General features: G+C 38.3%; 2 protein-coding genes across 3 annotated transcripts; both read right to left on the minus strand.

The window, feature by feature from the left end:
- Positions 1 to 6,473: 6,473 nt before the first annotated feature.
- On the minus strand, positions 6,474 to 7,993 carry LOC140807387 (uncharacterized). Its single transcript, XM_073164221.1, has 3 exons — positions 7,765 to 7,993; positions 7,404 to 7,654; positions 6,474 to 7,097 (listed from the first exon to the last, which is right to left on the minus strand). The coding sequence occupies exons 1-3, from the start codon at positions 7,991 to 7,993 to the stop codon at positions 6,474 to 6,476; spliced, it is 1,104 nt and encodes a 367-aa protein (XP_073020322.1).
- Positions 7,994 to 12,353: 4,360 nt separating this feature from the next.
- On the minus strand, positions 12,354 to 44,388 carry LOC140830099 (structural maintenance of chromosomes protein 5). 2 transcript variants are annotated; one of them, XM_073193383.1, is made up of 31 exons: positions 44,123 to 44,388; positions 43,448 to 43,625; positions 43,213 to 43,366; positions 42,697 to 42,720; positions 42,379 to 42,452; positions 41,501 to 41,650; positions 41,305 to 41,409; positions 41,083 to 41,228; positions 40,456 to 40,567; positions 40,205 to 40,360; positions 39,929 to 40,050; positions 39,497 to 39,641; positions 39,344 to 39,409; positions 38,614 to 38,742; positions 38,433 to 38,531; positions 38,127 to 38,292; positions 37,693 to 37,838; positions 33,094 to 33,157; positions 32,681 to 32,805; positions 32,488 to 32,565; positions 30,858 to 30,930; positions 21,486 to 21,589; positions 15,115 to 15,231; positions 14,965 to 15,042; positions 14,635 to 14,734; positions 14,493 to 14,547; positions 13,596 to 13,644; positions 13,428 to 13,515; positions 13,267 to 13,339; positions 12,745 to 12,848; positions 12,354 to 12,651 (listed from the first exon to the last, which is right to left on the minus strand). In XM_073193383.1, exons 1-31 carry the CDS (start codon positions 44,161 to 44,163, stop codon positions 12,590 to 12,592), a joined length of 3,183 nt encoding a protein of 1,060 aa, XP_073049484.1. In that variant the 5' UTR covers positions 44,164 to 44,388; the 3' UTR covers positions 12,354 to 12,589. The 2 variants fall into 2 exon arrangements, with proteins under 2 accessions (XP_073049484.1, XP_073049488.1); XM_073193387.1 differs by lacking the exon at positions 42,697 to 42,720 and having other exon boundaries at positions 12,355 to 12,651.
- Positions 44,389 to 72,089: the final 27,701 nt, after the last annotated feature.

Genomic DNA, 72,089 nt, shown 5'->3' on the forward strand with positions numbered 1-72,089 from the left:
CCTTAGATATCAGTCTTAACCTTTTTCTACCGTCGGCTCGTCCCCAGTAGAGAGTATTAACGGTTAAGATCTGGTGTCACTCTTTTACAACTCACTTAACCAACTAGATCAAGCGACGTAACGTCAGCAGCTTGACGCATTAGAACTTCACATGAGGTCACCCATCTCAGTACTACTCTCACTCATGCACTGTTTAATCCAACATTTATCATTTTACTCCTCTATTTTTACCTATTTCATCTTGTCCAAGGTAACCCTGACTCAAGTTTTGATATGTGCCAGATAATTCCTAACCATCTGTGTTTTTGGGTCAGTAATTAGTGAAAAGGGATGTGAGAGAAGGAAATTTACACCACCATGTTGATTGAAGTATGTTGTAGCTTTGGAAATTAAACTGTTGAGATCAAGTGCTTTCCACTAGGACAAAAGCTTTAGTTGTTAGCCAAGGAACAACTTTATTTCCTTATACTTGTGGCAGTACAAAGTGCAACTACTTGGGTGCTAATGGGTCGGGTTGTTATGCCCATGAGTCTAGAGAGGTGTGTGTCTATGTGCTGGTGTTGTCTCATATCTCTTAGAGATCAGTCTTACCCTTTTCCTACCGTCAGCCTGTCCACAGTAGAGAGTATTACTCGTTAAGATCTGGTGTTCTTCTTTTACAGCCCACTTAGTCAACCAGATCAAGCGACGTAACGTCAGCAGCTTGATGCATTAGAACTTCACAGGAGGTCACCCATCCCAGTACTACTGTCACTCATGAACGTTTAATCCAACATCTTCATTTGAGGTCACTCATCCCAGTACTACTCTCACTTCCCGCCCTAGCATGCCAAAAAAAGAAATACGAGAAAGGCGCGCTCGACGGAGGAATTTTCTTCCCTAGCATGCACAAGAAGAGAAACAAAGAGGATTTGCATTCAAGGTATGCTAGGGCGGATGATTTTGCTCGTTCTAGCGTGTGCGGAAAAAAAATTTGTGAGATAAGCACGTTAGGGCAGGAAATTCCATCAACCCCAGTGCGATTAAGGAGGAAAAAATATGCATCGATTTATTTCAATGATTTCTGGATGTTGCCTACATAGAAAAGCTTAGCACACATTTTTTTTTTAAAAGAGGATATCGGTTTTTTCCAGCAAGGGGAGCAGCCACATACAAGGAGAGAAGAATCGGATTCGATGCAACTTGAAGAATTCAGGATTTTCGAGCAGCGTGCCTTCCCTTAATCGAATATTCTATTATTTTTAGTTTAAGAACTTTCATTTCATTATTGTGTTGCATATTTTAGCATGAATTCTATTAGCTAAAATCATTATTTGTTGAGATTCAAGAGGATCCTACCCCGTTACATAGTTTGAATTAAGTAAATATTCGAATTTTATTTCATTCTTGATTATATTATTGCTTTTACTTGAATTATTGAAGTCTAGCTAATTTTGATACTATTTTATATTGCGAATTAGTTCGAGAGAATAATTTTTAATAAGAACGAGTATTAAAATCTGTTGATTTACAATTGACATAGACATATGAAATTGAATACACATTGATAGTCATATTCCAATAGGTCAAAAGTTAGGGATTCCATAAATCGTGCATGCAATTCATAGTTGATAAAGACATTTAATTATTTATTGTGTCGAATTAGTTTAACATAGCTTGAGAAAAAGTATTTATTATTTAGGGAATCATGTCAAAGATAATGAACAATAGTCGAGATTTATTATTGAAATAACAAATGGTATGTGAACCGAGATTCCCAAAAATTTATTTTAAATATTCATTTTACCTTGCTTGTTTAACCTTTGGACTATTTAGTTATTTAAATTATAGTTTTTAACAAATCAATTTAAAGCATCATTTGCTAAAGAATATATAAGTGAAAATAAGATCTGTGTAATATATTCTCGGTGGAATGATATCCGTATTTTTATATTTTATACTATTACTTGCATAGTGCACTTGCGATCACTTTGAGCTTGAGCATTTCAATAATTTTGATCGGGGATTTATAATGTAAGAAAAGATCGATCAAGTATCTAGCTGATATTAGCTGTTGTGTCCAGTTGCTTTTGGTTCAACATAAACTCAGAGATTATGGCATTTGATCCTCTAAATCTCCAATTTTTTTTGACAACACAAGTGTAACTACCAACACTTATAATCCAGTTCTATACTTTTGAATCAATCTTATTTATATAAGACATTACTTTATCTGAGATCATGTGATGAAGTAAGATATCAGGGTGGAGTACATTTCCACAGTGAAGCAAACAACTGATATATTTTGTGAGGCCCGATTATTATAATTACATGAGAGAGTGATACAGATCTTACAAGATTTACTGCGTGCATGTGTGATCGATTTCCATGAGAGTTGGAAATCGAAGCTACCTCCAGTGGAGTTCACCTATAACAACAGCTTTTAATTGTCAATAGGTATAACTGCTTATGAGGTATTATATATGAGAAGGTGTAGATCATATATTCATTGGGACGAGGTTGGCGAGAGATCGGAACTTGGTCCTGAAATTGCTCAGCAAACTGCAAACGTAGTAGTCAAAATCGAAGATAGGATAAAGACCGCGCAGATTCGTCAAAAGAGTTATGCTGATAAGAGTAGAAAAGACCTCGAATTTTCCGTGGGAGACCATGTCTTTGTTAAGATAGCACCTATGAAGGGTGTCATGAGATTCGGAAAGAGTGGCAAGTTGAGTCCGAGATTCATAGGACTGTGTGAAATATTTGACAAAGTGGGAACGTTAGCTTATCGCGTAGCTCTACCATCGATTCTGACATAAGTGCACAATGTGTTCCATGTGTCCATGCTGAGGAAGTACATGGTGAATTCTTTCACATGTACTGAACTTTGAACTGTTCTAGCTTTCACCGAACCTGTCATATAAGGAAATACCTATTCAGATTCTAGACAGACATGAGAGAAGCTTACGAAACAAAGTCGTTAAGTTGGTCAAGGTCAAGTGGCTGAATTATTACGAGGAGGAAGCTACTTGGGAAACCGAACCAGAGATAAGGAGCCATTATCCAGACTTGTTTGGTAAGTCTTAATTTGATGAACGAAATTTTGTTAAGGAGGAGTAATTGTAGTGGCCAAATAAAAACAAGTATACGTAAGCCACATGCATAATTTAATAAGATAATTCATTTAAATGATGCATTCAACATTTTTAATTTATTTCAAATATTTATAATCATATTTCTTGAGTTGAGTTTTTCAGGAGAATATTCGATGTTTGGCCAGAGATGGGAGATCGGAGACGATTAAGGTGTAAAAATTAAATGTCATTTTTTTATTTTAAGCCAAAAAATTAGTAAATTTAAATGATTTTTGATTTTAGTATTTTAAAGTCAAATTTAAATTTTTAGGTGAATTAAAAATTTAAAGCATCATATTAGCAAATGTCAAAATTAGGATATTTAATTCTTGAGCATGGAGTATAGTATTTTATTAATTATTTGATGTTTTAATTAAATTTTTAGGTTAGCACTTAATTACATTTGCAATGTTTTAAAAAAAACAGAGAAAATGAGGATAAATGCGCGCGCGCGCACGCGCACGTAGACAAACACTAGAAACCTATGGTTTTTGGCTCCCTAGCAGCCACCACCACTTCTCCACTCCTACATCCATGCTTCGGTGAGATGTTTACAAGTTTTGTCAAGGAAAAACGTTAGCGATCGTTCCCGGTTCATACTCCACGTTTCCTCACGTCGGTGATTGTTTATTCAAGCGTTTATATGTAAAGTTATGTTCTAAACTTTTCTTGACGCATCAATCTTGTTATATATTGTTATTTGTTGATATTTATGCATGAAAAACGTTTTTATTTATATGGAAAACTTCATTCAAAACATGTATTTGCATGCTGAAATTTTTCTGCACAAGATCCTTCAAGATTTCATGAGTTTTTGATTCGTAGGCTTAGTGTGGATCATCCGGGCTGTTGCTGCCATGTACCGGGATGTAGTAGGATGTATTTATATGTCATTCTTCAGTCCTTGAAGGGATGGAAGTGTTCTAGTCACGGAAAGAATAGGCGGAGCGCAGCTGCCGCACCGGCGAACGTGCTGGCAGCTGTTTTATATGTTTGGCTAGTTGGGGCAGGTTCGGGTTGGGCTTGGGTTCATGACTAGGGTCTGGATCGTGTCTTATGGTGTTAAGGTGGGTCTGTTCTTGGTCGTTTATGGGATGCTCAGGGAGGAACGTCGCTCGAGACAAAAATGGGCAGCACGCGTGCATGAAGCCGTGCAAGGTGCTGTGACGGCCGGATTGTTCAACAGCGTCCACAAGTGATCTGACCTACTAAGGACTATATCATTGGCTTGTTTAAGTCATAGTAGGCTGGTCATGTAGGTTCGAGTCATAGTTCGAGTTGGGAAAAATTCGATTAAGTTTCGGGTTGATGATACGGGTTAAAACCGCGACCCCGGTCAAAGTTTTAAAACGAACCGTTTATGTTTTAAAACGGACTCGAGTTTACGTTTAAGAAATGCTTATTTATATGTTTTTATGTTTTTTAAGGAGTTTGGTAGGCTTCAGGTCGAAATTTTGAGTTCAAGGGATAAAATGATCAATTAGGGTTTCTAGTAGCAAAATGGTCATTTTGCACCCGGGTCGAGTTAGCAGTCATGACAGCATCCTAAACACTTTTTGACATGTTTTAAATGCTTATGTTATCATGTTTATGACTTTTTATGAAAAATCGTTGCATGCTTTATTTTAAGAAAAATTACGTATATGCATGATTTTGATAAGTGATGAATATGATGACATGTTTTGAAAGATGGGAGTTAGTTGTGACTAACATGTATATGTATACTATGATATGTAAGACCACGGCTCAGTAGATGGGTGATAATGTCGTTGATGTCCCCGCTGCCGAGTACCACGGTTTTACGTAGATGGATCCATCGAATAAAATTGATACGTAGAGCTGATACAAAAGTCACAACTAACGAACTGAATTCAATCAAGAAAATATATACATATATGATGATTATGATGATACATGTTTTGACATGTTATGCTTTTATACGATATGTTTACACTTTTAAGATCATCAAATGTATGTTGATTACAGTACTTTTCACTGTTGCATGTTATGTATATGTACTCGTTATAACGTTACAGGTGTGTTGAGTCTTTAGGCTCATTAGGTGTGAATGCAGGTAAGCATGTTGATCAAGAGATTGGAAGTGCCGAAGATTGAGTAGGCAGAGTTTGGATGTGCGCATGCGAACCCGATCACCATATTTCTGCACATCATGTTTATGACATAGGAGTGAATTGGATATTTTTATACGCTTTCGTTTTATATGATGATGGTTGTTGAGATTTTTTTCATGCTTCGCTTTGAATTATTTTACTCGACAGTCTAGGTTTTGACGTTCGTCATATTTTTTACCGCAGTGTTTTACTGATAGTTGAATACTTTTGTTTTAAAAATATGAAATTTTCAAATTTTATTGCATGCATGCTTAAAGATGTATATTTTCGAAAATGAGTTTAAAAAAATTATTAGTATTTTAAGTAGTAAACGTTTCATAAGTTGCAAGTTTCTTGCGTTGGTTTACTCTGATCCAGTCGATGTGGCTTGCTTTCCTCTCCCTTCCGTGTCGAGGAAGTGTGATTCAAAATGATTAGATATTAGATGAAGGACCTAGACAATGAAAGGGAATCATTTGCTCTCTTAAATTCAATGGGCGAGGTAGTAGCAAATTCATCTCAAACCCACGAGATATCTTTCAACTACTTTGACCTTTTCCGAGCACCTCATGGTACTCTCGGCATCTGAAGATTAGATCATTTATCTATGGAGATGAACTTCCCCCAATTCCCTTTCATTGAATTATCTCCCTATATATGCACCTCGTTAGCACTTTGAACTTAATTGCCCAAGAATCACAGGTTTTCACTTAAATCGTCCAATAATGAATTGACTACCTTATAGACAGAATTGTGAAAGTGGCTAGAGTATATTATTTGGTGATTTCATTCATGGGATTTGGAGAGAGAGAGAACAATGGTGGAAACTGATTTTCGTCGATAATGTTTTTTTTATTAATTCTTTTTAACTTCATGTCGTAATTCATTGTCAAAAGTAAAATCTCATCTTGTTCTTAAAAAAGGTCGAATCTCATTTAATCTTATGCATATAAATAGTATCATAATGCCGTTCAATTATATCTCCTTCCATTACAACTTCATTTCATATTTATTCTTTGGATAAATTTTATCTGACATTGAATACATATTCATACTATTGAATTAAAATAGCATTGACAAGCTCAAAATGATGTGAAAAGAGCGAAATCCGGAGATACGTACTTTAATTTTGTACTGCCAACTATTTTTAGACATAAAATTGTTGATTTTTAATTTCAATTGTGTGTGTGTGTGTGTGTGTGTATATATATATATATATATTTTTTTGAAAGGTAAGCTTGTAATTATATTAAGATAAATCGTTCATTACAAACTCGACCAACCAATGAGGAAAATCGCCATTCAACCAAACAAAGGATGAAGGAGATGACAAAGAAAACTTAGCCAAATTATGAGCAACTATATTAGACAATCTAGGCTCATAAACTATTCCAGAGATAAACGGGGCTTGTACCAAAACATTGATATCAGACGCACATGCTCCAACATAACCCAGATCATCTTGTACGGCATTGACTGCTTGCACTGCCAGCACAGAATCAGAAACGACCAGAACATCTCGAAAATTCTTCTCATAAACCAATTTAACTCCTTCACGAATAGCCAGTAACTCACCATGGGCAACAGACAGAGGTTGAGAAATATGCTTCCCAAATGCTAGCAACAATCTCCCTTGACAATCTCGAAGGACACCCGCTATGCTGTATTGATTGGAATTATCATTAACACAAGCATCAACATTGAGTTTAAAAGTACCTGCATCTGGTGCCCTCCATCTCCTGTCATCCCTTACACTATGAGCAGAAACCGCATGTTGATCAATAGCCTTAGTTTTCTGAAAGTCTGTAAGAAAGGATAAGCTCCAAGAGACGTCCCCTGCCATCCTGGTTCTGCTATCATCATGGATCAGATTCTGTCATTCTTTCCAGATTGCCCAAGTTTGAATAGCAAACTTTTCAAACTCGGCCTTTGATAGTTTTTCCCTCATCAACAAACAAAAATTAATAGTGTTGCTCATTTTTCCCAAACGGATGACATGATAGAGATCAGACTTTATCCAAATTGCCTTAGATGTGTAGCAAAAAAATAAAGAGTGGCACGTTGTGTCTTGTGTATTGAAGCAAAGCACACATGCGCCAGAAGTCGGAACATGATGCCTTTGGAGATTGAGATTTGTTGGTATAATATCATATGAAATATGCCACCAGAAAATATGCACCTTTGGCGGAAGAGAGAGACCCCACAGGAATGTCCACCAAGATTGCAACATGTGGACCGATTGGTGTTCCGGTTGAGCAAATAGTCCTTGTTGTAGGCGATATCCATTACGTACCGAATATTTCCCTTTTTCATCAAATAACCAGAATCTCGTTTCAAAACAAAGACTTGACGGTAGAGGGATCTTGAGGATCTCACCAGCTATCCATGGATTAAAGGTATTAGAGACTAGATCCACATCCAAGATCCGTCCTTAATCAAGGTGTCCACAGTGGAGTCATTACGGTTTATCCCCTCCATCACCCATAAATTTGAACCCACACTTGGTATCCATTTGTCATCAAATATTTTTATTGACTTACCATCACCAACCCTCCAAAACAGACCCCTCCCAAGAAGCCCTTTACTCCAGAAAATTGATCTCCAAATATAAGATGGGTTACTACCCAAACCCGCCTCCATCACATCACCATGTTTAAAGTACCTCCCTTTAAGTAGACGACAGGCTAAGGAATCTGGGAATCTAATCAATCTCCAAACTTGCTTCGCAAGAAGTGCCCAGTTAAAATCCTCCATTCTTCTGAAACCCATACCTCCCTGTACTTTAGGCCTGCATAGAGAGTCCCACGATTTCTAGTGTATTTTTCTCTTCCCATTGTCCATACCCCACCAGAAGTTGGCACATTCCCTCTCAATATCAGAACAAATAGCCTTGGGAATTCGGAAGCAACTCATTGCATATGTTGGTATAGCCTGTATAATAGATTTAATCAAAGTCTCTTTGCCCCCGCTAGAGAAATATTTGTGTCCCCATCCCTGAATCCTCCGAACAACTCTTTCCACAAGATACTGGAACTGTAAACGCTTGCTATGTAGAGATACAGTGGGTAGGCCCAAGTAGATCTCATGCCTTTGAACAATAGGAATCGTGAGGCAAGATTTAATTGTCTCCATTAACATCGGATGGGTATTGGGGCTAAAACAGAGAGCCGACTTTTCATAGTTAATCATCTGGCCCGAAGCTCGTTCATAGAGGTATAAACATTCCTTAACCCGAGCCCCATCCTCCAATGTGGCTCTGAAGAAAATAAGGCTGTCATCTGCAAAAAAGAGATGAGAAACTACCGGACAAGTTGGAGCAATCCTAACTCCTCGAATCAGACCCCTAGACTCGTAAGAGGTGAAGAGTCTAGAGAGTCCATGTGCACATAAAACGAACAGGTAAGGTGACAGAGGGTCACCCTGCCTCAATCCACGGGTAGGAGTGATAGGTCAAACAACTTCTTGATTAATCCGGAAGAAATATCTCACTGTTCGCACACACCTCATTATCTTATCAATCCACTCCGTAGCAAAACCCAATCTAATCATCAGCGCCTGTAAGAAATCCCATTCCACTCGATCGTATGCCTTGCTCATATCAAGTTTAAGCGCTGCATAGCCAACCCGACCTGATTTTCTTGTACGCATCCAATGGATAACTTCATACCCCACAATGATATTATCTGAGATCATCCTGTCCGGGACAAAAGCACTCTGAAATTCGTCAATCAGTTTTGCCATAACAGGTCTAAGACGATTAGTAAGAGCACGAGACACGATCTTGTAACAGACGTTGCAAAGGCTTATTGGTCTGAATTCTTTCATAAGCACCGAATTAGATTTTTTTGGTATCAAAGTTACTATAGTATCATTCAACTGATCAATAGGAGCCCCTTCATTAAGAATATGGAGTACTGCACCTGTAACATCATCACCTACAATATTCCAAAATTTTTGGTAAAATAGAGGAGACATACCATCGATACCTGGTGCTTTGTCTTGGTGCATATCGAATAGAGATTTTCGGACCTCCAAGGTCGTAAATGGAGCACAAATGGCTGAGTTCATAAGTTCATCCACGACCGGAGATAAGGTGTTTAAGACAGGATTCATTTCTGCAGCAGTAGGTGAACTAGATGTGAATAGGTTGCTGAAATAATCGAGTACAATATCTGCCATTCCTTTACTATCTGAACACCAATCTCCATGAGAAGAAACCAATCCATTGATGATATTCTGTGCCCAGCGCCTCGATGCAGAGATGTGGAAATAACGGGAATTCCGATCACCATCCTTAAGCCATAATGCTCTACTACGTTGCTTCCAGTACATCTCATCTTGGGTAGCAAGTTTTTCGACTTCAAATTCAAGTTCCTGAATCTGTGCAATAGATGACCTCCAATTCCAGCTTTGTCGAAGATTATGTAATTTCGATCGCTTGTCCAGAAGCAGCTTGGAGATGCACTTAAATCGGTCATTAGCCCAGTGTCGAAGTGCACTCTGGCAACTCAGAATGCGGCCCTGTAATGTTCCAGAGGCTGTATCTGCTCCCCAGCCGGCTTCAACTACCTCACCACAATCTTCCTCACAAATCCAATATTTCTCAAATCGAAAAGTAACCCGCTTCTTCCAATCCCGTTCCCGAGACTGAGAATGGATCCCATTCAGATGTAGGCATAGGGGGCGGTGATCCGAATGATAGAAATCAAGTGATAAAACTTGTGCGGCCGGATAAAGTAATCTCCAGCTATGTTTCCCACGTATCTATCAAGTCGCTCAAAAATAATGTTGTCTAGTGATCGTCTATTCACCCAAGTAAATAAATCCCCATGGCAGTGCAGGTTTTGGAGATCACAAAGTTCAAGAGTATCCCGAAATGCTTGCATTCTGTGAGAGGCTCTTCTCATACCTCCCAACTTTTCACTGTCGAAGCAAATCTCGTTGAAGTCACCACCTACTAGCCATGGTAAATTAAGAAATTCATGCAAACCTTTGAGATGCAAAAGGAGGTCCCAAGAAAAATGTCGGAGGGCAGCTTCAGGCTGCCCATAGAAACCTGTAAATCTCCACTTTCTATCATCAGCAGTTATAACACAATCTATATGTCCAACAGAAAAGGACTTAATGGAGACATCAATGGGGTCCTTCCAGAGTAGAGCAAGACCTCCGCTTTTTCCATGACAATCCACCGCAAAACAACCTTTAAAACCCAATGGAGTCGACCATTGCTTGCATCGTGCCTCTCTTGTTTTTGTCTCACTCAAAAATAAGAGAGTTGGGCTCTTATCGGCTACAAGTCGCCGCAATTCCCGGAATGCTCGGGGGTTCCCAAGCCCTCGAACATTCCAAATTATAACATTCATAATGATCGGCGGGGTTGCTGAGCAACCGCCGCCAATTTATCCTTAGCACTAGGTTCAATCCATCCCAAATTTAACTTTTTTTTCATTGGGCTTGTGTGCTCCTGTGATACACTGTCCTCCTCAGAGATATCTATATGTCTTTTAGCCATTGAGGGAGGAGTCTGTGTCTTGTCCATAATCCGATCCTTACCTACTTCTCGTGCCCTGCGTTTCCAGTGCTTTGCCCCACCAACTGCTAGGCTCGGCAATATTGTGTTCTTACCGTGTGGTTTTCCAAGGAGTGGGGTAGGCTCGTGGACCATCAATTGGGTTTGGTCCATATTACTCGCAGACTGTTTTGCCAATACTACAAGTGCTTGACTTTCTGATTCCATAATGTCCTTATCTGTTTGCTCATGGTTTTCGGTTTCAGCATTTGATGGACTATCCGGAGGTGTATAGGATGGTTTCTCAGCACCAGAAGAGCCTTTCCTGGACCCACCAATATGAGTGGATGCACGCAGCCAGATCCCAAAAGCAAGTGTGGTTCTATCAGCCTCCTTGTCATCACAGTCTCGGATCGTATGCCCAAGTCGCCCACAGGCGTAGCAGAAATACGGCAATCTCTCATAAACCAGTAGAACAATAATGTCTTCCTCTTCTCCCTTGGCTTTAATCCGAATGAATTTCATCAAAGGCTTCGTAATGTTAATTCTTACCCGAAGTCGCGCATAGCGTCCCAAGAAGATGCCATTTTCCCCCGAATCCACTTCCTCTACTCTGCCAATGTGTCGCCCGACTTTGGTCAACAATTCTTCTTGCATAAAGGCTAGTGGCAGATTATGGCATTGAACCCAAATATCTATTTCATCAAAAACCATGTCAATAGGATTTTGCCAACCCATTGGTGCCTGGAAAATCACCAGGCTTTTAAAGAAATTCCATGGCCCATCTGTAAGCACTCTGTTTCTCTCTCTCTGGGATACAAAATCACAAACAAATGTATTGTCTCCCATTGCCTCAATATGTACCTTCCTTGTCGCTTGGAGAATGCGTGGCATTTGCTGACGAAACGCTTCTCTGTTAATAGCTTTTGGTGATAGAATCTTTGCTACCAAACAATTGGCCAAGCGTTCCTGTCCAACTCGCGTTTCTGAACCATCCAAGAAGATGGTGTCGCTTTCCTTTGGAGCAGAGAGTTTCAACTCTGTAACCAGTCTAGAAATCTCATCTGGATCCATAGCCTAGGTAATAACCCAACGTTCAATTCGAGGACGGTTGAATGAACGGATAAATCCCGCATAGCGCAGGAACCCAGCCCTAAGAGTCGAAGAACCCTAGAGAATATATATATATATATATATATATATATATATATATAGAAAACAAATTTAAAGGTTTGTTAACTTTACACCTCATCTAAGATATTGAACCATGAAAAACATATTTTACCAATTGCATTTCAAATATTGATAACGAGTATCACGTATTCACTATAAAAATTTGATTATTTTTGTAGTGGTAAGCTTGAATAAATATAATTTCTTCAATAAATTCTAAAGATTTAAAATAGTAAAAATAACGTAATAAATTAGAGAGCAATTGCTTATATTTCAATTATTGAATATTTATAGTTGTAACTGGCTATAAAATTTTGTGATAACTATGTAATAGTTCAAATCCTGTAATTGATTATGAAATGCTATTTCATGAATTAATGTAAGAGATAATATATTAATTATATTTAAAATAAATTTCAATCATTAATCATACTTTGCAAGAATATGAACAAATAATAAAATGAAATCAACATCATATTTCGACCATGTATTCATGTGAGACGTAAATGGAGGATAAAACAAAATTTAACCACCTCACGACATGTTTTAAACCATAGACAAGAGGCAAAGTCTATTGCGTTATTCTCACATCAAGCAAATGGGGCACTATTTCACTTACAATTCTTATAGACATATCTGAATGCATAGTGCGATAATGTGTATTTACAAGCCATAGAAGGGACTTAGCAGCGATTTTCACCCGATGGCACTCTTATGTCTGCCCAGTTCTCCCCACCACTCCACACTGCATGTTCAGAACAAATTGCTGCCTGGTAAGAGAAATCAGTGGCAAAAATACCAAACATGATCATCGGCTATTGAAACGTAGATGAAAAACCTTTGGATGGCTGCTTGATCCATGGACCGTTCATTACTGTGAGAATGCTGCAAGTATCACCGTAGTCTAGATTTGGTAGTAATTTTGGAGTGAGCAAGAAGCACCTGGCCAAATCAGACAATATCAAACAATTTTACAGTAGTTTGTGCTGCCAGATCAAGCAATCATTCTCATGAAAAAGTCCAGTGAAAAAGGCAAACAAAAACTAACAATTTCAAAATAAAACAAAGGAAAGTTTTGGGTAAAAATTCAATTGGGGAGGGGCTACGTAGCAGTATCTTCTGGTGGATCGACCCCGGGTAAATCTAGGTTAGTTGATAAACAGATGTTAGTGTCAGTATCTTCGCTACAACAATACCATGTGAACACTTACTAACATACTTTCCCTACACAACAACAAATTTTACACTTGGGAAGTTCAAAACTAAGTGCTGCCCCAAGTTTGATGAGGGCAGTTTTTTCTGCTAAATGATGGTGGCAAAAATAAACAATTACCAAAAAATTAAAAAAGCAATATCTTACTGCGGTGTATTTGGCTGGCTAGCAGCTCGGACCAACTGCTGAAACATGTTTCTCTCATTTATGGGATCCATGCCTAGAAGAAAATGAGAAAATATTGATTCTCAGTGCCATTTAACAAGTACATGCCATTAAAAACTTGAGAATCGTAAACTCATACCAACCTTGATTTATTTCATCAACTACCCTAAATGGGCAGTTAGTCAGGTCTTGTAAAGAGACGAGGTAGAGAATGGTTGAAACTGAGCGTTCCTATAAAATAGGGTGTAAACAACTAAGTTCCCTCAGATAAGAGGGCCATGAATATTTTAAAAATCAACCAAATGTCATACCCCTCCAGACTGGTGATGAGCACTTAAAACCTGAAGTTGTCCTGCTTGCCTGATTATCATTTTGAAATCATACGAATAGCAGACAACAAAGATATATTAATACAAAAAATAAGCTAAAGATAATATGTAAGACTAAGATTAATGAAAGATTACCACTGTTTTCAGTGTAGAAATTTTCTTTGCAAAAAACTGTATGCCCTAATGTGTATTAAATTAATACATTCTTTTTATATATATAAAAAAAAGATATTTCATCAGTAATTCACTCACGACAAAATACTATACAAGACCCTAACTCTATCAATAATACGCAAGAGCTCAATCTCTCAATAAATCTGATATTTTAACATTCTTAAAGTCTACATGAAATCCAATCCAAGTAGATATTTTGATCTTAATCTTTTCCGAGCACTCTTCCCTCGTATGTTCAACGTTGTTGAAAAATTATTCTATTTCTCTCTATATTTAATACATTCTTTTTATATATATAAAAATAAGATATTTCATCAGTAATTCACTCATGACAAAATACTATACAAGTCCCTAACTCTATCAATAATACGCAAGAGCTCAATCTCTCAATAAATCTGATATTTTAACATTCTTAAAGTCTACATGAAATCCAATCCAAGTAGATATTTTGATCTTGATCTTTTCCGAGCACTCTTCCCTCGTATGTTCAACGTTGTTGAAAAATTATTCTATTTCTCTCTATCCACACAGACAACATATGACATGAACCACATTCCTTCTAGTTCAAATGAATAATATCCATCAAGACTGACATCAGCACAAATTCTCCACAGTCGTATACATATAAAATGAAACATTTTCTGTGAATACGAGAATTGTTTTAAAAAAGAAAGGAAAAAAGGGTAGATGGGTATATTCAATTACCTGAACTTTACTTTTATAAGGATCCCATAATTATTAAAATCCATATCATGTTCATCTGAAGAAATAAGCAATCAATACATAAATCCAATTGTTTCAAAATATATATATATATATATATATATAATGAATTCAAGAAAAATACCCAATGACACTTCTCCTGCGACAGCCATTTCCTGGAAATTGCGACTAAATGTTTCATTAATACGAGCCACCAGACTTCTCAATGTTGGGAGCCAGCTTTCCTGCAGACAAACAAAAATCAGAATAAACCGAGGATCTCATACAGTGTGAAAAGTATACCACAAACGATAAGGAAACCAACAAGTGTGCCTTCTCCTTTCTAAATTCCTATAATCATATTCAAGGTACAGTGACCACGAATTGAAGATTAATAAATACACACATTCACCATAAAAAGGATATGCTAAAGTTAGGAATACTGGTACAACAGTTGCATTGACGATCTGTTAACCTTCAAAGAATTGATTTCAGCAACTAGGCCTTTTAATTCCTTTTCATCCGATTCTTGTTTATCTGTAAGCTCTTTTATCTGCAGAATATAGATTTTCCACATGAGCACTATAAAGAAAAGTAAGCCATTATCTTGATAATTGAAACATACTTTTCTTTGACGGCTCTCATATTCTTCCAAAATGTTGTGATTAAGGAAAAGAATTGAATTGGCTTGACCTATAGTATCTTGAATAGCAGCCTCCAGCTCTTCAATGGTAGTAGGCATCTGCAAGAATATTTCCCAGCAAGCATTAACAAACTAACTTCATAAATGAAGCACACAATGTCAGCCATGAAGATAGTTTATAGTTGCTAATTAACCTCCACAAATTAAGAAATATATTTTCACACATTTAGGATAAATACATCCCATCTATGCACAGATAAAAGGCTACTGTTTCGAATAAAACTGGAAACTTTCTACAAGGTCATCAAAATTCTGATGCCGTTGCATTCACTTGTCCAGTACATACATTTCATGTTGAAGATCCAATAAGAATCTGATAAGATCATATCGGATAAGTTGTTTTATGTTTAAATCTTTTATCCTTTTGTTGTAATTTAAATATTTGGAGAGATTATGTTGTCAGCCTTAGGTTTTCTGCGTTCTACAAGTATAGCACTGTGTTCAGATTTTATTTGAAGTGAAATAAGAGATTCTCACCTCTACATTCTCTTCATAAATCTCACATGGCATCAGAGCTAGCGGCCGATCAATGACAAAATACGGGACGAAATACGGGATGGCCTCCACTTCTGAATCCACGACTCCGGCACCCACTCCACAACTCGTGAGCGACGCATCGGCCCTCTCAATCACCTGCCATAAACTTAATGGCAAGAATTTCTTGCCTTGGTCACAGTTCGTATTCATGTACATATGCGGCCGAGGGAGAGGAGACTTCCTCACCGGTTCCGCAACATGCCCCGAATCCACCGACCCAAACTACAAGACATGGAAGGCTGAAAACAACCAGGTCATGGCGTGGTTAATCAATTCAATGATCCCAGAGATTGGGAAGAATTTCCTTCTTTATCCTTCTGCCTCGGAGATTTGGGACACTACCCGTGATTCCTACTCCTGCAGCGACAATACGACTGAGCTCTTTGCAATTGAATCGGTACTACACGATCTCTGACAAGAAGACTCCACAGTGACCGAGTATTTCTCTGCTCTTACTCGCAATTGGCAAATCATCGACTTGACCGAGACGCGTGATTGGAAATGCTCCAAAGACGAGAAGCTGTTCAGATCAGTTATTGAAAACAAACAAGTCTTCAAGTTCCTCATGGGCCTCAATAATAAATTCGATGACGTCCGAAGCAGAATCCTTAGCACAAAGCCATTGCCTAACCTCCGCGCATCTTTCTCAGTGGTACGCCAGGAGGAAAATCAACGCAAAATGATGTTGGGCTCATCACTACAATCATCTGATAGCTCTGCCCTTGTCGTTCAAAGTCAAAATAACTCATCACCTACTAATGCTATGGCCCACCAAGGATTTCGTCACGGACAGCCTCCAAACAGCACAAAAGGAAAAATGATTCTGGGACGTCCTTGGTGTGAATTCTGCAAGAAATCAACTCACAATATCGATAGCTGCTGGAAAATACATGGGAAACAAGTGGATTGGAAACCAGCCAGAGAACGTCGCGCACACAACGTTATCTATGAGCATCCCTCATCTACATCAGCGACTTTCACCAAGGAACAATTGGATGTTCTCCAGAAGTTTTTCTCCCTGCATACGACAGCTTCCCCATCTCCTGTCATCAAAACGGGTAGCACAGCTATTCCAAGTGATATTCCCCTTACTCATATTTCACGTACTGATTTATCGAGTTACTCGATAGTAGATTTTGGTGCATCAAACCATATGTCCAGCCAATTGCAAATGTTCACATCATACAGCCCCTTACGGGTCTCTCAATCAGTTCGAGTAGCAGATGGTTCTTGTACAAGAGTACTTGGTTCAGGTTCAATTTGGTTATCCCCATAATTATGCTTACATAACGTATTATACGTTCCCGCACTTCATTTTAATCTATTGTTGGTCCAGTACCTTGAAAAAGAACTTGCATTGCTCTGCAATTTTTTCGACTGACTCGTGTGTTTTTCAGGACCTGGAATCGGGGAGGACGATTGGCAATGCTGAGTGTTGTGCAGGTCTCTACCTATTAAAGATGGAGTCGCCCTTAGAGTCCCTATCTTCCGATGCCTCTGGCCATCATACTTCCGCAGTCCAATCCTTTAGAGATAACGAATTTTAGTTATGGCACTATCGTCTAGGTCACCCAAATTTTTTGCATCTCAAGAAACTATTTCCATCATTAGTGAATAACAACACTTCTCATTTACCTCATTGTGATGTTTGTCAATTTTCAAAACATACTCGCACATCGATCAAACCACAAACATATACATCATCAAAACCCTTTTCACTAATACATAGCAATATAAACATTTCGGGTACCCGATCGTTCTTATTATTTGTTGACGATCATACTCGTCTGTCTGGGGTTTTCTCATGAAAGACAAGAGTGAGACATTTACAATTTTTAAAACATTCTCCCCTATGATACATACACAATTCTCAACTGGTATCCATATTTTATGAACTGATCAAGCTCGGGACTTCTTTAACATAGTTCTTGGAGACTACCAAACCACTCGGGGAATAATTCATCAAAGCTCCTGCGTTGATACACCTCAACAAAATGGTGTCGCAGAACGGAAAAACCGCCATCTCCTTGAGGTGGCTTGTTCTTTATTGTTCACACATAATGTTCCTCATCATTTCTGGGGTGAGGTTGTCCTCACAGCAATGTACCTCATAAATCGAATGCCTTCTAGAGTCCTTAAGTTTCAAACACCTATTCAATCTCTCCTCAGCATCTATCCTAACTCACAATTGCTGCCCAATATTCCATTGCGTGTCTTTGGGTGTGCATCGTTTGTGCATATTCATTCACAACATAGAAGCAAACTTGACCCGCGTTCAGTTAAATGCATCTTTTTGGCGTATTCATCCAATCAAAGGGAACGAGTGTTGTTTCTCGACCACAAAAAAATTCTACAATACCATGGATGTCACATTCAATGAGTCTGATTCACTCTTTCCATCTTCCTTGCTCAGGGGGAGCGGGAGCATGTGATTAATGACCTTCAGAATCTGGATCCTATACACCCACATCAAATACATCTTGATAATCTAGACCCAATAAACATTATCCCACCAAATCATTCCCAAAATCTCCCTTTAGATCATGTTTATACACGTAGGAAGTCTCCTCAAGGCCAAACACACAATCAGCAAACCAAGAGCACTCTCTCAATCCTAGATCCTTAAGAAAACAATCAAGGTATGCCAATCTCCAACTCACATGATATTAATGATAGACCAATTGCATTAAGAAAAGGAATCAGATCGTGCATCCAACATCCTATAAGTAATTTTGTCTTTCTTGATCTATTGTCTCCTGCATATCGACCTTTTGTTGTGAATTTAGACCGAGTACAGGTCCCATCAAACATCACTCAAGCCCTGGAACATCAACAGTGGAAGGGGGTGGCTTTTGACGAAATACATGCTCTTGAGAAGAATAACACTTGGCAGATCACGGAACTTCCTCTAGGAAAACGAACTGTTGGTTGCAAGTGGATTTTCACAATCAAACATAAAGCCGATGGGAGCGTTGAACGATACAAAGCAAGATTAGTAGCAAAGGGGTTTAATCAGACATATGGTTATCAAGAGACATTTGCACATGTCGCCATGCTAAATACAGTTCGTGAACTCCTATCTATTGCTGCAAATCTAGACTGGCCCCTATATCAACTTGCTGTAAAAAATGCCTTCTTAAACGGGGATCCGGAAGAGGAGATCTACATGTGTATTCCACCTTGAATCCAAGACAACGGCCAATAAATTCTATCGGTTAAAGAAATCTCTTTATGGTTTACAACAGTCTCCCAGAACTTGGTTCCACAAGTTCACGAAAGTATTGAAAGAAAGTAGATACACACAGTGCCAATCAGATAACACTATGTTTGTCAAGCATTCCAACCCAGACAGGATTTTTGTTATCATCGTATATGTTGACGACATTATAATTACTGGGAACCATGAAGAAGACATCACTCAAGTCAAGGAACTACTCTCAAAAGAATTCGAGATGAAGGATCTAGGGCAGTTGAAATATTTCTTGGGAATGGAAGTGACCAGATCAAAGCATGGAATTTTTATTTCTCAGAGAAAATATGTCCTTGACCTTTTGAAATAGACCGGGATGATGGGATGCAAGCCTGTTGATACTCCTATGGATCCAAATATAAAACTTGGAAAGAATGAGGAAAGTCCAATAATCGACAAAGGACGATACCAGAGATTACTGGGCAAACTGATATACCTATCTCACACAAGACATGACATTGGATTTGTTGTAAGTATTGTTACCCAATTCATGAACAATCCAACTGAAGAACATATGGATGCCGTTTTTCGTATATTGAAGTACCTCAAAGGATCCCCTGGAAAGGAACTATGCTTCCAGAAGACAGCTCTAAGAAACATACAGGTATACGGTGACGCTGATTGGGCTGGATCTTCCACTGACAGACGATCCACATCTGGGTATTGCTCATTCGTATAGGGTAACCTTGTAACATGGCGGAGCAAGAAACAACCTGTGGTAGCAAGAAGCAATGCAAAAGCCGAATTTCGGTCCTTGGCCAATGGTACATTCGAAGGGATATGGATACAAAGGTTATTGTCAGAACTGAAAGTAGAGGGGCATCAAGTAGTAGAACTGAAGTGTGACAACAAAGCGGCGATAAGTATTGCCAAGAAACCAGTCCATCATTATCGAACTAAGCACGTTGAAGTCGATCGTCATTTCCTAAATGAAAAACTCGAGAAAGGGACTTTGAAAATCTGTTACGTCCCTAGCCATGCACAAGTTGCAGACATTCTAACTGAGGCCTTATACCGACCAATCTTTGAAAACTTGGTATCCAAGTCGGGCATGATCAACATATACAACCCAACTTGAGGGAGAATGTTGAAGATCCGATAAGAATTCTAAGAATCTGATAAGATCATATCGGATAAATTGTTTTATGTTTAAATCTTTTATCCTTTGGTTGTAAAAATATTTGGATAGATTAGATTGTTAGCCTTAGGTTTTCTGCATTATATAAGTATAGCACTGTATTCAGATTTTATTTGAAGTGAAATAAGAGATTCTCACCTCCACATTCTCTTCATAAATCTCACATTTCACATAGAAGTTTGACAAGTTGGCCAATTTAATTCTTTATAGAGAGCAGTTCTCAGTTCTTAGATATTTAAATCTTGGATATTCCGATCAAAAGTGAGAAAATTTCATAGATTCCAATAATATCTCACATTGCTCACAAGAAAGAAGCATAGACAGCAGTATCCAAATGCACTATGGCCTGTGTGGCATTTGATTTGAGATTTAATTTCTGGAATGATGCAATATACAGGATTTATTTGCTAATTCATACCCTTGCAAAAAACAGTTATGACATGCTGAACTGGTGGCTTCTAACAAGTTACCAGACCATTTGCACACTTAAGAAGTCTAACCTGAAGAATTTTAATAGAAACTTCCATGCTTTTAAAACTTACTCTGAAGATGACATTCGAAAATTTCTTCAACAGTTCAATGGTTAATTCAAATATTCAAGCAAACAAAAAGTTCAGATCATCAGGACTTTCAATCAGGTACAGTATCAAATCATTTCATCAACAAAACTTAGTATTTGACACAAGTATGGGCATTCTAGACATTAGATTCCTTGTTCATTTTGAGATCTTCAAATTTCAAGAATATAGCACTACTTCAGGTTGACTTGGCTGATTAGTAATATGCATATAATTTTTCATCTCAAGAACATTCCCAAAAATATATGTTCAATAGCCCCAAATATTGCCCTTTCTTTCATTTATAACTTGTAATTATTTTGTAATAAAGAATCCCTCAATGTATAAATAATTTAAGAAAATTTTTCGTTTTTTCAACAAGGTCAAGTCATTACCAATAATGGATACTGTAGTCTCATTTTTATTTTCTAATTTTAACAGTTGATACTTTGAGGCATAACCAACATTCACCCTGGCTGCATGCCCAAGAAGTATTCATCACAATTTACGACTATTTATAGTGATATCCATATATCATAGAAAAAACACATTTGTCTTCAACCTATTGTCATTATTTTTGGTTTTTTTCATAAATCACAACCCATCTTGTCGTAACTAATGATTTTTATCAGTCACATCAATCCTCAAGAACAATATCCAATGTCCATCTCAAAATTTTTTAAGTCAAATCTCACCAAAAATTCTTGAGCTTGAAATTAGAAAATGAAGAGGCAAAAAATCACAACATTCCTCCTCAGCTTCTACAATAATAATTATCAAGCATGTAAGGAACACATATTCTAGTACAAACCTCCAGAAAAGCATGCTCAAGCTCGGGAGTAATCATGGCAACTGATTCAGCATACTTCTTGGATACTAACAGTTGTTTTTGGCAATCTTCTTTTACATCCTTACCTAATCCACAGAAAGCAAAAACTGAAAAGCAATGGAATATTCGAACACTAAACTTGTAGAACCCATAAATTAGACTACGTATAAGCCATGCATAATTTCTAGTATTTAAATTAAAATGATTTTTATTGCATGAGTATTTAATTACTTTTCTTTGAATTTAATTATTTTATGCAGTAGTTTAGTTGCTATCTTTTCATTTAATTAAGTGGGCCAGACTGGAGTTGGGGTTTGGAGATAAAATTTAATATTAAGAAAACATTCCTAGAATTTATTTAAGATAAATAATAAATTGATTCAATGTAAAAGAATGTTTAAGGAATTATTTAAATAATTTAAGATAAATAATAAATAAAGCTCAATAATTCATTTCTTAATTCACTAAAATATTTAATGGTTAGATAAAACACTAAAGATTTAAAATACAATATTTAAGAAGTATTTTCCCTCCCCTTTATCCAAATTTTCGGCCACCCCATTTTCCAAAGGATTTAATTTTTGATTTACAACTCAACTTTGATTCTTTTCCATATCCATTTCATGGTAGATAATCCCTTAAATTTTAAAGCCTCATCTAATTAATATTTAAGCAATATTCTACCATGTTATCTAGCAATATTTCCCTCCTTTTTAATTAATAAAAATCGGCCACTACCTTTGGAAGATTTAAAAAGTTTAACAACTCATTTCCTTGATCCCTTCCTTATCCATTTTCTTGGGAGATAATTCCATCACACTAAATCTTCAATAATTATTAATTAAGCAATTTACCACCCCATTTAATTGAATAAAATCGGTCATCCCTTATTGTTAAAAGATTTTTAATTAGTTGGACAATTTATTCTTTAATTATCTTTCCTTAACTTTTCTAGGTAGTTATCTTCCCCACCTTTTTAAATCACTAACAAATTATAAATTAAGCAATTTTCCCACCTTGAACCTAGACTTAATTTCGGTCCCTTGCACTCTAATTATCCCTCAAAAATCTTTTGATATTATTCTATTTTCCTTATCTCACCAACTCACTAGGATAGAAAGGTTATTCTCTCCATTTATCTTGCAATTTCCCTTGTATTCTTCCTAGCCTTCTCCCTCTCCATTATTTCGAAACTTTCAGAGTATTATTGAGAGAAAAACCGTGAGAATTCAGTGAGGAATTAGAGAGAAAAATCGAGTAGAAGAAAAGAAAAGTGAAGCACTCCGTCTCCTCCGCGCCGCGTCATCGTAATCGTTTGTTTTTCGTTCAAAACAAACCAAGGCATGTATATGTTTCTATTTACTCCTCAATCAAGCCATATAGGTATTTTTAAACATAGCATGTACGTGATTTTATTGCAAGAAAAACTGAAATACATGAGATACAATTCGAAAACTTGGTGCAGAATTTTTCGGGTTCATGTGTGCTTTCACGGGTTATGTGATTTTTGGTGTTTCAGGTAGTTGGCTCGTGTCCAGGCTCCCAAGGCTGCACCTAGACATGTACTAGGACATGTTAGGATTATATTGGTCCATTCGTTCAAGCCCCATGCATGCTGGAAATCGGGAATGACAGCAACTCCCCTAACATGCCCCTTTTTGCATTCGACTTCCTTTGTTGCTGTTATAGGTTGATATTTCTGATCTTGGCTGCCCTAGAGGCTATAGCCATGGTTAGAACATCTCCTTGTAAAGTCTAAGACGTGACCAAGTCGCCCTTTCGAGGCTTAGTCCATGGTGGAATCGGTTTTTAAATAAAAGAAACAAGAACAGCCCCTCCCTTCGACCCCTTTTAAATTCTGCATGTGCTCTCTCAGTTTTGGGTGTTGGTGTGGATCTTGGTTGGCTCTTTAGCCCTTAGCCACGGTTCATACCATACCCCTTGATGTCTAGAACGTGCCATGGTCAACCAAATGGCCACTGGAAAGATCCATGACAGCAAAAGAAGCACTCCCCCCCTTGCGCCCAGGTTGCCTCTCGGGTGAGAGTTCGGTTGATTAATGGTGTGGTTTGGATTGTGGCTGGCTTAGGGCCCTTAGCCATGGTTCAAACCATTCCTTAGGATGTTGGTAAAAGGTTCTGGTCGGTGGTTCAAGCCCCAATGGCCATTAGCCTCGCAAACGACGCAAGGAAACGCTAACACTGCTGCTGTAATTTTTGACAGCAAGTGTACTGCGGTTCAGAGGTGAGTTTCGAGTTCTTGGTTGGCTTTTAGTCTATGGTCTTGGACTGGACAGTACCTCATCGAGTTAGGAAGGTCATGTTTTTGGCCGTTCGTGATTCGGATCAGTTTAGAAGTCGTACGAGAATTTACGGTGCAATGTGCCAAAGTGACTCTCGAAAGAGCGTTTCATGTTTTTGGCCTTCATTCACTAACTTTCGAGTACTGTAATTTTAGGAGCATTATTTCATCATTTTAAGAGTATTTTAATCATGACTAAATGATGGTTCGGTGTTGGTTCAGGTTGGCACGGAGTCATGATTAAATACTAAGTCGCTGGGAGTAATTGTCTAGTTTTTGGAGTCAATTACAAAGTTGGGTCAAGTTAGATTATTTGCATATTTTTCATGATAAGTTAGGTCGCAGCGAGCCTGGGAACGATCCAACCCATGTGGTAAAATTATTACAGGATATTTAATTACGTTATTTAATTATATTACGTGCATAAAAATATAAAATTCATTTTTGAGATTTATGTGATATTGTTTGTGGCCACTTCGCTGTCATGGGATTATTACTTCACCCGATGGTCACTTACCGGTTCAGTTCAGTTCCACCCAGTATACCGTGGCATTAGTCTGATCAGACGCTCATTACTTCACCCGATGGTCACTTACCGGTTTAGTTCAGTGCAGTTCATGGGGCCACTTGCGTAAAACATAATCTCAACAGAAAAATCATTACATGCTATTTTATGACTGGGCTCTTCGGAGCAAATATTTCACTTACGACTTTCAGTTCAGTTATGCACGTATTATAATTACTCATGACAAGATATTTTCACGTTATGCCAGACTCGTGATATTTCCACTTTACATGCGATTTTATTATTATTACTTGTTATTTACGATATATGCATGCTGAGTCTTTAGACTCACTAGATTTGATTGTTGTAGGTACTGATGAGGTCGGGACCGAGGACGGGGACGAGTGAGCTAGCTTGGGTCGGCAGTAATGGAACCCGAGGACCTCATTTTTAGCATTTGCCATTTTATGCTCAAACATTTTTACCTTTGTTGGATTATTTTAAAATTGTTATTTTGCAAACAAATACTTACTTCCGCTGCTATTTTGAACAATAAACTTTATCTATCAGTTGAACTATGAATGAGACATTTTAATTATTTAATGAAGCATTTTAATTATTTAAAAAGAAAATTTTAAATTTTTTCGCAAATTTTCAAAAACAAATTTCCGGGCCATTATAAAACTCATGGTACATCAAAATACATGACAGAAAACATTGTTCAGAGGCAAGATCGGTAGGCCGAATTTGATTTTATTCATGAATCAATTTGTCATTGCTTTTTTTTTAAGTCTCTATACTCAATCATAATGGTGGAGACAAATATTGATTGTCCCGTTTGAGTACAAATCATCATTGTCGTTAGGTTTAATTTATTAGCGTATTCCAAATATTAAGGAGTCCACTTTGTTATCATATTGATTAATATCTGGAATAACCAACAAAAATAAAATTCAAATATTTTTCTGGACTGTTGCAGGAAAACTGGCAAAGAAACGAATATCTTATATCCAACAACTAACTGACTAAGCATGGGACTATTGGTTAGAGAGAAGTGCTTATCATATTTCTTCCATTGTTTCACGCTTTCTTTGGTTTAACTGTGAATAATTTGGTGGCCTTGATCCTTGAAGCTAGGAACTCCCTTCAACCTCAGCGATATAAAAAAAATCTATCAACATAAACAAAATGTCCGAATAATGCAACCGATTTCTCATGACTTTCGTATACAATAATAACCCTTACATAGAACTGATGAAAACCTCCATTTTTATCTCTCAAGGCCAAAAAAAAAAAAAAAAAAACCGACCCCAATAAATAGCAAATGCCTTTTAAGCCGAAACTCTTGGCCAATTAATTCCATCTTCCCTTTCGAATCATCCCTAGCCAAAACCTAGGCTTTTATTGATTAGAATAGACATACTTAAACATAAATAACAACCATCATCTTCCTCAACCCTTTATGCCAGTACACCTCCACTACAGCTCCAATGGATAGTTGTCCTTCAAAAACTTGATCATGCCCATGCAATATTAGAATTCAAATGTGTTTAATGACTTCTGGGATTGGTGAATTATTCTCTTTCAACGACAGTTGTCGGAAAGCTTATGATTTGGTGATTTAACAAGGCTGTTGACCAAATGGATAACTATAGAGCCTAGCCGAACTGAATTCAAGAAGGAAATTGATTATTTCTATGTAATTTTTATCGAGTTATTCGATGGCTAAAGGTCATTGATAAAAGTCGAGTTGATAAAATGGTCGCTGACGGAAGCCGAGCTGATCAAAGGACAACTAATAGAACAGTATGACTTGGTGGATCAATTAGTCTCAACAACGGCATTCCTTGAAAATATGTTGATCATTCCTGAAGAGCAAAGCCTAGCGGATGATTGGATAAGATCTCACGTATTAGCTTTTTTATTCCGTTGAATATCAGAGTCCATACGCACTACCCGAATTGTATTATTTGTCATAAAGGACGATGATATGGCACAACGACGTCTGTATTTGTAACGGATTTCCAGATTCAAAAAGACGACCGTTGCAAGCGATGCTTAAGAACTCTCATGGCTTCAACATTTATATTTGTCTAAGAAAAGTTCTTCGAGTTCAAAGAAATTTTTTAGAGCCAAACTGATCATAGCGAGCACATGCTGATACTTTGCAATATGATCATTAAGGATCAATCCGTGCATAAAATTATTTTGAGAAATCATTTTAATTGAGAGTAAGAAATCTTAATGCTAAAATTGTTTAAGTTTATGAAATACTAAGAGTTTCAGTTAGGCATTGTAGTAAGTCTTTCTGAAGTGGGCAGTTGCAAAGTCTTGTAATTGTCAAAGTTTTAGTGAAATCCCTAAGCAAGGAAGAAGGTAACGTAGGAGTAATTCAAGTTTTCGAACTTCCAGAAACAAATTTGTGTTTTTTACATTTCAGTTAGCCTTCTTTTTTCAATATTTGCTAGCCTAACTATTCTCACCATAAGCCATTTTATGTGTTTCATCCTAATCAATGAGTCTTTTTCTGCGCATAATCAACTGCATGTTTATTGATACATTACAGATGAGAATTACATTTCAGTGTTAACCAAATCGAAATATTTCCAGCATTTGTTGAGATTATTTATTCACTCCTCTCTAAATCAATCTTTGTTCCTAAAAAGTTGTATACAAGCCGGTTAATTCTTGTCTCTGAACGCTAAATTCAAAATGGCCTCATTCAGTAAGATTTTCATGTTCTCCAAAGAGGATTTTGACAATTGGAAAATCCAGATGCAGGCTAATTTACCGGCAGAAGATGATGATGTGTGGTATATCATCATAGATGGACCAATGAAAATTATGAAGGCCGATACAAATGTTGCAATTTAAGATGGTGCACCTCAAATTATTAAAAAACCACGAATGGAGTGGAGTTGTGAAAACAAGAGAAAGCCAACTTTGACAATGTGGCTAAGGACATTCTATACAAGACATTAGAAAGAAATACCTTCAACAAAACCAAGTTAAATACTACTGCTAAAGACGTCTAGAAGAAACTGATCTAGTTGTGCAAGGGCAATGACCAAACAAAGGAAAACAAATTGTCTTGCTGAACAGAGTTTGATGGCATCAAGATGAAGGTAGGAGAGTCGATGCCATACTTCAATGAACGAGTTAGCAACATTATAATCGAGTTGGCTGCTCTTGGCCTAGAGTATGCCAATTGTGAGATAGCCTTAAAGGTGATGAAGACACTCCCAAGAGAATGGGATGTCAAAACAATGGTCATGCGTGTATAGAAAAACTTAACAAGCTTTGTTTGCAGACATTAAAGCATATGAATTTGAACTTGAGGCAAGAACTGACGGTGAATCAACAGCCAAACTAACGAAGGCTCTGGCTACTACATCAATTGATCGGTCGGTCTCGGAAGAAAAGACAGCCGAACATTGAAGCAATTTCATTGTTTGTAAAGAAATTTGGCAAGTTCTTAAGGAAAAATTAGGGCAATTTCCAAAGCCCAAGCAGACGCAATCACTACAAGGAGTCCACCATAGCCGACTATTTCAAACCGAAGAAGGATGAAAGAAATACAATTGACAAAGAAGGTCGATTTCATGAAAAGAAGAAGAGGTCAAGGATGACAAGTGGTCATTCAGGAAAAGAAGTACTGTTGGCCGAGGACAGTAAGATCAAGAGGGCAGATTCCGATTCTGATTCATCCGAGTCGGAACATTCCACCAGTGGAATTGATGAAGATGAGTTGCAGTGCCTCATGGTGGATGTCGAGTTGGAATTCACTTGTAAAGAGGTATTTGATTTTAGCTCAGCTGATTTAAAACGAGATGATCTCAATCACTGCACTTCATTATATGGTATATAAGTACAAGAGACTTTCTCAATCATTCAAGGAAGTCAAAACAAAGCAAACAAGCCCAACTAACAGTGATGAAGAGCCTAACGGGGAACAGTCAGGAGAACAGTTTGGTCTTAAGGCAAAGACTGCAAAGCTCAAGACTAAGAATGAGCGAGTACATGTTGAGCATCAGCAGTTAATTTATGAGAATACGAAATCGACTGAACTGATCAAAATCTGGGAAAGTCATCAGTCAGTCTAGAGGAGATGCAAGAGATACAAAAATCATCAAGAGACATGATTGGTCTTGGTTTTAGTAGCAATGAATGCACCCTGAGTCCAAGTACTCAAGCGAAACTGAACATGTAAAAAAAATACATTCACTTTGTTAAGTCCAGTAAGATATATGAACATATGGAGCCAATTTGTTAAATTGAAAAACCTCTTAAACAGATGAACAAGGGCAGAAAGTTTGGTATTAGTTACGAACCTGAAAGTCCTAATTCTAAGCCTAACTGGTTTGGTAACAGATTCAGTGCTCGGCAAGGCATAACTTAATAAAAGGAAAACCTTACCGATACTACAACTGCAAGCCTATTCAGAAAATATACAGGCAGACCAATGATGACAGAAAGATGAGACAACATTTTGTTTCAAGCACACATAGCATCACACACAAATATTTTTGCACAATATTTTTTAACAAACTAAGTGATCGGCCAGTCAGGCTGATCCAAGCGTGAGTTCACAAGAGGCTAATCTCGTTTGGACCCAAATAAGATTGTGTACCGGTTGATTTAATTTTTTGATTGCAAATTAATAAACAAAAAGGGCTGAAAAATTCAGTCCAGTAATGGACAGTGGATGTTCGAGGCACGTGACTGGCCAAGCCCAATTGTTGACTGATCTAATCAAATGTGAACGACCCAAAATCACTTTTGGTGATAATGTGAAGGGTAAGACTGTGGGTAAGGGTAAAATTCCTCACGGAAATACTGTGATAAACATTCTGCTTAATTAAGGATGTTGATAATTGAACTTCGTTAACTGTTGTTAGAAACGATAATACTTATAAAATTGATTGGAACAGTGATTATTTAGCCTCACCAATTTGTTTTCTTGTTATTAATAATGTTAAACAGTGGTTATAGAATAAGAGATTGAATCATTTCAACATCATATCAATAAATAACTTGCATAAATTGAACCTTGCTGATGGATTGTCTGGTATAAAATTTGACAAAAATCATGTATGGTCTGCATGTTAATTAGTTAAACAAATCTGATCTCGCTTTAAAAACAAAGGTAGCAAACTGACAAACAGATGCCTTGAACTACTGCACATGGATTTATTTATAACGATACCTGTAATCAGTTTAGGGAATGAGAATCAGGAGATATACAATCGTAAGTGTTGATGATTTTTCTCGATTCACTAGAGTTATATTTTTTAATGGTAAAAATCATACCAGTACTCAAATGATTATATTTCTTAAGCATATTCAAAAAGAGAAATCAGCCTAACTGTTGTTATCATAAGCCATTTTATGTGTTCAATCCTATCAGTGAGTCTTTTTCAATTGCAGGTTTATTGATATCGTACCGGCGAGAATTACATTTCAGTGTTGTTAACCCCGTCGAAATATTTCCAGAATTTGTTGAGACTATTTATTTACCCCTCTAAATCAATCTTCGATCCTAACAACAGTAATTAGTAGAAGATGACCGATGAACTACGAGAAGGGATGCCAACAAGTGGATGACAAAATTGTGAGAGCGCGCAAAATACTGAAATTATGGTAGGTTGCAGAGAGTAACAACCAAAATGGGAGTAAATGTGAGGCTCGGGGCCGAAGAGGGCGGGGGGTGATCGCCGGTGCCATCAGTTGCACGGACAATGAGCAGCTCCTGGCAGGCTTCTAAGTGGAAGGAACATGAATGAACCGACCCACACGGGAATGAGAGGAATTCCGAGATTGTTCAATGTAATGGACTGTACAGTTGAAGAGGGCTTAAAAGATTTGATTGGTACTACTCATATCACGAAGGTGCATCTTTTCGGTAGCTCATCACATAAGAACTCTAAAGTTAAGCGTGCTTGACTTGGGGCAATTTTGGGATGGGTGACCTCCTGGGAAGTTTCCCAGGATGCGTGTGAGTGAAGACATAAGCACGCTGGAAAGACCCGTCTTGATACAGTGAGGACAGTCGTCGAATCTGAGGCGTTGCAGTAAAAGTCACTCAAAAGTTTCAGGTATGCAAAAAATGTAGTTAACAATGGTACAGTTATGTCATTGAAGAGCGTGGAGAGCAAAAAATGTGATTCATAGAATGAATAGGAAAAAGAGACAACAGGTAAAAGCATTGACACTCTATCTATATTCTAATAAGGAATTTCTGCAGCTTTGGGACCTACATTGACAGTAAGTCACAAAATTATGGTTTAAGCACTTTCTGCTTTTTCCTCTTTTTTTATTTTTTTATTTTAAATTAAGCACACTTTTGATATAAGGAGATTACTACGAACATAAGTTATTTGATTAGTAAAGCCTAATAGGACATTTTTATTTTAAATCAACCACCTCAAAGAGAAATTTTCTCAACTCAATAACAAGATGTCAAAATAAGAATCATTAGATATATATGATGATGATGGAATCACACATTTAGGATTGGAATTTGTTAATAATCAAACTCAGAAACTTACAGCGATCAAAATATAAAGAAGCTTGTAAGGCAAACTTTTCCTGTTGCTTTGCATTGAATTCCATCTCCTTAACCTGAAAAAAGTGATAAAAAAAATATCCAAACAGAACTACATTGAGAGAGTTACATAATAAAACACATGAAGATTTAGAGAGATTCTCAAATGGTGATCATGCATGCAAACTTTGATTTAGTTGGCTGAAATCCACTGTCATCACACAAGAACCGACAAAATAAAGATGGTAGAATTATTTTCTTCGTAAAAACATACTGAAACAAAGGCACACACCATCAATTCATGAATGAAATTGGTAATAGCCCAAATGAAATTAGTTTCACACTGGAATATTTATCTAAGGAACAAATGAAAGCAGAAACAGTAGCTCCAACGGTAATCACTACTAACATATGAAAATCAGCTGGTTTGGCTTTAAAAAAAAGTTTTTAAATAAACACAATTTTTATAAAAAAAATATTAGCACAACAGAATTAGAAATAAAAGTTAACTGATCACTTTGTTCATGTATTTGTTCTATGTTACGTGCCTCGATACTTAATGGGTCTAATATGGGCCCTAATATAAAGGACTTAGGCCCCCCAAGAGTTCCCAAGGTCTTGGAAGAATCTAGACATGGGGGAGAGGGGAATAAAACGTGAAGTAGGGGGAGGACTGCGGGATTCATTCGGTTACTTCCTTGAGAGTTTTGTAATTAGCATTGCTAGGGAAGAGCAAGAGCTCTTTTATAGAGTTAATACTCTGGGTTTACATTTTATATTTTATACATATAAACTTACATTTCAGTATTCAGAATTATATTTGAGCCATGAAATTGGGGTTTGCATATAGTACTGAACAAATCTGAGTAAATCACATCATTGAGACTGCTCAAATTACATTCCAGTAAGGTTACCCAAATAACTATGATGGAGCATTCCTCATAACAACTCCTAGTAGTCATCAGGTCATTTACTTGATAAAGGTGGTGGCAAGTGCTGGCTGGATATGCATACTCATGTGTTTTCTTTTAAGACTTCTTTACGAATTTATTTTTCTAGAGGATATCAATGGTAAAAGAAATCCTACACAAGCAGAAAAGTCCTCGAACACTCAAATTTCACAACTAAGAAAGTTTTTGGTAGTACGCGTTAAGACTGCTATTGTTTTCAGTTGAACTGGAAAAAAAGTAAAAAAGCATAACCAAATAAACAGCTTGATCCAAAAATGTAAACTAAACTGTTGCTAAGTCTGTTATGATAGTTATTAGTAATTCTTAGTTTATTCTTCTTCGTTTAAAATAGAGATTAGATTGTTATATTATCTTTTAAGATGCAGAAATCTTCTACATATCTTGGAGACATCAGATTGTCATTTTCAAGATTCTAAGTATTGACTAAAATAAAGTATGTTCAGCAGTGCATCTCGTCTTCTTCCTGATTGTTAGCTTTTATAAACTTAGTGACATCAATTTTTATTAGCTGATAAAACATACGGAAATTGACCATTTCTAATAAATAACCACATTTATAACTTATGCTTGCATTACTTTTAATAATTATTGACCCATTTCCAGAGAAAAATATAACATAATTAGGCATGTATAATCTCAATGACAAGAATAAGTAGAGAGTACCATTGCTTCAAGTTCAATGGAATCCAAGTAATTTTCAGCAAAACTTCTTCTGTAAGCTACAGCCTCAATAAGTAATTCCTGCCGAGCCAAGTCGTGTGGACCAGGGACGGGACGATGGGAGTTAAAACCAACACCGATATTGTTGTTCAATCTTTTTATGGAACAAAAGGAATTTAAAATAATGATAACTTACCTTTATCTCTATAGTACACTGAAACCGCTGAATTTTCAATTCTTTAACCTGAGATATCAGTTTCTCAACAGCGGTATCTGGGTGATCTTCCTTTTCTATGGTCTGCAACTTTGTTCTTCTTTGATCTAAAAATAGAAATTGATCTTAATGCGACGAACGTAAAACTTCATATTAGCTTTCTGCACAGAAATATGTTTATCCAGAAACTCAGAATGCATCTGGAACGAGTTCAAAACCATTTTACTTAATTAGATTATTTTGATTAAGGAGAACTTCAAATTCATTCCACCATAATTTAACTCTTGCATTTGTAAGAATCATGAATTTTAAATGCACCTAAATTGGTAGAACTTGAAATTCATTCTCTCAATCAAATTCCTTCACCCAAATGCAAGGTCGATTTTATAACTTACTGACAAGGAGTTCTATTTCCCTTCGTTTTTTCTTCTTGCTTTGCATCATGTTCACAATCTCCTCCTGAAAGATCGACCTCAAGCAGTTACATACACATGAATATATATTTTGAATTTCAGGCCATACTTGGTAATAATATCCTACTTGAGTAACAATGTACAGTATTAAGATAAAAGTAATCACTAAAAAGAAACCAATATAATATCACATTGGTGATATCACACTGGTGATATTAGACGTTGTCTTAATCCAGAAGCAAGGGTAAAAGAAGACGTTGTGAATACAGATAGAAGTCCTATTTTTTTACAGATATCTATGACAAGTCCTAATTTCTAAACAAGTGTTTTTTTTAAAAGAATTTTTGTAACCAAACAATAAAGTTTCAAGAAAAACACAAAAAAGTGCTTTCAGTCCATGGGCCTCTCTAACCAAAGGAACTCTTACTACATTATAGTAAGAGGATATTCTCTCATTTTTTTTTTTTTTGATAGAAAACTAGATTATTATTAAAATATGAGGTTACACAAGTTGTGTGGATAAGTAATCCGCAACCACAATACAAGAAGTTTAACTTAATACAAACCCTCTTCCAACCCTAGTAAAACTCAATAATCACAAACTCTACGACATCATATCGCAATTATCACAAGAAAATTAAATTCCAGTCTCTTATCAAATCCGAAATTCCCAAATGACTATACTCTTTCAAATTTGTTGTCCAGGATGCAATTCTGAATTTCATTTTTTCCCATACTTGATCCAATGAGTCCTCCACATCTTCAAATATCTTTTGTTCCTTTCCAACTATAGTAACCAAAATACGTAGTGAATTATCAAATACCAGAAGTTGCCGAATTTTTTATGAACGTGACAAACGGATTTGAAGTAGAAGAGATCTCTTGCTTGCCTCGGAGCGACGCATTGAAATCCCAGTTCTTGTAGAACTCGCGACCAAATGCTTGTAGAAAATGAGCAATGCAAAAGCAAATGGTCCTGGTTTTCTCCATCTATTCGACATAAGCAACACCAATGCGGGCTCAGAACACAAGTTTTCCATCTTCTTTGGACAGTATCGCACGTAGGAAGCTTCCCCAAGGCCACGATCCACGAGAAAATCTTAATCTTTTGTGGGACTTGTACTTTTCAGATATTAAATGAATAATCGAATGAATGGAAAATTGAGTCAGGGAAGAAAGAGTTATAGAAGGAGCTAACAGAAAACAACCCTGACGGACAACCCAACCAGACTCTATAATCCTCACTTCCCATATGCAATCTGACATTCCGATATGCAATCTGACACTCTGTAAGACACCCATTGAATTAGTGTAATCCCCAAACTCACCCTCAGTAAGATTTCTTCTAAACCTCACATCCCAAATGATAGAAGAACTATCCCCACTGTTGACAACTACTACGAAATGATTAATTGGTTTATTAGCAGATAATGAGATACGAAACAATGAAGGAAATCTAAGTCTAAACGAGATCCTTCCCTCCCAAATATTCTCCCAAAACGAATGAGATTAACTAGCATAGGAACCACCTTAGTAAGTTGATGGAAAGCCTGGTAAGACCGAGAGATGAACTTTCAAGGACTTCTAAACGTCACATTCTCCGCCAACCCCAAATCCCACCGTTTTCTTGAATCCCTTAGATGCTCTTGATAATTTTCCTCCACATCGACCCTCTTTCCATCGACCCTCTCCACCACCATTTCCCAAGAAGAGCCTTATTTCTGAGACATATATCCCCCAATCCTAAACCCCCTTTGTCCTTTGGTTTACACACTTGCTTCCATCCGACCACGTGACAGTGGCTAGCCCCGTCATCACCATCCCACAAAAAGTCCCTCATCATCTTCTCCATCAATGTAGCCACTTTAATTGGAACTTTGAAAAGTGACATGAAATAAGATGGCATAGCACAAAGCACGGCTTTAATCAAGATGAGCCTTCCTCCCCTCGATAAGAAAGATTTTTTCCAACTCGCCAATTTCTTGGACATTTTTGAGAGAACCGATTCCCAAAATACCATTTTCGTGGGATTACCTCCCAATGGCACCCCGAGGTACTTAATAGGCCAACTGGCCTTCGTGCATCCAAAAGATATCGCCTACTCATGGACTTCTTCATCCGAGCAATTCAATCCCAACACCACACTTTTTCCCATATTAATATTCAACCCCGAAATTGTGCCAAACAGTTTGATTATGTCCATTAATGCCAACACATCTCTTTTAGATTTTGCGAAGAACAGAGTGTCATCCGCAAATTGTAAATGCGAGATTTCAAGTTTATCTTTCCCCACTTCCAGCCCCTTGACTTCATTATCTTGCCTTGCCTTGTCAACCATCCTTCCCACTCCATCGATAACTAAATTGAATAGAAACGGTGATAAAGGATCTCCTTGTCTTAAGCCTCTCTCCCCTTATATTTTCCCACACGGTTTCCCATTAATAAGGATCGAAAACGATACATTGGAGACACATCCCCTTATCCATCTTTTCCATCTCTCCCCAAAGCCTTTCCTACGAAGCACGAAGTCTAAAAAGCACCGATCCATGTTATCATAAGCCTTTTCCAAATCGATTTTGAGCACCAAACCTTTCTTCTTCTTGCGACGATATTCCTCCACAATCTCATTCGCTATGAGGCAGCAATCCAAAATTTGTCTTCTTTTAATAAATGCACATTGATTCTCCGCAATGGTGTTACCCAATACTTTTTTCAGCCTATTTGTCAACACCTTAGCCAATATCTTATACAAACTCGTAGTCAAACTGATTGGCCTAAAGTCTTTGATCTTTCTCGCATCGTTTTTCTTTGGGATTAGACATATGTAAGTCTCATTTGTAATTCCATTAACAATCTTCGAAAAAATCAGCAAACACTTTGACCAAATCCACTTTCACCGTATCCCAATTACCTTGAAAGAAAGCCACTGTGAATCCATCCGGCCCTGGTGCTTTTGTACCGTCACTGTCAAAAACCGCCTGTTTAATCTCTTCATTGGCGAATGGTTTTTCCAACTCCTCTGCATCAACATTATGTATAGAACACCAATCCAACCCATTAAGACCCCACCCTTCATCATCTAAACTCCCTCCAACACTTTCCGATTTCCTAAACAAGTACCCATAGAACTTCAAGATTTCATGTTCGATTTGTTTAGCATCAGTGACCACACTTCCGTCCTCCAATTCAACTCTGTCTACATGGTGTCACAGACTGCTACTCAGTCGTGAATTTCAAGTGGCCATGGTTGTCGCCGGTCTCAATAGCAGTGGCGATGGAAGTTCCAACATTGGCAGTGGCAACGGCGGCTCCAACAACAGCGGAGGTTCTGCCCATCCTGGTGTGACAGCGTCCCAGCCCTCAAATCTCTCTCTCCTAATAACGATTTATAAACTTAATGGGAAGAATTACTTGAGTGGGGTCAATCCATTCGACAAGTGATAGATGGAAAAGGGGAGCTAGGTTACCTGAATGGAGAATGGCGTGGAAGTAGACAAGGGGAGATATCAAAGATTGGTTGGGAAACTAAGCTACCTATCTCACAAGTCACACTAGACCAGATATTGCCTTCGTTGTGAACTTGGTAAGTCAGTTCAAGCATGCACCATGTAAAGAGAATCTGGAAGTAGTACATCGAATTCTTCAGTATCTAAAAGGAACACAAGGCAAAGGACTTCTTAAAGAAGAACTAAGACAAAGAAAGGTGAGGCATAAACTGATGCTGACCGGGCAAGCTTAACCAATGATCGGAGATCAACATCTGGCTACAACACCATTATGTGAGGGTAACCTAGTGATGTGGGTAAGCAAGAAACAGAATGTTGTTGCAAGAAGCGATGCAGAAGCTGAATTTAGATCTATGACTCAAGGAGTAAGTGAGGCTCTCTGGATAAAAAGAGTCGTGAATGATTTAAAGAGATTGATCAAATTCCCAATTAGACTATAATGTGATAACAAGGTTGCCATCAGTACTTTCCATAATCCAGTTCTACGAGAGATAACTAAGCATATTGAGATTTATAAAAATTTCATAAAGAGAAGATTGAAGGATGATTAATCTGCACTCCTTCTGTTCCCAATACTTTAGAGGGTGCATATATTCTAACCTAAGGTCAATCAAGACAGTGTTTTGAAGACCTAGTTGACAAGTTGGGTATGATAGATATTTTGCACCAAATTGAGAGAGAATGTCGATGCGCTCTCTTTTATGTTCAGTACACTGAGATTTGATTTGGTTTGATTTAGGCAATCTATTACATTATAGAAAGTTAGGATATTCTACTCATATTTTTAGGGATTGGATTAGAGGTTCTCTGTCTATTTATTTTGTACACTCTATCGAGATATATATATGTCAACACAATATTCTGAGTAGTCCCCCTTCAGTACACATCCCCACAACCCTATGCTTGGCTAACGAAAAAATTTAAGAAAAAATGCAAAATTTCAGATTGTACCTAATATTCTTTGTCCAGGGAAATCAAGCAAATTATGTTATTCAGCAGCGAAATTCAACCTAAAAAGTAAAAACAGTGCTACCATGTTTAAGGCCTTAATTCAGATTCCACAATTTTGGCTTACACGTTCTCGCTGAAATCCAGCTGCTTCATCTTCCTTTTCTCTTAGGGCAGTCTGAAGATCTTTCAAATTTGCTTCAATAGTAAAAATGGCCTCCTCATGCTGCATTTGCCTCGATCTGAAAGTTTCAATTTCCCCAACATCCAAATCTGAAACGGAAAGTGAAACATAAAGAATGCTGATTCTTAATAGGCATGCTCATATTTTCAGAAATATTTTGGAAAACCAACTCCTTTTAATCGAACTTAACTTTCTTAGGATAATGTTAATTACAATGGCTACTCTCCAAATTAATATCACTGCAGACTAAATCATTTTCAACTTAGAACATTGTGCTCATGGTGTTATAATCTTTACAAAACGAACGTTTGATCATGCTCCAAAGACATTAATTTTACGAAAAGAGAATTACTAGGTTGCAAAATCCCAGAACATACTGCATAAAAGAAGTTGAGAACGATCCACTGAACCCACACTTGCAGAAACATGACTTCCATAACGGGATTGGGACCAGCGATAATGATTTTCCGGGGTCCACACATCCATAATACCCAACCTAAGGACCCGATCAGCTTTCTCATCAGTTTCTTTGGAACCAATATACTGATAAAACACAAAAATTTCAGTGGAAAACAAATATAAATCTCAGCGTAGATCTTCTAGATAGACTATCCTAATTTCAGTCTATGATGCTACTCAAAGTGTATATGAACACACAAAATCCGGTAAATGAGAAAGCATACTGAATTATCCAACCCAAACTGGCTGATCAAAACTTCTTTAACTGCACATGGAGCCTCAAATACTTGGTCAAGCCGGGAAGATATGCCAAGTGCATGCATCTGCTTATTACAGTGAAACAAAAGAACAAATCATGCATGAACAAAAGTAAAATGCTGAATTTCAACGTAATTATGTCAATACCTCATCAGTCAATTCAAAGGGCTCCCTATAGCGACCTTCATTTGTTACATGATTAATGATTGGGACATCAAAGGACCTCAAGTTTCTAAACAGTAAATCACGGTCCTCAGAATCCTGAGTGATAAATGCCTGAAATGCAGCACCAATCAGGAGAATGCAATAGATACATGAACTACAAGACCACAAGTATAAAGACATGGCATTAAGACAAGACTGAAGTAAGACTTTGCACTTCATTAATAGCGGAGCTAAAAAGGTCTGACGCAGTGCAGACGAAATGTAAAATGCAAATAATCAATTTTATACACAGCCACTGTAGTTTGTTGATATGCTTCATTTTGACAGCAGGAGTTCTAAATTACTGGTATCAGCAGTGGCACCACCTATATGTTTAATGATCCTAAATGTTATCCAGGTAATAATATTTGTATCATGTTCATTACCCTTGTTCCTATTCCACCATAAGATCGTCTTTGGTACCTCTCTTAAATACAAAGCGTTGTACCTTGAATATGGTAGAAATCACTACACAGGAATTGCTATAACTGACATGAATATCCATCATGGTACCACTCTAGTATGTGTGTTTCACTGGATTGATGAGTAAAAATTTATATGCCATCAATTAACTGACTTTGGAATTAAATACCAGAAAAGATAGTTGATTGCATCGCATTAAACAAAGATGAAAGAAAGTGAATCATGCCAACAGCGGTAAAGCTGAAAATACCTTCCATATATAATGGGCAACATGACCCTCCAAATAGTCTGCATGAAACCTATTGGAGACATTAACCTGAAATAGCAGTCCTAATGCAATCAAAGATATAGTAAACGCAATATCTAGATTATGAACATCCATCTCAGCTTTCAGTTCATGCACCTCAAGCAATACAGGACCGTAGACTTCTTTCTTGAACTCGTTACGGTGCTCTTGGACCCATTTATAAGCCTGAAATATCCTTTCAGCGCCAGATCTGTGCAATGCTTGCAGGCGCTTAGTGTTGACATTATCCAGTTCTCTCAACCTTTGAAGTCATACAAGGGTAAGAAAACAAGAAAAGAATTTGCATGTTCAAATCGAGTAATCAGTGTTGAAGACTAGATAAGCACTTATCTATAATGTAGATAATTGATTTGAATTTAGAGTTAGTGTACATTAGATTGTTTCTAGATTAGCCTATTAGTTTGATAAGATAGGACTTCTATATATTCTGATTGTATTTTCCATTATAATTCATTCATTGAAATAAAAAGATTTCTCCTCCAATGTCTATCTCAACCAGTGACAATAATAAGCATTGATGATGTCGACCTTTCCATACACTGCCTGAGATTTCCTCTATGAAAGTTCAGGTGTTTCTCTTTTTCACTTTTATCAACTCTTATCTCCTTTGCAATTTCTTCCAGCTCCATAATCCGAGCACCCAATTGTTCCTGAATGTAGCAGGCATAAACAAGTTCAAGAAAGAAAATGAATAGCTGCTAGAAAGATTTTTGCACAAACAATTTCACTAATTAGTTCATAATATGAGAATTTGAACTGAGTCTGACACTTTGAATCATACGTAATATAAATGGTTGAACGCACCAGTTGATACTTTGGAGGTTCATAAGGAGGAAGATTCGCTAGCTCTGCTTCTGCAACTGTAAGATCTTCCTTAGCTTTAGAGATTCTTTGTTGACGAGATACTTCTTGGAGCCTCAAATCTTCCACTTCTTTATACTTACCGCGAATTAGAACGCCCTAAAATTGAAAGAGAAACGGGGGAGTAAAAACAACTTCTATATCAACATAATCAAAACTAATGCAGGTAAGAGAGAAAAGTGGCAAACATATACCAAATGATTATCATGCTCCAAACGTTGCATGCGCTTTCTCATGTTTCCCTCTAACAAACCATTCATCTTCTTACATTTACCCTCCTGTTTTATTTTCTCACCCTTTTTTCTCCTGAAATAAGAAGTTTAAACCAGCTAAAGGTAAACAAGATGAAGTACATATGTCGATAACAGATTGGGACTAAATCAAGAACTGAGACATTAACTAAATGATTAATTGAGAAAACCACCAAAAGCTCATGTCACAAATTTTGTTCGTTTATCAGACAAACATAATGTAATTGATGAATTCTTGAAATTGGTTAGATACGCAAAGAAACAACAGATTATAGAAATATACCAAGCTACTCAAGTTCAACTGATTATTGGATTGAAGCCTAGTTAAAATAAACTGAGATTGAGGGCGATTTCTATTCGATTTTTATGGTATAAAGCACTTAAAGTTAAAGCATATGCCTTTCTGTCACGAGAAGGGTTCAAACTTAGCGAGTGAGGGATGACCTGTGATTTTGGCCCAGGTCATTACCTCAAGCAAAGTTTATGATTCTAAAGGTTGTTACAAAGAGAAGATGATCCAACCAGAAATAAAGAGTGTATTAACTTGGAAAAGACCAGTTAAAGACTTACTCAATAGGTTCTCTGAGTTCGCTCAAAGCCTTCGCAGCTTCATCTAGTTTTAGCTTTGCCTCATGTTCCTGTTTCTTGGCTTCCATGTACTCCGCCCTTTTCATATCATACTTCAGCCATGGTACTTTTTTCTTCATGGACTCAGACTGAAAATACATGATAGGTCCATCAGATGATCCTTTCCTTCCACTAACTATCAGAAAGCAAATGCAGAATATTAACCATAGCTAAGAGTTCTTCTCTTTGACGAACTCGCTCAACATCTTTTTCTAGTTCAGCATTTAGAGCCTTTAGCTGGTTAAGAGATCCTTTATTGCTTTCAAGGGCCTATGATTGATTCAAGTTCCATAGAAATTATTCTCATCTCCAAATAGGTATAATGATGAAAACATGCAATGTAAATGAAACAATTACTAACACGTTCAAATCTTTTGATTTCATGGCTCTTCGTAATCAGACTGTGATGCTGAACGGGTAATCGAGGATCACCAACAGCTTTCTCGGTCTCCTCAAGGAGTTGCACAGGAGTTAACTTCGCAAACTCACAAACCCTGTCTTGTGGTAGAAACTAACATCCATTTCCAAAGAAATAGGGCCAATTTGTTCAGATTCCAACTTTTAAAAACTATATATATATATATATATATATATATATATATATATATATATATATAAAATCATAAGTTAGCTATATGTTATCATATCCTTATGCGCAATAGCATGCTATGCAAGCAAGTACACTTTGTATTTGGCATATTTAGCTTACGTACAAATGTAGATTATACAAACATGTTCATTTTACGTAATTATTAGAGAATTCTTACATCAGAGATTACCTCCACAATAAATCAGGTTTTTTTGCTGAATCTATAAATAAAATTTGTTGATTTATTAGCAATTTGGATAGGAGCGAGGATGAAAATACTTTTTATCCCTACATTTTACAAGTAAACAATTGTGGCAGTTCCCATATCTCGCAACAAACATAATTGCCCCTTGAACACTAACAAACTAGTCAAATGTGTGATGATTATGGGTTGAAATTGGGTAACAGACCTCCTATTTCATCCTAGATTCATTCATGCTCAATTTCTGCCTCAATTCCCCTCGCTGTTTTTCCTAAATACTTCCAATTTCATATCCAAATCTCAAATTCATCACAGATTAGGTTGGATAAGAAGGGGGGTGACAATATTTTGAAGTTCTGCACGGATTTATTGACTCATTAAAAAAAACCACAGCCAAAAAGTATTTTTCAACAATACAAAGGTCAAAGATGAACTACAAAGAACTCACTTGAGTTAAATTGTTGACTTGGATATTGAATCTTTGGATTACTTCCATGATCTCCTTTTTTGTCACAACTTTGCCTAAAGAAATAGATAAAAAGATATTGTACTCGAATATCAATCAAACAATTGATAGGTGATAGCTAAAGTTTAAAGGTATTAAAAATAAAACCCAAATACAATTTCAAACAAATTTAAGTATACATATTGATATATCCATAACAAGATGAAGAGACATCACTAGATAACATTAATCCAAAAAAAACATATATGAATTTCCATTCATTAAATTAAGAGATCCACCGAAGGCAACAAGTAACAATACCTTCAGCAAAATTCTTGCATGGTTCTACATAATCACACTTTAGCTGATTGCAGCTCCTCGGACAGAAGAACATATTAGATGGTCAAGGCACTTAAATTTAAACAACCCGAGATACATCTTCATTAGTATATTCATGCGCTTAAAGAATACACAAACTTGATATCGGGGAATTTAATATTTGAATGTTTAGCATAGAAATCAATATATCATATTCAACTAAAATAACACATTTCATTTGGCTTCTCAAATTACTTGAATCCATGAAATTGGCACACATCCCAAAACTATCTCCCAAACCCATTAAAGGAAATATATGGAGCTTCCTTGCAAAAGGTTGTATCACCCTTAATTGTTGGATACACTATAGACAAGTCAAGCCATTACCTAGTTTAAATAAACTAGCTTGCGAGGATAAAGTTCCTCAGGCATAAAAACTTGGATTTCTATATCATCTGAGCCATCATATTCAGAGCAATTGATAAAGCAGATTTCCTAGTAAAAAAAATTAAACATTACCATTGAACAGCCATTCAGATTTGTTACTAGAGTCTATTTTCCTCGTGATGGTGATTTGTTCATCCTCGCTCTCTCCTCTCAAAGAAATCTTGATGTATCCAGATTCCTCTCCACGCTTCACAAAAGCTCCAACACTGGTAGCCCTACCTAGAAGCTGCACGGAATAAGAAATGGTTTCTCAAAAGTACTTATATAAAAAAAAATAACAAAAAGCAGAAAATCTGCCTCATTCAACCTGTGGTTCACCACATAGTCCAAGTGCAATGGCACAAACAAGAGAACTTTTGCCAGATCCATTTGGTCCAATGACCAGATTCAATCGTGATCCAGGCTTGCAAGTTAGCGTATTGAAGGTCATGAAGTTACAAAGCTCGATTTTGGTTATATTTCCAGGCATGTAACCATCGTCCCCTCTGCAAACAAATGGGAATGAAACAATGTCACAGAACCTAAAATAAGATACTTGAGATCAAGTGTGAATTTTTCAGTCTTTTTTGCGAAAAAAATAAAAGAGAAACATTTAGCATTCTTTCTTTAAATACAAACATCGACGAGAAAATTCATTCTCATTTAAAGAAACTTAGCATAATTAACACGATATTGTACGAGAAAATGATCCAGTAAAAACTTCCAGACTACCATCTTCATTCCTAATTTAAATATCTGCCTCCACTTGATAAACAAAGGAAAAATTTCGGGTACAGAAAAAGAAGAAAACCAACCGAAACAAGTTCATCCATTCCCAGGAAAAACATTCTACATCAAAAGCTGCATCTTTAATTCCATTAACATAATTACTCAGAAAGGTTCAGAATCATGAAAAGGAGACATCTTTCAACACGTGAAACAGCGAGAAAAAATGGGAAAAAAATTTGAAAAAAAAAAACGAACAAAAAATTTAGGGACAAACCTCGAAATCTTGTGTCTTTTGGCGTTGGGCTCGGCAGCCATGGAATGGAGAATCCAATGAAATTCTGATTCGAAGAGAAATCAGTTTCCGAATGCTGAGTGAGAACTAGGGTTTCACGTGTGCACGGGAGACGGAAGAAGGTTGTGGCAACTGGCGAGGGAGTCCGTCAGACTTTGGCGCCAAGAGCGATACAGTACGGAGTTCCCAGGGAAAATTTTATGTAAGTGGTGTCACCGCCAACGCAACATATTTTTGTCTCAAAAAAAATCAGGTTTGGATGAAAAGTTTTCGGACTGGTTAGACCCAAAATCTGATCTTAGAATGTAATGATTTATCAGATATTATACAAACTAGCTACTCTGCACACGCGGTGCGTGTGTGTACAATTTTTTTTTATAATTATTTATGGACTAAAATGAAATTTGACAAATTATCGAGGTACTAAAGTGCTATTTGAATAATTGTAATAAAAAAAATAAAAACAAAAATGTTTTTTGATTAAAAAAAAAACAAAAGTGTAATTTTGATATCAAATAGGGCAAAATAGAGAAACCAAAAAACAGACCAAAGACACCAAAAACAGTTATTCTAATATGCTTAAACTTAATAAATAGTAAAAGATGCTCAAAAGAAATTTTAATTATTGTTATATGTATTTAAAAATTTCAAGATTATTTTATAATCAAAATTTTATTATAAAAACTGATTGCAAATCTGCAAAATTTATGTTTATGAAATATTTTAAATATGATGTATCTAAACAAATATTTGAAAGATGGTAAGCTCATTTATCTCTTTTTGATTTTTAAATTATTTACAAAGAATGTGAAGATATTCATCTACTTGATTTTTTTAACTCGCGACTACTTATCATGATTTCAGGTATGAAACAAAGGAATAGAGGTGATTATTTCGCTTATAGAGGAAGAGGTGGAAGGGGAAAACACCTAATTTTATTGCTCAACATGAGAAACAGAGACTAATAGTTCAAAAAATTGTTAGCTCATCATCAAGTAATATCATTGATCAAATTATTCATTATATAATGATTTTCAAGAATATACTCAGGTTCGATCGATTGCAGAGCACTTTGAGGTGCTTCAAACAAAATATTCTCCAAGAACTACAATAGCTCGGGTTCTAATAATGTATACACCGATTATAGATTGAGTTTGGTATAAAACCAAGAGGAAAACACTCGAAATAATCCTTCGTTAAGAAACACTGATATATTTGTATATCATGTGTAACTGAATAACCAAAAGACTAGATTAGTTTTTACATTCATTAGTTCAGTTATGGTAAGAATTGAACCGACGGATGTTCTAACTAGTTAAATCAGTTTGAAAACAATAGTTAAACAGTTAAATACACAAGATATTTCTATGGATGTTCACAGACTTCAACTGCTCCTACGTCATCCCTTCTACCTCCTCGGGTAGGATACACTAAAATACTTTGATTTATAAAACTACTTGTACAAACCAACCCAACTTTGGACTTACCCAATAAACCTAACTGAATTCCTAGACTAAACTGAAGGCAGCACCTTCCAGTCAACACTTTTTTAACGTCTGTTTCAAAGACTACATACACATGTTTTACATCTGTGTGCGAGACGGAATTTGGGTGGTGGTGAATGTGTGTGTGTGAGAACCGATATCTGAAAACTACCCGAAAGGTGTTCTCGCACACTGAGGGAAATAGGAGCTTTCGTCTCTCAGTGTCAATGTCGACCCAACAAGCTGATAACACATTGAAGTGTTCCCTCTGGGTTGATTGCTTCTCTCTTGTAAGCTGATATGCAATATGTGTGGCCTTCTTCTTTTCACTCGTCAACTCGCATCTTGGTCTTCACTAAGCTCGTAATCACTAAGCTTCGGCTTCTATTTATAGGTGTTTGGCTGAACATACAGTGAGACTCAATTATTGTGACCATTGCATTTTGAATCTGTTCCATGAAATCCATTCCGGAACTTTTGGCTTTAAGCTTTGATGCAACGTCTCTTATTGTACTTTGATCATACAATAGCTTTTGTGCCTTTGTGCATAGCTGGAATCTACTAGAATACGAAGCTTGTCTTGATCTGCAACTGATTGGTTCTGACTTGATGCTCTGAATTGGTCATCTGAACTGATCTTCAGTTGGGTTGGTGAAATCAGTTGACTCGTCAGTTGAACTTATTTCACTCTTTCAGTTGAACTGGTCAGCTAGACTCTTCATCAGTTGAACACTTCATCAGCTGCCCGGGCTTCTGAAAATCTTCTTCTGAACCACCCTTCAGCTGGACAATCAGTGGAACTTTTCGTTTACATTTCAGTTCGACTTGTTTAGTTTGTGCGATCATTTGGACGTCTTCAGTTTGTGATTTTGACAGCTCGTTACTGATCTCAGCTCCAGTTTTGGCTTGATAACTGATCAGTTCGAATCCTGATCAGTTCCAGCTACCTGCGCACTAAGTTAAATACATTAGAAACAAAATAACAAGTTTTGTTAACATCAAATCAAGATTTCGAATGATTGCTGAACCGCATTGATCATCTCTTCTGATCTGATATGGCAAGAAGCGGCGTCAGTTCTGATGATTAAGCTCCACTTAACTCATCAGTTTCAGCTGGTAGTTGGGTTTCGTCTGTTGATCAGTTGAACTGGTAAACTAGCAACTGAAATCTTGTCCGCAGTTCAGTTTTTCCGTTCTCCTGTCAGTTTACCTCAAAAACCATGCAAGCTGCTAGAATAACAAAAACTGAATCAAGTGAAGTGGCTACAATGTTAGTTGCTGAGTCAATCCCCTCTATTCTAAGAAACGCGAGAGATATAAATTTTTTAAAAGGATTTTAAATACCATTTTAAAACATATTTTAAAAGAAATATCAATTTTCAAATGTCTTTCTTAGAATAGCTCTCTCCGATATCAATTGTTGGATTGATTGCAGAGCACATTGAGGTGCTTCAAACAAACTATTCTCCAAGAGCTACAATAGCTCGTGTTCTAAGAACGTATACACCGATGAATTAGATCGAGTTTGGTATAGAATCAAGCGGAAAACTCTCGAAATAATCATTTGTTACGAAACATTGATATATTTGCATATCCTGTGTAACTGAATAACCAAAAGACTAGATTAGTTTTTGCATTCATTAGTTCACTTATGGTGAGAACTGAACCGACAGATGCTCTAACTCGTTAAATCAATTTGAAAACAATAGTTAAACAGTTAAATACACAAGATATGTTTATGGATGTTCGGAGACTTCACGTGCTCCTACGTCACCCATTCTACCTCCTCGGGTAGGATACACTAGAATACTTTGATTTATAAAACTACTTGTACAAACCCACACAGCTTTGGACTTACCCACTGTCTAACTGAACTCCTAGACTAGACTAAAGGCAGCAGTAGAACCCGTTAAACCAGACTACGTATAAGCCATGCATAATTTCTAGTATATAAATTAAAAATGATTTCTTTATTATTTAAGGCATTTAAAAGTTGTTTTTGTTTTAAATCGCATAAGTTTAGTTATTATCTTTTCAGTTAAATTAGCGAGGTCGGACTGGAGTCGGAGTATTGAGATAAATTCTAATAACAAGAAAATATTCCTAGAATTTATTTAAGATAAAGAATAATTTATTTTAATGTAAAAGAATGTTTAAGGAATTATTTAATTAATTAGAGATAAGTAGTAAATAAGTTCTTTTCTGTCCAATAATTTAATTAAAAGCCTAAATTAAAATGTATGACCAATTGAAATAAATTAATCTAGGCTTATTTTATTTAAGAAATTGTAAATTTACATGTTAGTAATTTATTTTAAGAATTAGCCATGCATTCAAGAAAATTACTATCCCAAATTAATTTGTTAATCCACTAAAATACATAATTAGTGTTTAAAACTTTAAGGAGATAAAATTTATAATTTAAGCAATATTTCCCTCCATTTTACTTCAAGAATTCGGCCACCCCTTGTAGGATTTAAATATGGATTGACAACTCACCATTTTGATATCATTCTTTAATCTTTTTCTTGGTAGATAATTCTCTTCACTTTTAATCACCAATAATTAATAATTAAGTAATATTTCTACTCTTATTTGATAATCAATTTTCGGCCATCTCACCTACCAAATCAACCCTCAAATCCCATAATATATTATATCATTCCTAGCCTATGGCCTTGGACTGGATAATACCTCATTGAGTTAGGAAAGTCATATTTTTGGCCGTTCGTGATTTGGTTAAGTCTAGAGGTCGTACGAAAATTTACGGTGCAATGTACCAAAGTGACTCTCGAAAGAGCTTTCATGATTTTGGCCTCCATGCACCATTTTCGTGTATTACAGCCCTTGGTATATATTTTTCATCATTTTAGGTGTATTTTAATCATGACTAAATGATGGTTCGGGTTGGTACGGAGTCATGGTTAGATACTGTAACGCCCCATATTTGACGACTGTCCTCACTGTACCAAGACGGGTCTTTCCAGCGTGCTTATGTCCTCGCTCACACGCACCCTAGGAAACTTCCCAGGAGGTCACCCATCCCAAAATTGCCCCAAGTCAAGCACGCTTAACTTTGGAGTTCTTATGTGATGAGCTACCGAAAAGAAGATGCACCTTCGTGATATGAGTAGTACCAATCAAATCTTTTAAGCCCTCTTCAACTGTTCAGTCCATTACATTGCCCAGTCTCGGAATCCCTCTCATTCCCGTGTGGGTCGGTTCATTCATGTTCCCTTCACCTAGAAGCCTGCCAGGAGCCGCTCATTGTTCGTGCAACTGATGGCACCGGCATTCACCCCCCGCCCTCTTCGGCCCCGGGCCTCACATGCCCACCAGCTTCCGCTTGGTTCGTCCCCGAACCACACCGTACTAAGAGAGGTCGGCTCTGATACCACTTGTAACGCCTCAGATTTGACGACTGTCATCACTGTACCAAGACGGGTCTTTCCAGCGTGCTTATGTCCTCACTCACACGCACCCTAGGAAACTTCCCAGGAGGTCACCCATCCCAAAATTGCCCCAAGTCAAGCACGCTTAACTTTGGAGTTCTTATGTGATGAGCTACCGAAAAGAAGATGCACCTTCGTGATATGAGTAGTACCAATCAAATCTTTTAAGCCCTCTTCAACTGTTCAGTCCATTACATTGCCCAGTCTCGGAATCCCTCTCATTCTCGTGTGGGTCGGTTCATTCATGTTCCCTTCACCTAGAAGCCTGCCAGGAGCCGCTCATTGTCCGTGCAACTGATGGCACCGGCGTTCACCCCCCGTCCTCTTCGGCCCCGGGCCTCACAGATACTAAGTTTGTTGGGTGTAATTGTCTCGTATTTGGTTCGGTTATGATATGTTGGTCAAGTTGAGTTTAATTGCATGTTTCTCACGTTAGAATTAGGTCGCAGCGAGCCTGGGAACGATCCAACCCATTTCGTAAAATAATACATGACTTTTAATTATATTACATGCATAAAATATAAAAAGTTTATTTTTGAGATATATGCGATATGTCTTGTGACCACCTCACGCTTATGGGATTGCAGTTTATGGGCTTATTACTTCACCCGGTGACGTACGACTGGTTCATGTTCATGTATGGGTACGGATTTCCAGTCCAAGGGCTGTGATGATCTCTACCGCTCAGTATATTGTGGTTTAGTCTGATCAGACGATTCATTTTATGTTAAGGCCACTTGCGTAGAACATTATCTCAACAGAAAATTATGATATGCTATTTTATGACAGGGCTCTATCAAGCAAACATTTTACGTGCTATTTTTCAGTTATGCACGTATTTATAATTATTCATGACACGATTTTCACGTTACGTTTTTACGATACGATATTTTTACGTTACGCCGAATTTTATGATAAATTTACTTGTTATCTATGATATATGCATGCTGAGTCTTTAGACTCACTAGACTTGATTGTTGTAGGTACTGATGAAGTCGAGGCCGAGGGCGGGGATCAGTGAGCTAGCTTGGGTCGGCAGTAGTAGGAACCCGAGGACCTCATGTTTCAGTTTATTTATCATTTTTATGCTCAAACACATTTTGTCTTGTTGAAATATTTTTAAGTGATTGTTTTGAAACAATATTTACTTCCGCTGTTATTTTGACATTTAAACCTTTTTATCAGTTTATTTTATGAATGAGGCAAGTTATTTACTTTTAAACGAAAATTTTAAATTATTCCGTAAATTTTCAAATACGAAATACTGGCCTCTACAGCAGCACCTTCCAATCAACATTTTTTTAATGTCTGTGTTTCAAAGACTACATACACATGTTTTACGTCTGTGTGCAAGACGGAATTTGAGTGGTGGTGAGTGTGTGTGTGTGAGAACTGATATCTGAAAACTACCCGAAAGGCGTTCTCTCACACACTGAGGGAAATAGGCTTCTAATCTAAGCTGATAACACATTGAAGTGTTTCCTCTGGGCTGATTGCTTCTCTCTTGTAAGCTGATATGCAATATGTGTGCCTTTTTTCTTTGCACCCGTCAACTTTCATCTTGGTCTTCACTGAGCTTCGTCTTCTATTTATATGCGTGAAACGTCTGCTTATTCGTTTTCTTAAAATGTACTAGAATTTTTTTTTTTAAAATCTATCATAGCATCGGTCGAATTGTATACATAAGCATAAAATATTTTTGACATCATTTTAAAATAAATCAACCAACTAACATTTGAAAAGTATAGCCCATACTATAACCTCTCAAAAATCACTCATAAATAAATTGTCGTAAAAAATAAATATCTTTAACATCATTTAAAATCATAAATCATGACTACTGCGGAAAACTAGCGTCGGTCCTCGGGTTATGTGCACATCCAGTCCAGTCAGATCAACCATCAAGACCTCCATAATCATCATAATCACCTGCATCAATCACACCTAGTTAGTCTAAAGACTCAACACGTCATATTCTTGATAACGAGTAATACGTAATACAGTTAACATATAACAGTGAAAAATACTTGTACTTAAAATATTATTTTCTTAATAATGCATAAACTTTAAATAAAAACATTTTCATAAACATGTAAAATCATAAACATTTTCATATTATCATAAACATTTCATATCATCATCTACATATGCGTATTCATATTCATATTCATGTTCGTGTTTGTTGAATTCAGATCGTGATTGTGACTCGTATTCTTAATCGTATTGGGTGATGGATCCATCTAAGAAAACCACAGAACTGGGCGGCGGGGACATCAGCAACACTCTCACCGGTCAACTGGGCCTTGGCCTACGTATTAACATATTCGTATTCGTATTCTTATTCGTATCCAAGGGACCATAACCCTCACGATATTTCCAACACATCCAGTAGTCACAATCCCTTCACGTCCTTCAACATGTTATCATCACTTAATAAAAACATGCATATAATATCATTTTTATTTTGAAACCAAGCATGCAACATGTCTTTTTAATGCTCATATTCAAATCATAAAAATCATAGACATTTAAAAATCATAACTTAACATATTAAAAGTCATAAACATCTATGAACAGTTTTAAAATAAACATTTTAATTTTATAAACGTTTAAAATAAATATTTAGATCATAAACATTTAAAATAAACGTTTTAGCATATTAAATCATAAAACATTAAGCATATTAATATCTTAAAAATCCATAAACATTTCAAATTGACATATTAACATATAAACATCCATAATCATTGAAAATAATCATATTAACATATAAAACATCATTCAGGACACTGCCATGACGTTTACTAATTTTTAGGTGTAAAAAGACCGTTTTACCCCTAGATGTAAAATTTCCCGTTTTTGACATTTTCTTAACTTCATTGATTCTAACATGTCCCAGATAATTATATAACGGCCTAAAAATCCTTACTTGGAAAATTTGCGGAAAATTTAAAATTTTTCTTTTAAAAGTAATTGAATTGCTTCATACGCGAAATAGACCGTTAAATAAAGTGTAATGTTTAAAAATGGCAGCGGAAAAAATTAATGTTTGCGAAATAACAATTGAAAATTTATCCAACAATAGCTAAAAATGTTCGAGCAATAATAATAAATGCTGAAAAGTGAGGTCCTCGGGTTCCACTACTGCCGACCCAAGCTAGCTCACTGGTCCCCGCCCTCGGCCCCGACATCATCAGTACCTACAACAATCAAGTCTAGTGAGCCTAAATACTCAGCATGCATATATCGTAAATAACGAGTAGATAATATAGTAAAATTTTGCATGGGATAAAAATATCATGTCATGATGCATAACGTAAAAGTGTCGTGTCATGATTAATTATAATACGTGCATAATTGAACTGAAAATATCATGGTAAAAATGTTTTCTCCTTGGAGACCTGTACTGAAATAGCCTGTAATAAATTTTCCTGGTGAGATTATGGTCTATGCAAGTGGTCCCTGCACTGAAACTGACCGGTAACTGGCGACCGGATAATAAAATTCTCCCATGACCGGTAACTGGCGACCGAGTAAAATAAGAAAACATCTGATCAGACTGTAGCCACAGTATATTGGGTGAAACAAACTCAACTGACCGGTAACTGGCGACCGGACCGGTAACTAGCGACCGGATTTAGCAATAATCCCATGATAGTGTAATGGCCACAAGCAATATTGCATAATCTAAAAAATGAACATTTTATATTTTTGCACGTAATATAATTAAATGGCACAATTAAATATCCTGTAATAATTTACTGCTTGGATTGGATCGCTCCCAGGCTCGCTGCAAGCCTAAATATGCCATGAAAAATATGCAATAAATTTATGGGACCAAACTATGCAATAACATTTGAAAATGTGACAATTACACCGAACGACTTCGTATTAATCATGACTCCGAACCAACACCAGCCAACACTGAAACGTCATTTAGTCATGATTAAAATACGCTTAAAATGATGAATTAATGCTCCTAAGATGATGCAAGTCGAAATCTAGGTGAATGGAGGCCAAAACAAGAAACGCTCTTTCGAGAGTCAATTTGGCACATCGCACCGTAAATTCTCGTACGACCTCAAAAATGAACTGAATTACGAATGGTAAAATACATGACCTTCCTAACTCAATGAGGCACTGTCCAGTCCAAGGCCATAGGCTAAAAGCCGACCGAGAACTCGAACGAGCCACTAAACCAACACAACAATTTGCTGTCCAAAAATACAGCAACCGTGCTTTGGTTTGCTTGCGTCGTTTGCGATGCTAATGGCCATTGGGGCTTGAACCACCGACCAAAACCTCTTACCAACATCCCAAGGAATGATTCGAACCATGGCTAAGGGCTTTAGACCAGCCACAATTTGAAATATTCCATCCACAACCGAGAGGATTCACCCGAGAGCACCTTTGCATGCGCGTGTGGTGTTTTGCTTTGCTTGCTGTCTCGACTCGTTCCAGTGGCCATTTGGTTGACCATTGCACGATCTAGACATCTTGGGGTATGGTATGAACCGTGGCTAAGGGCCATAGGCCAACCAAGATCCACCCAACCCACCAAGACCGAAACTCATATGCTGTACCAAGGAAGGGCCGAAATGGGGAAAGGGATTGTTCTTGCGTTTGATTTAAAAACCGATGCACCATGGACCAAGCCACCAAAAGGGCAACTTAGTCACGTCTTAGACATGCTAGGGAAGTGATCTAACTATGGCTATAGGCCCTTAGGGCAGCCAAGATCAGATTCTTTCCCCTTGACAGCAAAACCGAAATTTTGAGACACAAAATGGCACCAATGGAAAGCTGCTGTCATTTTCGAATTCCAGCAAGCATGGGGACTGAAATAATTTACTAAAGTGATCCTAATCCATCCTAGAACATGTCTAGATGTCGCCTTGGGAGCATGGGGTCGAGCCAATCATCTGAATATACAAAAACAAGCAAAACCGTGAAGCTGCATCATGAAATTCGAAAATCTGCATGTGATGTTTTCTAAAAGTTTTGATGTATTTCGGTTTATGGCTATCAAAACATGACCATGTAATGAAAATAAATGATATTAGGACTTGATTGAAGAGTCAAGGAAGAATATATTCATGCCTGGTTTCGTTTTGAAAGGAAACGAACGAAACGACGACGACGCGGCGCTGAGGAGTGGTGCGATCTAGCTTACCTTGTTTGCTACCGATTTTCTTTCTCGTTTCTAGCTACGAAACCCACGGTTTTCACTCTGAAAAATGATCTCAGGTTTCGGTGGGGAGGGGAGGAAGTGATGGTTATGGGAGTGAGGGGGTGGTTGCAAATTTAATGGAAACAATGCAAGACTTGGTCTCCAACTTTTGAATTTGAATTTTGGTTTGATAATAAATCTTCATGGGGGAATGAGATGGCCGATTTTCTCACTTCTAATCTAGACTAGGATAATACTCATTAATTAATTAATTAAGGTGGATCAAGAATTAAAAAGGTTATTATGCTAACTCAACCAAGAATGGGTCAAAAGTGAGTTGGCAAGGAAAAGTCTAGATACCACAAGGGGTGGCCGAAATTTTTAATAAAAATGAAGGGAGGAATTGTTGATTATTTACTAAATTAATAACCCTTAAAAGCCTCACTAATCCTTTAATTAATTTAGTGAATTAAACCCCTTAATTATTGGAACTTAAGTGAACTTATTTCTTAATCACCTAAAGTAATTAAATTAAATCCTCAAACCTCCTTTTTAACTTAAATTAACTTACTTGCTAGCTAAAATAAATCCTGGAAATGTTTCTCGAATCCTAAATTCTATCTCAAAACTCCAACTCCAGTCCGGCCTCACTGAAATAACTGAAAGAATAAAATTTAAACTACTGAAATAAAATAATTAACTTTAAAGAAAGGCACTTTAAATACTCATGCAATAAAATCAATTTATTTTAAAATACTAGAATTATGCATGACTTATATGTAGTCTAAGTTACGGGTTCTACAATCCTTCCCCACTTAAAAGAAATTTCGTCCTCGAAATTAGAACTCACCGAATAACTCGGGTAACGCTCCCTCATCTCCGGCTCAGACTCCCATGTAGATTCCTCCTCTGAATGGTTGAGCCATTTGACTTTGACTCGCCTAACTAGCTTGTTTCGAAGCTTCTTCTCCTGCCTGTCTAGGATCTGCACTGGTCTCTCCTCATAAGATATGTTCGGAGTAAGCTACAACGGCTCAAAGTTCAGGACATGCGAAGGGTTCGCCATGTACTTCCTCAGCATGGAGACGTGGAACACATTGTGTACTCCGGCCAGACTCGGCGGAAGAGCCACACGATAAGCTAGCGTTTTGTAGCGGAGCTGTGCTCTAGTTGGGGGCTAGCGGCATCAGTGGGCTGACTACGGACGCAGGTATAGTTCTGGGTTCCCTTTGAGATTTGGGAGTATCTATTAGTCTAGTTAAGGCTTTTAGATGTGGTTTAGTGATATGGTATCACTTGGATTGTAGGCTTGATTCTAGGGCTGATTGCTAGGATCTACTGGTTTGAGGTACGAAAGTACTATCCGAGATAGCAGGATTGAGTATGCTTTACTATGTGTTGCATGTTTATATGTTGCATTATTATCTGTCATAATGATGCATGGTTTATTATGCGGCATTTGCATAATCATGTTGAGCCTGATTATCTTTGAGATAGCCTGTTGAGAGGGTGCTCAGCCCTCGTTTGTTGTGGATGGTTGGACCCCGTTGGCCGACGGTGGTCAGGTCACCGGTATATCCACAGGTTTATTTTGGTATGGGAGCCACCTCCTGGTGCGACGGCGCAGAGTGCTACATACCTTGACGTCATTTACCTGAGCAGTATTTTCGATATACCCAGATCCTGGTATCCAGTACATTTTGCATACATGCATGTCATAGTCTTGTATACTCATGCTTTCGGTGCTGAGCGTTTTATGCTCACGTCCTCGGTTTATCTCTGTTTTGGACACCCTATTCGATGGGGCAGGTCTCAGGTTGGGCGGTCCAGGAGGGAGTGGACAGGGAGCTGGCAGAGGTTGACCTGTAGTTGTTGGTATTTGTTCTTGGTATTTAGTTCGATCTGGTTGTTTAAGTATTTTGTACTTACAGATTCGATTGGGTTGTATTACTGTTTTTCCGCTGTTTACCTGATTCAGTTTTAAATGTTAATTTTGCATGCTTAAGTTCTGATTAGTAGGTGATTCTGGAACGGGTCACTACATCCCAACTCTGTCGAGGATCTCAAATGGTCCAATGAATCTCGGACTAAGCTTCCCTTTCTTGCCAAATCTCATGACACCCTTCATAGGTGCCACCTTCACAAAGACATGGTCACCGACAGCAAACTCTAAATCTCTCCTTCTCTGATCTGCATAACTCTTCTGTCGACTCTGAGCAGTCCTCATTCTCTCACGGATCCGGGCTACCACATCAACAGTCTGCTGAATAATATCTGGACCCAACTCTGCTCTCTCTCCTACCTCATCCCAATGCACAGGTGATCTACACTTGCGGCCATATAGTGCTTCATACGGAGCCATGCCAATGGAAGACTGGAAGCTGTTGTTGTAGGTGAACTCTACCAATGACAAGTTCGAATCCCAACTCCCTGAGAAATCAATGACGCAAGCACTGAGAAGATCCTCCAAGATCTGAATAACTCGCTTTGACTGCCCATCGGTCTGCGGATGGAAAGCGGTGCTAAGCAGCAACTTCGTACCCATAGTCAAATGCAAACTCTTCCAAAACGAGGAAGTGAATCTGGGATCTCTGTCAGATACGATAGATACTGGAATTCCATGGAGTCGGACTATCTCTCGGATATACAGCTCTGCATACTGAACCATGGTGAAAGTCGTCTTAATAGGCAAGAAGTGCGCTGATTTGGTAATACGATCTACAATCACCCAGATGGCATTCGATCCTCTGGCTGACCTCGAAAAACCGGTCACAAAATCCATGGTAACATTCTCCCACTTCCACTCGGGAATAGGGAGAGGCTTAAGCAAACCTGCTGGTCTCTGATGCTCGGCCTTCACTAACTGGCAAGTCAGACACTCGGACACAAATCGCCTGATGTCTTTCTTCATCCTAGGCCACCAATACAAAAGCTGCAGATCTTTGTACATCTTTGTACTCCCTGGATGGATGGAGTACGGGGACATGTGGGCCTCTGATAGTATATCTGCTCGGATAGAATCACTGCTAGGAACCCATATCATATCTCGGTAGCTCACAATACCGTTACTGGCTGAATACAAGACACTGCCCTTGGCCTCATCTCTCTGCTTCCACTTTGCTAACTACTCATATGATGACTGGCCGCTGCGAATACAGTCCAGAAGAGAAGACTGAATGGTCAAGGTAGATAGACGGGGAACTCTACCTTGAGGATAAGTCTCAAGATCAAATCTCTGCACCTCAATCTGAAGAGGGCTCGACACTGTCAAATGAGCCATCACTGCAACTTTTCTGCTCAATGCATCCGCAACTACATTAGCTTTACCCGGGTGGTAGCTAATGTCACAGTCATAATCCTTCACAAGCTCCAACCAACGTCTCTGACGCATGTTCAGCTCCTTCTGCGTAAAGAAATACTTGAGGATCTTGTGGTCGGTAAAGATCTAGCACTTCTCTCCATACGGATAATGCCTTCAAATCTTCAAGGCAAAAACTACTGCGGCCAACTCTAGATCATGGGTAGGGTAGTTCTTCTCATGAGTCTTCAACTGTCTAGAAGCATATGCTATTACCTTCCCATGCTGCATCAATACGGCGCCAAGACCGAGCTTCGAAGCATCGGTATACAGAACAAACTCACCGGACCCTGACGAAACGGCCAAAACTGGTGCTGAGATAAGAGCTTGCTTCAAAGTATCGAAGCTCTGCTGACACTCCTCGCTCCAAAAAAATTTCACATTCTTCTTGGTCAGTGATGTTAGTGGAACAACAATCGAAGAGAATCCCTTAATGAACTTCCGATAATATCCTACTAAGCCAAGAAAACTGAGGATCTCTGATGCATTCTGCGGCACAACCCAATCTCTGACTGCTGCAACTTTCGCTGGGTCTACCTCAATACCACTGTTGGATACAATGTGGCCTAAGAACGCCACCTTCTCTAACCAGAATTCGCATTTACTGAACTTTGCGAATAATTTGTGCTTCTGCAATGTCTGCAACACTGTGGTCTGATGCCTGCTGTGTTCCTCCCGATTCTTGGAGTAGACGAGAATGTCATCTATGAACACTATCACAAACTGGTCGAGGTATTGATGAAATACGCGATTCATGAGATCCATGAAGATCGCTGGCGCATTCGTCAAACCAAACAGCATCACAAGAAACTCGTAGTGACCATAAAGAGTCCTGAAAGCTGTCTTTGAAACATCAGCATCTCTCACCTTCAACTGGTGGTAACCGGAACGCAGATCTATCTTAGAGAAAATCGAAGCTCCCTGCAACTGGTCAAACAGATCCTCAATCCTCGGAAGTGGGTATTTATTCTTCACTGTAACCCTGTTCAAATCCCGATTGTCAATAAAAAGCCTCATCGTGCCATCTTTCTTCTTAACAAACAAAACTGGCGCGCCCCAAGGTGAGAAACTAGGGCGAATGAACTCCTTGTCAAGAAGTTCCTGAATATGCTTCTTAAGCTCTGCCATCTCTGTCGGTGCAAGTCGGTACGGTGCCTTTGAGATCGGAGCCGTACCTGGCATAAGCTCGATGGAAAACTCACCCTCTCTCTCAGGTGGCATACCAGAGACGTCCTCAGGAAAAACGTCTAAGAAGTCTCTAACAATCGGAACATCTGAGGCTGACTGACTGGGCGCCTCGGGGACAGATACAAAGGTTGCTAGAAACACCCGACACCCTCTATGCATGAGCTTCCTAGCCTGAACATATGGAATAATACGGGGTAGAGGAAAGTACCAGTCTGGCTCAAATAAGAACTGCGTCATTCCAGGCGGTCGGACTAGAACAGATCTCCGCTGGAAGTCAATCAAAACTCTGTTCCGCAGTAGCCAATCCATCCCTAGTATAATGTCAAACTCTGGCATCGGCAGTACGATCAGATCCGCATAAACAAGGTTGCCATGGAGCTCAATATCTATGTTTCGGATCACACTGGTGGCTGCCATCTCCTCGCCAGACGGCAGTACTACGGAATAGGCTATATCTAGCCCAATGGTCTTAACTTTGAGGAAAGTATCAAAGACTTTTGAAATGAATGAATGAGTGGCCCCTGAATCTATCAAGGCCTTCATAGCGGAACCGGATATAAAAATTCTCCCTGGAAGATCGGAACTCTAAGTTGAACCCAATAGTTACAAAGACTAAACTTATAGACATGCAAAGGTTGACGTTCTGCTAACTTAAATTTCCAAAATATTACAAATTAGAGCATGCAATCCTAACGCAATTCTATGTTCAAAATATTAACCCAAAACATTAAGTTCCAAATGCAGACTCAAATCTTAAGGTACCTGTCATCAGCATAGTATCGGGGTTCGTCTCCGTCGCATAGAGAGCAAACACTCTGCCCTGGGTAGGCAGGTTCCTCTGAGGGCACTGCAGAAATATGTGGTCTGGACTACCACACCTATAACACTTTCCTGAGCCGTACAAAGATGCTCCAGGGTGGCGACGTGAACACTTAGGACAGACTGGGCGCTCAGGAGCCCTCGGGGCTGGGCGTCCCCGCTGCTGCTGCTGCTGCTGGCCTCTGTTTCTAGGCGGCCCGTGAAAAGGCCTCTTGTTCTGCTGCTGATGCTGTTGAGGAGGAGGGCGGTGCGTTACTTGGGCTGGTCGCTTTCCCAAGCGATCTCTCTCGATATCACGCTGATCCTGCTCTGCGGCTAGGGCTTCGGAGACAGCGACCTCATAAGAACTAGGGTCAGACACCCTAACATCACGGCGCAAGATCGACCGTAGACCCACCAGAAAATACATCATCTTGGCTCTAGCATCATTTGCGATCAGGGGTACAAAATGACAACAGCTCTCGAACTTACGGATGAACTCCGTAACAGTCATATCTCTTTGCCTCAAGCTCATAAACTCAGTGGTCAACCTGGTGCGCACTTCCTCAGCAAAGTATTTGGAGTAGAACACCTCCGTGAAGCGTACCCAACTCAGCGTAGCCATGTTCAGGGCTACCGATGCTCCTTCCCACCATAAGCGGGCATCTCCAACGAATAAGTAGGTGGCACATCGGACTCGGTCTGCATCTCCAAGCTCCATGAACTCGAAGATAACCTCGAGGGACTTGATCCAGCCCTCAGCAATCATGGGGTCAGACGTCCCAGAAAACTCTTTCGGACGCATCTTCATGAATCTTTCATAAACAGCCTCGGGCCCTGTCGGCCTGGTTGCCACAGCATTGTTCCCCACAAACTGTGCAAAGAACTGAGTCATCCCAGCTAACATCTGGGCATTCATATCCGGTGGAGGCGGTGGTAAGTCTCTCTCTTGCCTCGGCTCCTCTCTGCCCTCTCGGTGAGGCTCATCCTCAGTAGGGCGCTCAGGGATGCGTCTAGGGGGCATACTGTTCCATACATAACCCATACATAACTAACATGCATAATTCCATATTTTTTTTAAATTTAAATACTGAACAATAAGATAAATCTGGACGTAAAACATCTCATGAAAACATGCTGTTAAATAATTCATGCTTTAAATAAAATGCGCAATTGTAAAACTTACAGACCGAAGGCGTGACTTCATGAGCTTCTCGTGGTCAGTAGTAGTACAACCCTATACAGAACCACCGTTCTGATACCAGCTATAACGGCCTAAAAATCCTTACTTGGAAAATTTGCGGAAAATTTAAAATTTTTCTTTTAAAAGTAATTGAATTGCTTCATACGCAAAATAGACCGTTAAATAAAGTGCAATGTTTAAAAATGGCAGCGGAAAAAATTAATGTTTGCGAAATAACAATTGAAAATTTATCGAACAATAGCTAAAAATGTTCGAGCAATAATAATAAATGCTGAAAAGTGAGGTCCTCAGGTTCCACTACTGTCGACCCAAGCTAGCTCACTGGTCCCCGCCCTCGGCCCCGACATCATCAGTACCTACAACAATCAAGTCTAGTGAGCCTAAAGACTCAGCATGCATATATCGTAAATAACGAGTAGATAATATAGTAAAATTTTGCATGGGATAAAAATATCATGTCATGATGCATAACGTAAAAGTGTCGTGTCATGATTAATTATAATACGTGCATAACTGAACTGAAAATATCATGGTAAAAATGTTTGCTCCTTGGAGCCCTGTACTGAAATAGCCTGTAATAAATTTTCGCAAGTGGCCCCTGCACTGAAACTGACCGGTAACTGGCGACCGGATAATAAAATGCTCCCATGACCGGTAACTGGCGACCGGGTAAAATAGTATACGTCTGATCAGACTGTAGCCACAGTATACTGGGTGAAACAAACTCAACTGACCGGTAACTGGCGACCGGACCGGTAACTAGCGACCAGATTTAGCAATAATCCCATGATAGTGTAATGGCCACAAGCAATATCGCATAATCTCAAAAATGAACATTTTATATTTTTGCACGTAATATAATTAAATGGCACAATTAAATATCCTGTAATAATTTACTGCTTGGATTGGATCGCTCCCAGGCTCGCTGCAACCTAAATATGCCATGAAAAATATGCAATAGATTTATGGGACCAAACTATGCAATAACATTTGAAAATGTGACAATTACACCGAACGACTTCGTATTAATCATGACTCCGAACCAACACCAGCCAACACTGAAACGTCATTTAGTCATGATTAAAATACGCTTAAAATGATGAATTAATGCTCCTAAGATGATGCAAGTCGAAATCTAGGTGAATGGAGGCCAAAACAAGAAACGCTCTTTCGAGAGTCAATTTGGCACATCGCACCGTAAATTCTCGTACGACCTCAAAAATGAACTGAATTACGAATGGTAAAAAACATGACCTTCCTAACTCAATGAGGCACTGTCCAGTCCAAGGCCATAGGCTAAAAGCCGACCGAGAACTCGAACGAGCCACTAAACCGACACAACAATTTGCTGTCCAAAAATACAGCAACCGTGCTTTGGTTTGCTTGCGTCGTTTGCGATGCTAATGGCCATTGGGGCTTGAACCACCGACCAAAACCTCTTACCAACATCCCAAGGAATGATTCGAACCATGGCTAAGGGCTTTAGACCAGCCACAATTTGAAATATTCCATCCACAACCGAGAGGATTCACCCGAGAGCACCTTTGCATGCGCGTGTGGTGTTTTGCTTTGCTTGCTGTCTCGACTCGTTCCAGTGGCCATTTGGTTGACCATTGCACGATCTAGACATCTTGGGGTATGGTATGAACCGTGTCTAAGGGCCATAGGCCAACCAAGATCCACCCAACCCACCAAGACCGAAACTCATATGCTGTACCAAGGAAGGGCCGAAATGGGGAAAGGGATTGTTCTTGCGTTTGATTTAAAAACCGATGCACCATGGACCAAGCCACCAAAAGGGCAACTTAGTCACGTCTTAGACATGCTAGGGAAGTGATCTAACCATGGCTATAGGCCCTTAGGGCAGCCAAGATCAGATTCTTTCCCCTTGACAGCAAAACCGAAATTTTGAGACACAAAATGGCACCAATGGAAATATGCTGTCATTTTCGAATTCCAGCAAGCATGGGGACTGAAATAATTTACTAAAGTGATCCTAATCCATCCTAGAACATGTATAGATGTCGCCTTGGGAGCCTGGGGTCGAGCCAATCACCTGAATATACAAAAACAAGCAAAACCGTGAAGCTGCATCATGAAATTCGAAAATCTGCATGTGATGTTTTCTAAAAGTTCTGATGTATTTCGGTTTATGGCTATCAAAACATGACCATGTAATGAAAATAATTGATATTAGGACTTGATTGAAGAGTCAAGGAAGAATATATGCATGCCTGGTTTCGTTTTGAAAGAAAACGAACGAAACGACGACGACGCGGCGCGGAGGAGTGGTGCGATCTAGTTACCTTGTTTGCTACCGATTTTCTTTCTCGTTTCTAGCTACGAAATGCACGGTTTTCACTCTGAAAAATGCTCTCAGGTTTCGGTGGGGAGGGGAGGAATTGATGGTTATGGGAGTGAGGGGATGGCTGCAAATTTAATGGAAACAATGCAAGACTTGGTCTCCAACTTTTGAATTTGAATTTTGGTTTGATAATAAATCTTCATGGGGGAATGAGATGGCCGATTTTCTCACTTCTAATCTAGACTAGGATAATACTCATTAATTAATTAATTAAGGTGGATCAAGAATTAAAAAGGTTATAATGCTAACTCAACCAAGAATGAGTTAAAAGTGAGTTGGCAAGGAAAAGTCTAGATACCACAAGGGGTGGCCGAAATTTTTAATAAAAATGAAGGGATGAATTGTTGATTATTTACTAAATTAATAACCCTTAAAAGCCTAACTAATCTTTTAATTAATTTAGTGAATTAAACCCCTTAATTATTGGAACTTAAGTGAACTTATTTCTTAATCACCTAAAGTAATTAAATTAAATCCTCAAACCTCCTTTTTAACTTAAATGAACTTACTTGCTAGCTAAAATAAATCCTGAAAATGTTTCTCGAATCCTAAATTCTATCTCAAAGCTCCAACTCCAGTCCGACCTCACTGGAAGAACTGAAAGAATAAAATTTAAACTACTGAAATAAAATAATTAACTTTAAAGAAAGGCACTTTAAATACTCATGCAATAAAATCAATTTATTTTAAAATACTATAATTATGCATGACTTATACGTAGTCTAAGTTACGAGTTCTACAAATTATTTAAGCCTACATGAATTTTCTCATATTTTTATTTAGCTTAAATCGAGGACTTCTAAATTAATCTTTAAAATGTGACGTATTAATGCGTTTTAATCCCGAATTAAACCAAACTTTAGTATAAAATTCTCAAATTAAAAAATTAGACTTATAATAATTATTTAAGCTAAAACCTAATTTTTCATAGTTTTATTAAGCCTAAAATTAGGCGTTTCAATTAACTCGCTAATTAGCGTTTCGTGCGGGGATTAAATCTCGAATAAATCCAAAACTCATTATTTTGATCCCAAATTTTTAACATAACATTTTTATGATTTATTCTACCGTTCCAAGTCATAAGCCACCCCCGTGGACCCTTGGATTTAAATTTAGCTTTATTATTTTCGTTTTGACACCTTATCGAACGCACCGAGCTATCTCCTAATTTACCCGAGCCACGCCCGAGCCACCTTGAGCAAAAACTTAGCCAACCCATCTAGGGACCCTTATGTGCAAGCCCAGACCATAAAACAAGCCCTAGCCCGACCAAAACTTGCTTGAAACTCAACCCAATATTCTGCTGTGTTGTGTGTGTGCTCTACCACTTCACCAAGACTCCTAGCCAACTAGGACTCCTCTAGCCACCTAACCAACGATCACCTAGGACCCTCACCGCCCCTAGACCACGGCAAGATCCTACCCAAACCAGCCCTTACCCTGGAACCCCAAACCCGAAGCTCCTGGATCAGCAGCTCTACCTGCGCGCACCAGCTGCCATCAAGGTGCTTCTCTCACGTTTTCTGATGCCATGCCTCTAACCCTCAAGCCAACCCTTGAACCATCCCCTAGAGCACTCTTTAGGACCCTAACCACTTGACCTAACCAAGCCCAGAGCCCCCAGGCCGAGCCCTCTCTTCCCTACACAAGCTGCCAACCTGCGCCCCCTTGCTGTAACTCACGGGTGGGAGTCCTTCTTAGATAGGACTCCTCCCAGCCCACTTATCTCGAGTCCTAGTGTGGATAGGACTCTACCCCTGACCCATAACAGACCCTAGCGATGCCCTGGTCCCAACCAAACCAAAGCCAAGTCCTGCAACTCATAAAACCGAGCCCCTCAACCTCATGACAAAAAAGTGCTTCCAGCTTTTGTGTTTCTGATTTGTGCAGTGTTTTCGGTTGAGTTTTATGACCTTAAACTTGTGTAAATTCAAGCTTGATCAAGTCCTAATCATGGCAGCCCTTTTAAACACATAAAAACATGATTTTGGAAATTAAAAACACCAATTTAGAACACATAAGCATGTAGTTACGAAAATTTAACTTGTGTGCTATGTTTTTCTTTAAAAATCATGCATAAACAAATACTATGGTGTGATGATGAGTAAAAGGAGAATATGGTATGCCTTTGCGTTTTCAACGCACGAATATCCGTTGACGAAGCGAAGAACGGCGACGAGAAACGACGGCTTGAAAAATCTATCAAACTTGATGCTTTTTCCTTCCACTTTGGATGTGTGTGCCGTGTGTTTATGCTGGTAGGGGAGAGTTTTAATTGTTTAAAAACGTGTGGCCGTGTGTAGTGTTTTGGGAGAAAGAATTTGAATTGAAAAGGGGTGTGGTGCGTGAGTTTCCTTGAGGTTTGGGAATGGTTTAACATAATTAAATACTAAATAATTCACTAATTAGGACTTAGGCCTATCAAGCTAACAAATTAGGCCCATTAGTCTTAATTAGGATCTTAAAAATATTTTTGCTTAATAAAATTTGTGAATTTATTAGCCGGGTTACCAAAACGTTTATATTTTTGTTGAAAAACCAACACCGATAAAATTTACGTCCCGGCGTATAAAATCACCTCAAAACCCCTTATTTTGAAAAATAATAAAAAGCATCACCCATATTTTAAATAATTAAAAAAAATGTTTAATAAAAACCATTTTCCATTTTCAGCCATCGGTCTTCGTTCCTCGATCGCACCTCGAATACCTTTTAAAAATACATTTTATTGCAACCATGTAGAAAAATATATTTTTATACATGTCAATATGCACCATATAATTAATTCATACAATTAAAATATTTAATTAAAATACAAGATAATTTAATAATTGCATGCATGTTGTTCGCGTGAGCCTTTAAATTTTCGGGGCGTTAACGATCATGGGCCATTAGGCTGAACCAACAAAGGCCTCGGCCCATACCCACACACCACTACTGGTCATGGGTCGTTAGGATGGTCCAGCATGGGCCCATACACTGCCACTCACAGAATATCCCACTCCTGGAAAGTGGTTTCTTTCGCCTTCCCCAACACTTGAACCTAGGACCTCCAGGATAAGTATCTAGATTCCTAAGTGTTGGTACCACAACTGGCCAAATTCAAGGCTACAGATGCTCCTTCACACCACACTCTGAGCTGGACGCGCTTTACAGAGGTATTCTACTCTAAATATTTTACTGACGAGGTGCGTTCCAAGTTGACCAGGGAGTTTATGACCCTGAGGCAGGGAGACATGACTGTTATTTTAGTTTATCCGTAAGTTTGAGAGGGGTTGCCATTTTGTACACCTGATCGAAAATGATGCTGGAGCCAAGTTGAGACATTTTCTGGATGAACTACGGCCGATCTTGCGCCGTGATGTTAGGGTAGCTGGCCCTACCACCTATGATGTCGCTGTCTCCGGAGCTCTAGATGTAGAGCAGGATCAGAATGATATTGAGAGAGATCGCCAGGGCAAGCGACCAGTCCAAACGCCACACCTCCATCCCCATCAGCAGCATCAGAGTAAGAAGCCCTTCCACGGTCCACCCAGGAACAGAGGACAGCAGCAGCAGGGACGTGTAGTCCCGAGGGCCCCGAAGTATCTAGTCTGTGCCAAGTGCACACGTCGGCATATCGGAGTTTGTAGATATGGTTCGGGAAAGTGATACAAGTGTGGTAGTCCTAACCACTTACTGAAGGAGTGCCCTCAGGGGAGTCTGCCTACCCAAGTCAGAGTTTTTGCCCTCCATGCAGCGTAGACGAACCCAGAGTGAATGCTCATGACATGTATGATAATGATTTAAATTTGCATTTGAAATTCAATTTTGTGGGAGTCTGGTTAAGGTTTTGAACCTATAATTTGTGATAGGATTGCATGCTCTAATCAGCGTTATTTCAGGAATTTAGGTTAGAAGAACTTTGACCTTCGCATGTCTATAAGTTTAGTTCTTGTAATTATTAGGTTCAGCTTGATATTCCAACCTTTCAGGGAGAATCTTTATAGCTGGTTCAGCTATGAATGCTTTGATAGATTCAGGGGCTACTCATTCGTTCATTTCAGAGATCTTTGCGAATCTCCTCAAGGTCAAGACCATCGGGCTAGATATAGCGTATTCGGTAGTACTGTCTTCTGGAGAGGAGCTGACAGCCACTAATGTGATCCGAATCATAGACCTCGAACTTCATGGTAATCTTGTTTATGCGAATCTTATCGTATTGCCGAGGCCAGAGTTTGACATCATTCTGGGAATGGACTGGCTAATAAAGAACATGGTTTTGATTGACTTCCGACGGAGATCTGTTCTAGTCCGACCGCCTGGGAGAGAGCATTTCTTATTCGAGCCAGACAGGTACTTTCTTTTACCGCGAATAATACCTTGTGTCCAGGCTAGGAAACTCATGCGTAGATGGTGCCACGCGTTTTTAGCAACCTTTGTATCTTTTCTTGAGGCACCCAGTCAGTCAGCCTCCGATGTCCCAATTGTTAGGGAATTTCTAGACGTGTTTCCTGATGACGTCTCTGGTATGCCACCTATGCAGGAAGTGGAGTTTTCTATTGATCTTATGCCAGGTACTGCACCGATCTCAAAAGCACCATACCGATTAGCACCGACAAAGATGGTAGAACTTAAGAAGCAGATTCAGGAACTTCTTGACAAGGAGTTCATTTGCCCGAGTTTTTCACCATGGGGCGCGCCAGTTTTATTTGTGAAGAAGAAGGATAGTTCGATGAGGCTCTACATTGATTACCGGGAGTTGAACAGGGTTACAGTGAAGAACAAATACCCATTCCCGAGGATTGAAGATTTATTTGACCAGTTGCAGGGAGCCTCAGTATTCTCAAAGATTGACCTGCGTTCGGGTTATCACCAGTTCAGGGTGAAAGATGCCGATGTTTTCAAGACTGCTCTAAGACTCGTTATGGCCACTTCGAGTTCCTTGTGATGCCGTTCGGTTTGACGAATGCGCTACCGATCTTCATGGATCTCATGAATCGTGTATTTTAGCCGTAGATTGATCAGTTTGTGATAGTATTCATAGACGACATTCTCGTCTACTCAAAGAATCATGAGGAGCACATTAGACATCTGACCGCAGTTTTGCAGACCTTACAGAAGCACCAGCTATTCGCGAAATTCAGTTAGTGTGAGTTCTGGTTAGAGAAGGTGACATTCTTAGGCCACATCATTTCTAGCAGCGGTATCGAGGTAGACCCAACGAAAGTTGCAATAGTCAGAGATAGGGTTGTACCGCAAAATGCACCAGAGATCCGTAGTTTCCTTGGGTTAACAAGATATTATCGGAAGTTTCTTTAGGGATTCTCCTCTATTGCAGTTCCACTCACGTCGTTGACAAAGAAGAATGCAAAATTTGTGTGGAGCGATGAGTGTCAGAAGAGTTTCGATGCTTTGAAGCGAGCTCTTATCTCAGCACCAGTATTGGCCATGCAGTCAGAGCCCGGAAATTTTGTTTTGTATACCGATGCTTCGAAGCTCGGTTTAGGCGCCGTGTTGATGCAACATGGGAAGGTGATAGCGTATGCTTCTCGTCAATTGAAAATCCATGAGAAGAATTACTTTACCCACGATCTAGAGTTGGCAGCCGTAGTTTTTGCCTTGAAGATTTGGAGGCATTATTTATACGGAGAGAAATGCCAGATCTTTACCGACCAAAAGAGCCTCAAGTACTTCTTTACGCAGACAGAGTTGAATATGTGTCAAAGGCGTTGGTTGGAGCTAGTGAAGGACTATGACTGTGACATTAGCTATCACCCTGGCAAAGCTAATCTAGTTGCGGATGCGTTGAGCAGGAAAGTCGCAATGATGACTCACTTGACGATTCCGAGAGCTCTTCAGTCTGAGATGCAGAGGTTTGATCTAGAGACATATCCTCGAGGTAGAGTTCCCCGTCTATCTACTTCGACGATTCAGTCTTCCTTTCTAGACCGTATTCGCAGTGAGCAGCCAGCAGATGAGCAGTTGGCGAAGTGGAGGCAGAGAGATGAGGCCAAGGGCAGTATCTTGTATACAACTAGCGACGGTATTGTGAGATATCGAGACAAAATGTGGGTTCCTAGCGGCGGTTCTATTCGATCAGATATTTTATCTGAGGCCCACATGTCGTCGTACTCTATTCATCCTGGGAGTACGAAGATGTATCTGCAGTTATTGTATTGGTGGCCTGGAATGAAGAAGGATATCAAACGTTTTGTATCCAAGTGTCTGACGTGTCAGCTAGTGAAAGCGGAACATCAGAGACCAGCAGGTATGCTAAAGCCTTTTCCTATTCCCGAGTGGAAGTGGGAGAATGTTACCATGGACTTCTTGGTCGGTTTGCTGAAGTTAGTCAGAGGATCAAATGCTATCTGGGTGATTGTTGGTCATCTTACCAAATCAGCGCACTTCTTGCCTATTAAGACGACTTTCACCATGATTCAGTATGCAGAGTTGTATATCCGAGAGATAGTCAGACTTCATGGTATCCCCGTTTCTATAGTGTCTGACCGAGATCCTAGATTCACTTCCTCATTTTGGAATAATTTGCATTCGGCTATGGGTACGAAGTTGTTGTTTAGCACAGCTTTCCACCCACAGACAGATGGACAGTCAGAGAGAGTTATCCAAATTTTGGAGGATCTTCTCCGTGCATTTGTAATCGATTTCTCAAGGAGTTGGGAGTCGAAGTTGCCATTGGTGGAGTTCACATATAACAACAGTTTTCAGTCATCTATAGGTATGGATCCATATGAAGCACTGTATGGTCGTAAGTGTAGATCGCCTATTCATTGAGATGAAGTAGGGGAGAGATCAGAATGGGTCCGGAAATTATTCAGCAGACTACCGATGTGGTAGTCAAGATCCGTGATAGGTTGAGGACTGCTCAGAGTCGACAGAAGAGTTATGCGGATCAGAGGAGGAAATATCTAAAGTTTGCCGTTGGCGACCATGTTTTCGTGAAGATATCACATATGAAAGGTGTCATGCGGTTCGGGAAGAAAGGAAAGCTCAGTCCGAGATTCATCGGGCCATTTGAGTTCCTCGACAGGGTTGGGACGTTAGCTTATCTTGTTGCTCTTCCGCCAAATCTGGCCGGAGTACACAACGTGTTCCAGGACTCTATGCTGAGGAAGTACACGACGAAATCTTCGCATTTCTTGAACTTTGAACCGTTGCAGCTCACTCCGAACCTGTCTTATGAAGAAAGACCGGTGCAAATCTTAGACATACAGGAGAAGAAGCTTCGGAACAAACTGGTGAAGCTATTGAAGGTCAAATGGCTTAATCATTCGGAGGAGGAAGCTACGTGGGAATCTGAGTTCAGAAATGAAGAGTCGATATCCCGAGTTATTCGGTAAGTTTTAATTTCGAGGATGAAATTTCTTTTAAGGGGGGAGGGTTGTATAACCCGAAAAATCAAATTACGTATAAGCCATGCATAATTACTATTATTTAAATTAAAAATAATTTTTATATAGATTTATGGAGTGTTTAATTCATTTTAAAAATTTGTGAAGTCATGATCATTTTTTTTGAATCGCAGAAGTTTAGTTTTATCCTTTCGGTTAAATACGCGAGGCCGGACTGGAGTTGAAGTATAAAGATAAAATTTAATAATAAGAAAATAGTCCTAAATTTAATTTAAGACAAAGAATAATTTATTTTAATGATAGAGAATGTTTTAAGATTTTATTTAATTAATTAGACTTAAGTTATTAATTAATTCTTTTATGTTCAATAGTTAATTAAACCCTAAATTAAAATGTGTCACTAATTGGGATAAAATTTATCTAGGCCTAATATATTCAAGAAACTATAACCTAACATTTTTAATATTATTTTAAGACCTAGCCATGCCATGCAAGAAAATAGTTACCCTAAATTAATTTATTAATTCACTAAAATACATAATAAGTGTTTAAAACTTTAAGAAGTTAAAATTTAATAACTAAACAATATTTTACCTCCATTTTTGTTAGCAAATTTTTGGCCATCACCCCACCAATTCTTACATGTCTGGCAACTCTCCATTATTGCCACATTTCCTTATCGTTTCTTGGTATGATAATTATTTCATTTTTAAATCACCAACAATTAACAATTAAGTACTTTTATTGCACCTAATTAAACCACTAAATTAGCCTACATATTCCTTATTTTCGAGCAACAAGAATGGTAGAGAAACAATCCTTGTGCCATTTCATTCCTTAATTTGTAACCCTACCTTAATACATTTCTAGACTCATTTATCAACCCTAGTATCCTCCACCTTCATTCCCTAGCACTCCTTCACCCTCTCATTCAAAATTTCAGAAGAAAACCAGCAGCAAAAATTGTGAACCATCAACAAGAAAACAAGAGAGAAAAGAAACTCCATCTCCGCCACGCCGTGTTCGTCGTAGTGTTTGTTTTCTTCTTAAAAAAATTTCAGGCATGTAGATACTGTTATTTTCTCTTCAATCAAGTCATACATACATTTTTAAACCATATTATGTTCATGAAGCACCAAATCATCGAATTTGACAACACATTTTTTTGAAAACCTGTACAGATTTTTCTCGGCTACTTCTTGTGCTTCACGGGCTTGATCAATTTTGTGGTTACATGAGGTTGGCTCGGTTCCAGGCATTCCAGGCTGCATCTAGGCATGTAATAGGGTGTGTTAGGATCATGTTGGTTAATTAGTTCAAGCCCCTACACGCTGGACAAAGACTTGACAGCAACTTGCCCATAGTTGCAAGTTTGAGTCTCGATTTTTGGTGTTGGTTGGCTAAGTTGAAGGTTCGGATCATTGTTGGTGTAAGGCCTATAACCATGGTTAGAAACCTTCCTTAGCCTGTCTAGGACGTGACCAAGATGGCCTTTCAAGGCTTGGTTCAAGGTCCCATCAATATTTTTAAAAACAAAACATGCAAGTGCCCCTCGGTTTCATTTTTTTTTGTTTTGGG

Source organism: Primulina eburnea, chromosome 1 (genome assembly GCF_022965805.1).
Source record: "Primulina eburnea isolate SZY01 chromosome 1, ASM2296580v1, whole genome shotgun sequence".
In the NCBI taxonomy this organism is placed as follows: domain Eukaryota; kingdom Viridiplantae; phylum Streptophyta; class Magnoliopsida; order Lamiales; family Gesneriaceae; genus Primulina; species Primulina eburnea.

Excerpts from the sequence above, each read along its gene's own strand:
- LOC140807387 (XM_073164221.1), bottom strand. The coding sequence starts at position 7,993 with ATGGGTTTCAGAAGAATGGAGGATTTTAACTGGGCACTTCTTGCGAAG. Across the intron at positions 7,655-7,764 it reads GTTTTGGAGGGTTGGTGATG|GACGGATCTTGGATGTGGAT; the intron begins GTAAGTCAATAA and ends ACCTTGATTAAG. Across the intron at positions 7,098-7,403 it reads GTCTCTCTCTTCCGCCAAAG|AATCTGATCCATGATGATAG; the intron begins GTGCATATTTTC and ends AAAGAATGACAG.
- LOC140830099 (XM_073193383.1), bottom strand. The coding sequence starts at position 44,163 with ATGGCTGCCGAGCCCAACGCCAAAAGACACAAGATTTCGAG. Across the intron at positions 39,642-39,928 it reads CTCAGGCAGTGTATGGAAAG|GTTGAGAGAACTGGATAATG; the intron begins GTCGACATCATC and ends ATGACTTCAAAG. Across the intron at positions 32,806-33,093 it reads GGAAATAGAACTCCTTGTCA|ATCAAAGAAGAACAAAGTTG; the intron begins GTAAGTTATAAA and ends TTCTATTTTTAG.